The following is a 72,089-nucleotide window of genomic DNA, read 5'->3' on the forward strand; positions in this document are numbered from 1 at the left end:
CGACCCTCTCACGTGGACCCCCTTAGAGTTGTGAGCCCTTAAAAGGGACAGGAATTGCTCACTCGGGGAGCTCGGCCCTTGAGACAGGAATCTTGCTGAAGCTCCCAGCCGAAGAAACCCCTTCCTTCTTTTAACTCGCTGTCTGAGGGGTTTTGTCTGTGGCTTTTCCTGCTACAATACTAAGCAAAAGATGGACATTAAGCAAATAAAAATCTTGTGGCTGTGCCGAGAGCTCTAAGGGACGATGGAGGGATTGCCCAGTGTAACCCACAAGCTCAGGCCGTAGTCAGTACTGAATCAAATTCACAGGGACAGGAAGGGATGTGGGTGGGGCCAGGGGGGACCAGGAGGGAGGCTCAGGAAAAATGGCCAAGAGGTGAAATGTGTCCCAAGTCCATCATGAGGGAAACCTTCCTAACAAAGAGCCTGGAGCCAGTTCCCCAGGGCTAGATACCCTCTCTGGGACTGGACTCAATGATTGCTAAGAGATTCTTACAGCTTCTTGCAAAGAAATGCGGGAAGGAAAGATTTTGAGTTTTAATGGTTCTAATTTGTATTTTTTGCTTATTTCACTTAGCAGGAAGAGGCTTCTGGCATGGAAACAACTGATTTCATAGAGAACCTGCAGCTGGATTCAAGTTCAACCCAGAAAAACAGACAGTGAGGGCTACCCAAAGTTTGAGGAGGGATTGCATTTGTTCCAGCCTCATGAGTCACACATTATTACACCACCCTTGTGGGACAACTTCCATAAGTCTTTTTGGGGGAGTGACCTGCCAGAGTTTCTTGTGGGGAAGGGCTTAGAGTATGGCTCTTTCTTTGTAGGAATAATTTGAAGCCTGGGATGCTGCTATCATTTTTACAGAGAGTTTTTTCTTCTTCTGACAGATGCTGCTGGCAGTACCAGCCTGGGACACCATATTCCAAGTTCACAGCTTGAGTTTCCCTGGATCAACCTGACAACATGAAGCTAAGTTCCAAGTCCATGGAGGGTTGGTTTACTTCAGGCTCACCCTTATTCTGAGAGCATAGCCCTTCAGAGTTAGTGTAAAGGAGATGAGGGGACCTATTTGGGTCCCCAACTTTGGTGGCGCTGGGCTGTGACTTTTGTCTGTGAGCCATCAGACGGGCAGTGTGTTTATGAGCACATTCATTTGGATCCACCAGTGGCCTCAAGGCAAAAGTGGCTTTGAGTGCTGGGCTTACTGTCCTGCGTTCTCTTCTCTATGACTGACTCTACCCTGTCATTCTTCACTGTCTTGTTATTCTTGTTATCTCTTAGACGTCTTTAAGAAGACTATTCTTTTTTTTTTTTTCTTTTGAGAAATGTGGCCTTGCTTTGTTGCCCAGGCTGCTGTGCTCAAGCGATCCTCCTGTCTCAGCCTCCCAAAGTGCTGGGATTACAGGCATGAGCCACCGTGCCTGACATTTATTTATTTATTTATTTATTTATTTATTTATTTTCGATGTCCCACCCTGCTTTCGTAACTGTCCTCAGAGGATAGTTCCAATGGCCTTGTGGGCCATTTCGAGAAGGGGAAATCTTAGCTACTTTTCTCCACCTTTCCTCGTGGTGGGGCTTCTTGCCAGCTTCAGAGATGTACAGGCTGGGGAAAGTGGAGTGCAGCAGAGCCTGGGAGAGGGGAAAGGGCGGAGGGGAATGTGGCTGTGCCCTAGGGTGTGAGTGGAGGAGGTTGGTGCTTTTGGTCTACCCAGAAGAGCCTCCAGAACTGGCATCTACATTCATCTGCCACGGAGTCCATATTTCTTGAGGGGCTTGGCAGATAGGGACAACCCAGAAAGAGAGAGGAGGAGTCACGAATGCCAGAGTGGCCTGCAGAACTCAGAGGATCAGAGAGCGGGGGCGTCAAGCACCAGGGAGGCCCCTCTGCAGACCATGCTGATGGCCTGTGGGACAGAAGTCTTTCTTTCTTTTCTAACGATTACCTTGGCCTTAGACTTTTACCATTTTTGGATGCCAAGGAAAATCAGGCTTCTGAGCTTGCGAAGGCTGAGCGGAGTTCCGTGTGTCTCCTCTGGCCTTCATATGGCTTCCAGGAAGAAGCATCCCCTTTAATTTCATAATTCTACAGGTCTTCTGTCAGTTCGTAAGAAATCTATCTATTCACTTACTCATTTCACAAATATTTACTGAGCACCTGCTATGTGCCGAGTCCTATTCTGGGCACTGAGGACATACCAGCCTCCAAAACAGACAGAAAGAAAAAGCCCGCCCGTGTAGATTTCACATTCTCAGGAATGTTGCCCTGCATGAGGATATGTTTAGAAATCTCTCACTCGCCTAAGTCATCAGGGTAAGAGTTTGCTCTGCTGGTACTACAGGTTCCACAACTGCCTGCCAGGTTTACTTGCTTTTGTGCAAGGAAGATTTTCTCTCCAGTACTCGTATTTTCCAACAGCCCAAGGTCCATGGAGTTTCTTTAGCTTCTATCACTAGCCTTCTAGGAGTGGGCAGATCCCTCTGCCAAATTTACACCTGCAGGGTGAGGCAGGTTGCATAGCAAACCAGAGCTCAGTGTTGGGGCCCACAAGGCTTCCATCAAGGGAAGAATGCTGGTGGAGGGTGATGGGTGGGTCTCTCTAGATGTTCAGAGGGGCCTGTGGCTTATTGCCTGGGTGGGCCAAAATGTCAGCTAAGGGAACTACAGCAGAAGCTCATTTAGCTGGAAAGTTAGGATCTGAGACCAGGTAATGACTTTGCTGGGGTTTAGATGTCTGTCTAACTTCACTGGGTACAGAGATTGAAAAAACACTTGATCCAGTCACAATATCTTCTGGATACATTCATTTGCATTCTCTTTCTCTTACACAGATTTAGAAATGGAATGCATAACGTATTTGCATGATTGCAATTTATCACTTCCCCAGGGAGCAGGGAGGGGCTGCCTCAGTTCTAGTGAAGCTCCTGTGCCCCAGCGTTAGAGGTAGATGGGTGAGGCAAGGGCGATTTCATGCCTTCCTTGAGGCAAGATGTCCTCTTCTAGACAAGAGGGCAGCTTGTGTGTCTTGAGGGCCATGCTTCTCCACCTACCCCCATGAATAAAGCAGTTAGTGGGGGTCCCCCAGGTGTGGCTATTTTTGGGGATATTTTAACAGGAATGCAGAGAGGCTATAGATCAGATTCGACAATTTGCTGCCTGCCAAGACACACTTTACTTGTGTTTTAAAATGTAAGCTCTGGAAACATCCTATAGGGTTCACAAGGACGCCTTAGCAGCTGACTGAAGGAAGTGTCTCTCTCCAGCCCAGGTAGCATTTCTGCCAGTCATGGCTGGTGCTGGGCTGACAACAGTAGTTTTCTTTCTAAGACCCAGTTCCCCTCTGGAAGGAGAATTCTAAAGGTGGAGGAAAAGCATCATCTCTTCTAGAACCTCTTTGTTTTTAATCTTTCTTATACCACATTAGCATGGTGGTATTCTCCAAGGATCTTGGCAGGCAAGAACTGGTTTGGTTACTGTATTTGTTTGCTTTTGCGGAGTCCAGTAAAGAGGACTATTGTTTCTAGAAGGCCACTGGAAACATGCCTCTGGCTCTCTGGCAAGCACAACATTAAGGCCAGTGTGAGGCTGAGGGTGTCCTGAAGCCCTGCTCTGAGATAAGAAGACTTCTGTTCATGATTTCAGTCAGAATCAAACAAGGTATGCCCAGAGCTGAGACACAGCTGAGCCAAGCAGGAAGAGAGGCCTGTGTCCTACAATAAACTGCTGATATGTATCTCTCTACCATGTGCTGAATTCATTAGGGCAAGGGCTGGGTTCTTCTCCAGCATTCGTATCCCATCTCTTTCCAGTAGCTGGACTATTTAGGAAACTCTCAGTAGGTTTTTGTGAATTAAATTGTGTCCTCAGATACCTCCTTAGAATTTCCAAATCTATCTTCAAATTCAAACGGAGATACACATAGCAGAGGCTGACACCTCCAAAAGAGTTTGGAGGAAGTTTACCAATATGTTACCCTTCGTTCACATTTCCACCTTATTCTCTCTTTCCCTCGGTTATTACTACTCAGAATTGTAAGTAGTTGGGTGTCTAGTCACTCAGTTGGCTGATAGAAGAAAACTCAGTTCTTTGAAATTATGTCAGGGTGGACCAAACTGCAGTACAAATAGACGCAAAATATAATGGTTCAAACACAAGGGATGTTTATTTCTTTCTCACATAATATTCCAAGGCAGACATTCCAGATTGTTGGAGTAGGCGCAGGGGAGAAAGTTCGGCTCTATGCGTTCCCTCAGGAAACAGGCTGATAGTGGCTTTGCCATATTCCAATATTAACTGGCTTCCAAAGTTGCTATCACCATTGTCATTATCAGTATAGCTCATGGGACCTGGGGAAGAACACAGAGGAGAACATCTGGGAGGTCTTATGGCCACTTGGAAGCGGCGTGCACCTCTTCTGCTCACATGGGAAAGAACGTAGACACACTCAAACATCCTGACTGGGAAGTGGGGGAGTGTACCTAGCCACCTTGGAAATGGAGGAAAATTTGGGTGGGAGTAGAGAGACTCAGGTTCTTGGATTTGGAAGAGATCTTAAGTGTGAACACATCCAATGGCCAACCCAGGATAAGCACTGGCCTTCCTGCTGGATCGCTCCCTGCCCCCATAATGTATCTCAGCTGACTTTCTGATCTAGGAATACTAAGCATCAATCAGTGGAAGGAAAGCAGGAAGGGTCTCTTCTTTCAAATACATTCTTTGCCACTTGACAAAATGTGATGATACAGAAGAGGGAGAAGATGAGTCCAGAGAAGCTGCCTGCATGGGGAAACTCGTGCTTTGTGGCCCTGTGAGGTTGAGATTGTGCCTCACAGAAGGGGCTACTTCACTGATGATGTTACAGGATACCTAAAAACCGCAGTTACTGCTTGAATCATAACTGCTGCTTCCAGTTGACTGTGGTTGCATTTCTAGAAGGACAACTACTTTTTGTCATTTTGGAAACAAGCCAACATCAACCCACACATGACTTTAGAAGGCTTTTCCGCGTCCTAATTGCCTACCTCCTGAATAGGCTTTCTTTTAAGCTTGGTTGGCTTAACTTCTCCCATCCATGCCATTTCTACACACCCTCTCCATACTCCCACCATAACTTTCTTAGGCAAACCCTGCAGTCCTGACTTAGGTATCTGTTGATTGCATTTGGACTCTCATGTTCCTGCCACTGCCCTTGAGCTCTTATTTCACCTTGTGCAGACCACCCCAGTCATCTCACCCTCTCTGTAGGTCACTTGTGGGCACTTATCCATTGCCTGGATTATTGCATATGTTTGTTCAATATTAATCATGTCTTCTCTGTGATATTGTATACTCCTTGAGCATTCGGGACTTCCTCAGGCTTGAGCGTGGTGCAGTGAGCATTCTGTACACATTTCTGGACAATGGCAGTCTTGTGAGAACCTGGGAGACTCTGCAGTGACTTGAGCCGGAGGTGTAGATGAATGTAATTGTTGGATGGTGGGGATTGGTAAAACCCCTCTAGTGGTAGCTAGGAGCGGAAGAGGAGACTCAGCAGCAGGAGAGAACAAGAGGAAGGGCTCCCAACTACACTCAGCATCAGTGAACCCCACCGTAGCTGGATCATATCTGAATTGGCCACACCCTGGGGCCTTAGACTGTCTGGGCAATGGCAGGGTGCTGGCAATTGGAGGGATGCTGCTAGAGGCTGACAGTGTTCTTACTGGAAACGCTCAGCTCAATGGATAGGACAACAGCTTCCCAAGGAGATGGGGGAGCAAGGCCAAGTGAGGAAAGCAGGACTTGCGGAGGGCTTTGGGCCACCTCACCTACTTTCCCTGCTTCTTCCCCCCAGGGGCCTTGCAGACAGTGCTTCTTGCCCAGAGAGAGTAAAGGGTGGGATGGTGAGAGGGCATCATTCATTTCTTGTGTCTGAGGTGAATGAGTGTGAGATGAGCTCCGGCTCACTCTCTTCAAGTTGAAACTTAAAGGACTCCCAGCTGCCCCTACACTCCAGTCATTCATGGAGTGAGTGCCAGGCTCATCTCTATTTGAAACTCAGGGTCTGTCTGGAAGCCCAGAATTCCTGAGCAATTGTTTTATGCGGTATAAAGTGTTTCTTCAGCAGGGAGGATGATGCGGGGCAAGGCGAAGGCTTAGAAAAGACAGTTCTACGGCTGGGCGCGGTGGCTCACGCCTGTAATCCCAGCACTTTGGGAGGCCGAGGCGGGCGGATCACGAGGTCAGGAGATCGAGACCATCCTGGCTAACATGGTGAAAACCCGCCTCTAGTAAAAAAAAAATACAAAAAATTAGCCGGGCGAGGTGGCGGGCACCTGTGGTCCCAGCTACTCCGGAGGCTGAGGGAGGAGAATGGCGTCAACCCGGGAGGCGGAGCTTGCAGTGAGCCGAGATCGCGCCACTGTACTCCAGCCTGGGGGACAGAGCGAGACTCCATCTCAAAAAAAAAAAAAAAAAAAAAAAAAAGGAAAGGCAGTTCTACTGTGCAAATTGAGTTCAGACCTGGATAGGAAATAGGGGAAACAAGCCACATGCCTCGTAGTGGGTTCCCTGGGAAATTCCCTCCTCTCCTAATGTCTTTCCCACAGGCACCCCCCACCCCGGTGGGCTATGAGATTTTGCCCCCTCAACCTGAGAACCGACAGGGGGTAATCAGGGTGAGCGCTGGAGAAGCACACGTGAGATTCTGAAGAAGCACAATTGAGACTCTGGAGACCTCTGTAGCATGAACTCTCTGCTGAGACCATTCAACTTGTGCCTTTCTTACGGCCCAAGTTCCAGCAGCACATTTTCCAGTGTGGGACCCCTCTTCCCTGGCAGCAGCTCTGCCAGAGCCCTGGGTGTTTACTGTGGCACACCGTAGTGAAACGGGGAAGGAAGTCAAGTCCATCATGACATATCTTAGTTCTGGCCATTTCTAACACCTAAGAAGAGGCTGACAGAGTGCCCGAGGGCCCCAGGGACAGCACCCATCTCCCAAGGGGGTGCTTTTTAGATTTCTACTTGCCACCCAGCTGTGAGGTATGAAATAATTTAGTGGGCCTTGCACAATTTAGAGTAAAAGGAGAATAGAAAATTTCAGCATGCCTGGCACATAGCAGGGTAAGTATTGTTTTGTGAAACTTACATTCCTCTTTAGGTACACCAATAGGTGCAATGCGTACCCACATAAGATGTATTTCTTATTGTGGTCCTGGTTAAAAAAACCATCCAAGTGGTTCTATTACAGCATCTCAGTTGATTGCAAGTATTCAGGGAGTGAGGGTGGAGCACAGAATGGGAGTGGGGAGGAAGGTCCCAAAGAACGGGTTGAACTTTTCTGTCTGCCTCCTGAGCTAAACGTAGTCTCCCCACCACCCCCTGAGGATTTAAGGGCCTTTGACTCAGCCTTTTGAGGCCTGAGAGACCACCAAGAGCCTTGGGCTTTGAATACTTCTTGCAGCAGGCCCTGCCAAAAGTACCCGGGTGGGAAGGGCTGCCCTTTAAGAACTTGAATTTAAAGGACTTTAGTGGTTAGTTGTAAAAGTAAATGGCGTACCAAGGGCTTTTATTTATCCCTAGAACTCCTGTAATTTCCAAGATGCATAGACTGGAAGAAGATAGCCCTGCTACTCGAAAGAAAGGAGGAGAGGAGAGGTTGTCCCACCTTGCTCCTGCTCTCCCTCCCTTTCCCAGGCCTCCCTCTGTCTCTTTCCCTTGTCCCTAGCAGGGAAGGAGATTGGAACAGGCGGCCTTTGGGAATTGTGGGACCCTCTTCCTGATAGGTTAGATCCACAGTGTCCCAGGAAGACCCTACCTGGGCAGCGAATAGTGTCTCTAGGGGGCGGAAGTTTCCGCCAGGTGGGACCTTTGGTCACATGGCCTCACACGGTTTATGTCTCAGAGCGACAGGTGTCGCTTGTCATAAGACACAAGAGTAAAAAGCAAAGAAGAACAGACAAAGGCAGGTCCTCAAGGGAGGTGGGCTCTGCAGGATTCCGTAAGAGCCAAAAAGGCGCAACAAGGGAGCCCAGTGGCACTGGTAGGCTTCTGAGCATAGGCATTCCAGGGCTTTGTTATTATTTTTTCCAAATGAAAACTGCTTTAGAAGATCAGCTGTCATAATCTGCCCAAGCTACAAGCTCAAATGTGGCTAAGAAACATTGCTCAAGGTCATTTCCAAAAGCACGTTCTTCCAGCTTTTCAAGGTCAGGGGTGGGGATTTGTGTTCTGTTCTCATTTTTGCTTGTGTCTTTGCCCGTGGTTGAACTGAAGAAGTCTCTCCAGGCCCAGTGTTTACTGGAAGAAGGGGAGATTGGAATTATCCCCAGCCACTCTTCTCTCAAGAACTGATGGGGAATGGTGGGTCCCTGCCCCACTTGTCCTTGTGAGAGGGAGGCAGGTGTGCTTGTACCAGAAAGAGTTCTCGAGGGCTTAGCACCCCAGGAATGCATCTATGCCAACTTTGTTTATCATGACTCCCCACCTTCAATATACATCTTAGGGTCACCGCATATCCCAGAAAGTGGCAACACCGGGGCATCCCTCGATGTGCTGACTATCCAGAGTCACGTTCTTGGAATGCGTGACCAGTGCGTAATTTAAGCAAATGGAATCTTTCCCAAATGTCTTCTTTTACAACTGAAAAAACAAATTAAGCAACAGAAGAAAAACAAATCCAGAGAAATAGCCTCTTCCAGGGAAGTCTGACCTCCCTGTCTAGAAGGTGAGGACAGTGCTGCGGCCGTGTTTCTGCTGACTCCAGCCCAGGGCTGTTTCCCAGACAGCTGCTGTCCCACTGAGTTAGGTTCAAGTGAACATGGCCATTGAGATCCAAAGTATTTCTGGCTGGTTCGGGCATGGGTCCTTTCTCTAGATGAATATTTTAATGTGGGAATTCAGAGGAAAGCTACGGGGAAAGCAATGTTGGTCAACTGGTGACACTAAAGAAAAACCTTCAATGGTTTTCACGGCTAGTTTGGCACGGAAGGCTCTTTGCTGTTCTGACCTGAAGCTCTCTGTTAGGACTTCCTATTATTTTTCTCACAAGCCCTCGTTCTCGCTGACAGTTCAGATCATGCCCTGTGCATCTCCAGTTCCCCCGGTAGGCACGGCTCCTCCTGTCACCTCAATGCCCCCCTTTCCGCTCGGCCCATGTTGGGACCCTCTTTCTCCTCCCAGTCCATTAGTCATTTCTGTTTACACTGGACTCTTGCTACCTCTTGTTTTGGCTTATGTTTAATCTTACTTTTTTAAAGCAACATCTTCTGATTATGAAATAATTTATACTTTTTTTTGCAGAGAATGTGGAAAATACAGAAAAGTATAAGGAGAAGCATAAAAATTATTCACAGTTGCACCCTTGGAGGGAGCTGTCCTATACATCTTGGTGAATTTGCTGCCCTTCTTTTTTCTGTATATCTATCTATTACATGTGATAGTTTTTAAAGCTGATGTCATGTTATTGATGTATTTTTGTTTCTTGCTTTATCCATTTAAGATTATAACGTGAGAAATTTCCTCGCTGGGGCTCTTCCCAAACCTGATATTTACTGACCACACCAATATTCTATTGAATGAGGGAGTGTCATAATTGAATTACTTACAGTTTCCAGAAACGTTGTGCTCATTTACACTTTCCTTAGCAGCATATGAGGGTGTATGAATCCCATCATCACAATGCAATGGAATTAGGGGGAAATGCCAGTGAAAGATGAAGAGAGAGGGGGCAGGACTAGCAGGAGCGCCTCAGACACTCATTTCTGCAGGCAAGAAAGGAGAGGATCCTGTGGAAGGGTCTCCCCCTGCTGTGCGATTCTAAAAGCTTTGGGCAGGGGATAGGGGGTCTCCAAACCAAAGCCTGGTGGCCATTCTGTGACAGGCAGGAGCGGGCTGCTATGAGGACCCTGGTCATGTTGAAGCTTTGGCTGGGGGTCACCAAGGGGTGGATAGCTGGAGCTGTCAGTCAACTCTGCTTCCCAGGGGCAGATTCTCTCAAAGGAGACCAGAACTACGTACCCCCTGCTCCCCCAGGCCCACCCCACTTCACCTGATAAACGGGGAATATAATTAAAACATGTAATTATGAACTGTGAAAATGGTCTCATTTTGCTGGTTTGCATTCTTCTGATTAACCTTGATGTCAAACATTTCTCATGAATTTTGTTACATACTTGTACTTATAAGAATTGTGTGCCTGGGTTCTCTGTTTGCCCGTGATTGTTTTCCTCATTGATGTTTTAAGAGGATTTGCAGCATTAAGCCTGTTAGCTCTTTCTCCATTCTCTTTAATATTTTAACCAATTTATCACTTCTCTTTATATTTTATGTAGCATGCTTGGATGTTTTAAAATAACTCACTCTTCTGTTAAGATGACTTTTATTTACTTCATGTTCAGAAAATTCTTGCTTATCCAGGCTCTAGTTAAATATATGCCAGTATTTTATTCTAGATACTTTTGGATTCTTTTTTTTACGTTTAATACGCTGGGGTTTTATTTCAGTGTATGGTATTAGGGAGGGGTCAAACTTGATTATTTTTCCCTCTTTTAGCCACATTTTCCAATTTTACTTTCAGATAATGTAACCATTAACCACTTCTTCCTGGTGATTCCTTTCTCAGATTTCAGTTTTTAAAATATGTATGATAGATGTCAGGACTATCTGGTTCTACTTCATTGGATGATCTACAGAATCTTGTACCACCAGCACCACACTATTTTAATTATTGTATCAAGAATAATACAGTTAGATATCTCTTAGGGACAGTATCTCCTTGATATTCTTTAAGCAGTTCTTAACCCTTCTCATCCTTTTTCTTCCTTCCAGATGGACTTTCATTGAATTCAAAGAAAAAAAAAAAGATTCCACTGGGATTTAATTCAGACTGCATTTTACCTAAAAAGTACAAGGATTAACAACAAGGATTAATAGCATTGCTGCATTCAATATTGCAACCCAAGGTTATGTCTCTCTATTAACTATTCTAATTAATCTCTGTAAAAAGTTTGCATTTTTAATATAGGTCTTGGATATTTCTTATTAGTGTTCTTTATATTTTTTTCCAATACTCTTAAGAATGCATTTTTCTCCCTATATTTTCTGCTTGTTGTTAGAATAGAAACAGTATTTATTTTGGAGATTTTTGTGTTTTTATCTTGTATCTGACCCCTTCCCTAACTTTTTATTAATACTAAGAATTTTACAGTCAGTACTTTTATATTATCTTGGTGCATAATCATACTATAGTCTGTAAGTAACAAACATTTTGTTTCCTTCTTTCTATTGTAGAGTTTGAAAAGTCGTCAGCGTGTAGTCCTGTTACCTTAATTGTTTCTGAGTTATGGGTTGAATTTATTTTGAAATTTCAAAAAACTATAAAGGATAGCATGTTATTTTCGTGTTAATCAAAATGAAGAATGGGTTTAAAAAGCTTGAACAATGTCATCTTGGGAGTGTCAAATGAATAGGATGGCCTGTATGTCAGGAGCATGCCCACACTTTTCTTGACAGAGTGAGTTTATTGTCCCTGATGAATCCCAGGAGTACTGGTCCATGATGCTGTTATTCCCTGGTGCTTTAACATGCAGTACAGCTGGAGTCGGCCTGAACTTTAGGAAATGAGGTCATAAGTCGAAAGGACATGGAATTGAGAAAGCACACAGGAGCAGCCAGGGCCAACATTTTCCCCGAAACAAGCCAATCAACAAAAAGCACTGCCAAACAAGCCCCTTTGAAACTTTCAAAGTCCTCATCCTAGCACCTTCCTAGCGCTCTAGGAGACATCTTTCAGCTGTTGATTTTTTTTTTTTTAATTATTGTACTTTAAGTTCTAGGGTACATGTGCACAAAGTGCAGGTTCGTTACACATGTATCCATGTGCCATGTTGGTGTGCTAAAACCATTAACTCGTCATTTAGCATTAGGTGTATCTCTTAATGCTATCCCTTCCCCGTCCCCCCACCCCACAACAGTCCCCGGAGTGTGTGATGTTCCCCTTCCTGTGTCCATGTGTTCTTATTGTTCAATTCCCACTTATGAGTGAGAACATGCGGTGTTTGGTTTTTTGTCCTTGCAATAGTTTACTGAGAATGATGATTTCCAGTTTCATCCATGTCCCTACAAAGGACACGAACTCATCATTTTTTAATGGCTGCATAGTATTCCATGGTGTATATGTGCCACATTTTCTTAATCCAGTCTATCGTTGTTGGACATTTGAGTTGGTTCCAAGTCTTTGCTATTATGAATAGTGCTGCAATAAACATACGTGTGCATGTGTCTTTATAGCAGCATGATTTATAGTCCTTTGGGTATATACCCAGTAATGGGATGGCTGGGTCAAATGGTATTTCTAGTTCTAGATCCCTGAGGAATCGCCACACTGACTTCCACAATGGTTGAACTAGCTTACAGTCCCACCAACAGTGTAAAAGTGTTCCTATTTCTCCACATCCTCTCCAGCACCTGTTGTTTCCTGACTTTTTAATGATGTCCATTCTAACTGGTGTGAGATGGTATCTCATTGTGGTTTTGATTTGCATTTCTCTGATGGCCGGTGATGATGAGCATTTTTTCTGTGTTTTTTGGCTGCATAAATGTCTTCAGCTGTTGATTTATGAACCCTGAGAGGCATGTGGAGGAATTAATGGAGGTAAATGTCTAACTTAAAAAATCTTCAGTAGGCATTTTTAGACAATCCCCTTTTAAAGAAAAGTGTGGATGCTCTGTGCGTGTATTGACTGCACCTATAGGGGTATAGCTGGAGAACACCTAGTGAGCATCTTCAGGAGCCAAGTCACACAGGGGCTTAGCTCTCAGTCCATTGCGACAGTTGCCATGATGCCTTCTGACCATTAAACACTTTGAACTCTTTTCTTTCATCCTCTATTATTTGCTTTAGACCCATAACAGACTCATTAGTTAAAAATAAGAAGCAAGGGTAATCCTGATGATGAATTACAAGTTAATGCAGAGCACAGACATGAAAATAATTCTATGGGTTTGCTGCAGCATAATCCTTGCCAGATCTCCAAGTTCCATTCATCTAATGAAAAGCCTTAGTTTGAAGAACATTTTGGAGAACTCTTACATCAAGAGGTCTCCAGTACCTCAAAAACCAGTGTTCAACAGGAAAATGCACACGCATTTCAGGGAGGTGGGAATAAAAGCCTTCCTTTGCGCAGTGTGTTACATGTGGAAATGTGGAACGCACACGATCATTCTTACTGTTAAAAAACCCCACAAAGATTATAAAAATACGTCAGTTTCTTTTTGGTGGAAAAACTCACACAATTAAAAATATTATACTATGAAAGCAGCTTTGATCTATTCTTCAGTCATTTCTGTGACGTGTGGTTAAATTTTAATCTGTTTAAATTTTTTATTTGATTCTTCCAAACCAAACACAATATCTCATTTTAAAACATATCTGCTGACAGTGGTTTTTCTTCTAGCCTGAATCATGCCGAAAACAGGTGTAACCAGATGTCCTCTTAGCCTACAAACACATTTCAGAAAATCATTATAAGATGCTCAACTTTGAGCAAAGTAGTTTCCTGTATCCTTCAAAGAAAGACATGTTTTCAAAATGTCACCCCAGTAAATAAAAGTGTTGACATGCTGTGTAGGGCTATTAGTTATGGGGCCAGAATTCAAAATAGCTGATTGGAAGTAGGGCCAGTTGTCTATCAAAGTATATCTAATTTATGGCAACCAAATCATGTTATCTGCATAGAACAGAACTCAGCTCTCCCTACTTCTCTGTGATGGGGGATCTATACTGTATCTGGCTCATCTAAAAGTGGTTCCAAATCACTAACGAATATGAATGGGTGTTAGACTATGCTCCTATTCACCCCCACTGGAAAATCTTATCTGATAAAAGACAGTTTTGATGTCCTTTGCTTTGATGTTAAAAGTATGGGCTTCCTGAATACATCAATACAGGGATCTGAACTGATCTTAGCACATTTCAAAGCATTTCTTGTCAATGGGAGTCAAAACTCAATGCAAGCTACAGCCTCATGTTATTCCTAAAATATTTATCTTTGGGGTAGTAAATAGTAAGCCAATTGTCCTTAGACCACTGCACTTAAATCCTTGATTCTTGTTTACAACATTAGCTCAAGACAGCTATAATTGGATGTAATCAAGAAAGAAATGGCCTCAAAAGTTAAAAAAATTTAGAATTACAAAAGCATGAAAATAGCTGCTTACTATAAAAATGTTAAATATGAGACTCTACATAATAAAAAGTGAAAGCTGTAATTTACCTGCTCCCCATCTCTCCTTCTCCCCAGTGCAACTCTCCTCCCTGGGTCTGCAGGACAAACTCTGGTCCTCTAGCAAGGATTTATTTTATCTGAAGTTTATTTATGGCAAAGAGATTTTTATAATTAATACTGTGATAAGACATGGTACTCTTTGACCAGGAATATTTTTTGGGGTGTGGGGTTGGGGGTTAGGACTCGAGTTCTTATGAAACAGTCACAAGGAGTTTAATTAGAAGGCACAATCACTTGCTAGGTAGCAAGAGAAAAAATCCTGCCCCTCAGTGTTTCCTGGAGATTGCTGTTGAGAGTCTGTGACAAATCAACACACGGCCACTATGGCTTGGTGTACTTACTTTCTTAATCATCCAAATCAAGTATTGCAAACAGCTAAAAAAAGAGTGAGAAATGGAGCCAAATGTGATATAATCTATGATCTTGGCCCCAGAGTAGAAATGAGGTTGGTTTTTTCAGATTTATACCATGTACCACATTGAACGTTATCAATACTGTGCATTAATACAAGGGTTGAGAGTTTTTGTTTCCATTAAGAATCTGTTTGCAGGAGAACAGCCCGTGGGAAAGTATTGTCCTTTTCAACTACAAATATGGAGGGCCCCGTTGCCTATGTTAAAAAAAAAAATCTTAGAATTTTGGCTTAGGCAATAAACTCTTTAATGGAACATACAGAGTAAATAAAAGATTGCTAAAGGAAGACCACAGGCCCCAAGCAGACAGAATGGACCAAACATACAGAAGGAATGTAAATATAGCTGACTTCAGTTTTATTTTATTTTATTTATTTATTTATTTTTTTTGAGACCAAGTCTGGCTCTGTCACCCAGGCTGGAGTGCAGTGGTGTGATCTCGGCTCACTGCAGGCTCCGCCTCCCGGGTTCGTGCCATTCTCCTGCCTCAGCCTCTGGAGTAGCTGCGGCACTACAGGCACCCGCTACCGCGCCTGGCTAATTTTTTTGTATTTTTAGTAGAGACGGTGTTTCACCCTGTTAGCCAGGATGGTTTCGATCTCCTGACCTCGTGATCCGCCCACCTCGGCCTCCCAAAGTGCTGGGATTACAGGCGTGAGCCACCGCGCCCGGCCTATTTTATTTTTAAATTGAGAGAAGCTAATTTCTTCCCTTGAAAAACCCACTTGAGCGTACCTCTTAGTTATGCAGAAACAGAGTAAGCACTCGGTATCTTTTACGTATTTAAAGTGTTCCAGAACCTTCTGGGACTTGCCCTGAATCTCCTGAATGCAAAGCTAATTATATGAGGAGGTGGGTCTACTTACATAGGAGCTAGTGTCTTCTGGGAAAGACTCCAGCCCCTAGGTCCTGGTGTCCAATGGTCCAAAGTCTTTTGGAATGGATAAGAGTGGACCAGATTAAGGCACAAAATAACAGCTTGAGAAAAGACTGGCGACCCAGGCTTACTGTACAAAGAAGGGGTAAGTTGGAGGAAAGGGTGGAATTCTAGTACAAAATGTGGTAGAGGTGGACTCAACCCTCTAACCCAGTGACAGGCATACTGGATGTGCTTTGGAAATAGTAACTGTGTGTGTGTGTGCTCAAGGGAGCACCATGTATTGAGTTTAATGCCATGGAAGTCAAAATACCATCTTTCTTTGAAGCCTGCAGCCTGCACAGGGCCATGCAAAATCGTCACTGCTGGATGAGCGGGAGTACAGGGACTGCACAGCATCGTGTGTGTTCAACAGCGACACCATGTGGCAGCGAGACAGAAGCTGTTGGAATGCAGACCTCTTTCCCTGTGACATTTGAAAGCATCAACACGGTCTTCGCACGGGAGTCCAATCAGCCAGAGAAGGGCAAAGCAAATCGGGCCTTGTATTAAATTCCTGGAAGTCAAACTTCCTGGTCCAGTGAGGAACTTCTCAAGGGCCCTTGCTGGAGAAAGCGTGTTCAGCAAGAACGAAGGACAGCCTCCAGATGGATGAGCTTAGTGCATCCTGAGCGGTGAGCTGACCGGGGCCCAGGTAAGCTGCACAACAGATTCTGCTGGGGGATATCAGGGCAAATGCCCACGTAGATCCACCCCAGGGAGCATTGCCTTCTTGTTCTAAATTAACCTTAGATTAGGTAGGAATAATTCTAGTTGTACAGTCAGAGGGGTGTACAAGCTGTAGATTGGACACCATTTTGGGCCTCAACTCTCTGGAGGGATTTCTGAGCACCCTCCTACTTAGAGAGGAAGGCCTGGGAAGAAGACCCAAGCCAGCTTAGTAAAGGGCCAGGGGCAGGTAAAATGTGAGTAAAGTTTTTAGAATTAGGGTCTAAGTCAGCTAGACCTTTTCAAAAATAAGCCATAGAAATGTAGGACAGAGAAGGGCCAAAAATGGAATAAAAATCTACGGACCCAAGCTTTCTGCATTTGCAAGGTTGTTGGATGTTCTTGTCATGTGGTTGCTGCATTTCCCATTAGCCTGGAGGCCACGGAAGCAGCCTTGGGACACAGGAAGCCCCAGTTACCATCCCAACCCTAAAGGCTGCTTTTAGATGGAGTAAACCTGAGCGTTACTTGCAGGAGAGCCCCATTATCTCACGTTTTGGAAGGCAGCTGGGAAGAAAGCATGATTCACCAACCAGCACAGCTGTTGAGGAATCACATTCAGCTGGAAAAGAGAGAACTAGAATTTTCTGGAGCCCCTTTCTCTAGTTTCTTCTAGAGATCTGGAATATCTCAGATCACCATGGGCATTTTCCTCCCAGCACTTATCATAATACCGCTTTGGGTGATTACTTGATTAATGTCTGTCTCATCCCTCCAGACTATTCGTTTCCTGAGGACAGGGATCCTGTCTGTTTGCTCGTCACTTTATGCTCACTAACGCACAAGAGATTGAAGTGTGTGTCAACGTGTGTAAGATATCGGGGAAAGAACCACCTGTCAGCCTTTTAGGTTGCAAGGTTGGGAGGGATATGGCATCAAAGGTTGGGACCAGGCAGGAAGAGGGGCTGGTTCACCTCACAGTGGAAGGACAGAGATCCTGACCACAGCAGCTGGTGAGGTGGTGTCTGGGAGCTGTGAGAGGCCATTATATTTCAGGTCATTGGGCTGCTCAGGGTGGCACATGCTCAAAGTTCAAAGCCCATCTGTGGGAAGAACTCCCACACTGGTCCTCCAGCTGACACATATCATGTTCATTTTAGACTCCAGTGTTTCTATGCCTTCTTTATCAAGATGACTGGGGCAGGTGGATAGAAAGGAAGAAAGGTGAGGGTCTCCCAGGCTACAGGAAGGTTAGGGTGAGTGGGATGAGCAGTTGCCATGGCTTAAAAATGTCACCCAAAAAGTTGGGTTGGTATTCTGTTGGGAGGGAAGCTGGCTGCAGAGGAGGAGGGCGAAGAAAAAAGGAGAAGTGAACACTCTCTTAGGAGAGTCTGGAGTGCACGCTGGCCCCAGTGGGTGGCCATTTCTGCCACTGTCTCTCAGGTCTCCCCCCAGTTTCCACAGTGAAGAGAGCCCTGTCATCTCTACCCCCAGGAAAGGGCTGCTCAGATAAGGTGGCCCCTTTCATCTGGAGCTGGGATCCCACGTGCCCATCAGGAAATGGACTGGGGTGGCTAATGCCCTGAACTCAGTTCCAGGAAGGAAGAATAAGTGTACATCAGCCAAATTTTTAAAAGTTTCATAAAATCAAAAGATTCCATTCACCTCCAAACCAAAAAGTGAAGCAAACAAGCAAACAAAAACCCTCAAACAATAGCAACAACAAAAACAGAGAAAGCTCCAAAGCATAAAATAAAAGCAAACGGGGTGTAGACACTATCAAGTTGAACAAGGAGGAACATCGTAACCTTCCTCGCCCCACGGTGGATTTAAAATCCTTCATCCCATGCTACTGTGGGAGAGCGCGGGGGCTTGGGTCTGGCCCCAGTTCTTCAGTAAAGGCTACCTAATTTAGAGCCTGTTCCTTCTACAGAGCCGTGAGTGTCTAGGGGTGGGTGTGTTCACGTTGCATCCACTGGGCTGGTACGAGGTACCCACCAGATGCATTCAGTTGAAGTTTAGGGAATGAAAAGTGCTCTCAGAGTGGGAGGCCTTCTAGGGCCACCGCTTAGCCTCTATTCTGGCAAGCGTGACCACAATTTTGATGCATTCATCAGGACATGGAGCTGGGCTTCTTTGTGTGGCCTCCTCCTTGCCTTCTTGACATTTAGGAGGCAGGACAAATTGAGTTGGGGTGAAGAAGGAACAGCAAGACAGGGCCCTGGAAAATGTGGGATCGCTAGTGCTGGAGGGTCATGTACAGCCCACTGGAGTCCAAAGACCTCATTTTCGATCTGAGACGACTGTGGCCAGGGCAGGGGGTGGGGTGAAGGGGATGTGAACTTTCTTAGTTTTTTTTTTTTTTTTTGCCCTGCCTTTATGAGGCTAGGTCTAGTGAGCATTCACAGCCGGTGTAGCCTGGGGTGGTGATCCCTGAGACTAGTCAGGCTCAGCCTAAGGTGACTTCTGTGGCTAGGGCTGCTTGCCCTGCCTGCCAGCCCCCGACGGAGCAAAGGAAGATTTTTAACCCTGAAGCCCTTTAGGCATGAAGGACTTGAGACCCAGTATCAACAGAGGGCAGCTTATCTTTGGAGGCCTGAGGGTTGCCTTAAGGCCAAAGTACAGCAGGAAAGACACAAGAGGACTTACTACAGAATACTTTACCCTCCAATGAACATGTGCTGGGCTGCAGGGAGAGCCCCCCGAGGTTGGGCTGGACTTCCCCTCTCAGATCATCGCTTGGAGCAGCCCCTACCTGCTTCCACCCTTGCTGACTGCCACAAAGCCTGCTCTCCCACATAGGTGGTACCGGGGTCCAGAATGCTAGGAGAGAAGTCCCAAGTGCCCACCGCAAACGCTATTCCAGAGGCAGAGGCAGAGGGCTTTGAGATGGCCTGGCATCAAACACAAAACAGGAAAGAAACGCAAGGACCTCCTTCTGCCATTCAGTGTGATTAGAAATGACACCTCAGAGGAAAACTTGATCACCAAGAGTGGTTCCTTGATCTCTAAGCAAAAGAAGACTTGGTTTTGTGTGTTGAGAGAAAGAAGAATAGGCAGAGGATCAGACCATGGGGAAATAGGATTGGCCTCATTCCAGAGCATAACACACTTTTTTGCAGAGGTCCCTGTTGCTCTCAGCAACCTACTGATCAAGGAGGACAGCTTGAAGCACAAGGAAGTGAAGCTGCGGGGCTTCCTGCTGATACTTACAGAAAGAAAGAGAAATGGCCCTGCTGTTTCCCAAGGACAAGTCAGTTCAGCGCCCAGTGGGGCTCCAGGCAGCACCCCTCCCCTGTGCCCCGTGAGCTACCGGACCCTGCTGCGTCGGGCATGGATCCACCTCTGCCTAAGCCACTAGGCATGTGGGGCGGTTGCTTGCAAATCTGTCGACTGAGAGAAATAGTAGTAGTTGGCAGTGCAGAACGATGCCCAAGCTCCAGAGGCAAGTTCTGTGATGCCCGAAGAGAGGAGGAAGAGTTGAGAGGAGGAAAAAACAAGTAAAGAAGCAGATTTATCCCTTGGGTGGGATTTCTGTGCTAGTCCATCAAGGATGAAGCATTTTCCTATAACGCCATGGCCCAGGGCCCCAGCAAAGGATTTCTTTTGACTGTGCTCTCAAATAATGTCTGACCCTCACTGTGTCATGGGGCCCAGTTCTCCCAAACCAGAAACTTGAATGTCACCTTTGACCCCAGCACACTCAACACATCCTTCCCCCAGCCTCTGCAGGAGGTTGTGCACCCACACATGCACTCTCACGTCATGGCCTTCAGATCAGCCAGCTGTGGGCGGCCAGGCACCGGGGCATCTGCACACAGATTCCTGACTGGCCTCCCCGTTTCCAGGCTCCAGCCTTCTCGTCCTTTCCATTCTCCCCTCACTGAGGAGTGCCTGGGGCTCCCCAGCTCACAGAACCTCCCACAGCTTCCTGTTGCCCACAAGTCCTAACTCTGTGACCTGATGTGGAGGACCAGACCCTCCGAGGCCTCTGCTCCCTCCTGCTCTGTACCCCACTTTCTTCTGCACACCTTCCAATTCCGTACCTAAAAACTGCCTCAATTGTTTCAAAACACTTCGAGTGCACCCCCACCTCCTTTGACCTGCTAGGTAAGGTGCTCCCCCATTGAGAATCAGATTTCATTCAGATTCCAACTTAGCTTCCCCTCCACAATTGGGGGTCCCTCCCCCGGACTGAGGCTGAAGATGCTCCTACATACCAGGACTTCTATACAGAGCTTACACACGGGTTACTTTCCTCTTGCTGCCTTGTATGCATGCCTAGATATGTGCGTTTTTCCAAAGACACTGTAAATTCCTTGAGGGCATGGATTGTGTTTTGGGGTCCCCTGAAGCCTCAGCTTTGCACAAAGGGCCTGAAGATGGGGTGCTTGCTGCCGGCTTGTGGGTTTAAGATTCTCCTATGACCCCTGGGAATTAGAACTTTCAACTGGAGGGCCGCATACTCAACACAATGTCAAGTTTGGATGGAAAGAAACCCGGGCTGAGATGAAGTGAGTGGGGAGAAACGGAGAGAGGAAAGAAGACAGGTGAGAAGTGGCGCCTCGCATTCTTGAAGGAGAAGGGAAGCTCTTTGTACTCATCCACAGGGAATGGCAACCCAGCCCCGGCCGCAGAGCGGCCTGAGTGGGAATCACGATCGCTGTGCAGAGTGTTGGTGGCACCAAGCCAGGCTTCGAGGACAAGTCCAGGGGCCAGATGACCTAGCTGCAGGTCAGTGAGGAAGGAGGCAGGGCTGGAAATCATGTCCCAACACAACAAATATCATCCGTTTAAGCTGAGTGAATGCCTAAAGCCAAAACAGACCAACTTTCTATCAGCCAGAGAAGAGTGGAGCAAAGAATGTGTGTGCGGGTGTGCACCTGCCTTCACGTCCTCGTATTCTCTCCTATTCTGCTCACCCAGGGGGTGGCGAGGATGTGCGGAGGGCCAGAGGACAGCAAATATCTTTGGTCAAACTAAAAGACTCTCTCCTCAAGTGATTCCCAGGATCTCACCCTCCTCAAATGCCCTCTCAGGTGTCCCCAGACCCCAGCCATTTGGAGGTGTGGGTGACAACCCACCTTCCACTTGAGTCTCAGGGCCAGGGATGGTCCCTGCTAGGTAAAGGTTTTCTGAGTGGAGAAAAGAAGGAAAGGAGAAAAGAGTGGGATCTGAAAGACGACGGGGCCCTCTGCCTGGCAGGGGAAAGGTGGGCAAAGGCTGGTGCCCAGGTCTGTGCAGGTTGCGGTGGCTGGCTGGCACTGTCCCCAGGGGCAGCGCCAGCTCCACACAGGAGCAGCACTCAACCTTCCCTTTCTCTCTCGTGGGCCATCTTCTCCATGCCCATTCTCTTCTCAGCTCAGCTGACCTTCACTCCTTAATCTTGTAAACGACTAGAAGAGAGAGTAAGTGGATGGAAGAGTACTAGGCACACATACAGAGAGGACAGCTGTGAAAAGGGATGTGGGCTCAGCCCTGTGCATGCCAAGCCTGATCTCCCCCAGGCTTTTCCGGGAGCAAAACCTCCCTACACAGCTGAGCAGCTAGCCTGCTGGAAGTCATGGTAGGTGGAGAGGAGCCTCTTGGATCAGTTCAAATTTGGAACTTTCCTTAGTATCCCTGGAGAATAAACTGTTTCTGGAGTGTAAGGCCAAAGAAAACACCCCCTATTTCATACAGCAGAGTTTCATCCCGTGGGTTGCACACCGTTAGTGGGTTGTGAAATCAACTTAGTGGTTTACTGCCAGCGTTGTAAAACAATAGATTAGAAACAAAAATCTCAGGGTATCACAAAAAGGGTAAGTATTTTTTTCCCAGTATATATACATCTATCCATACCTATGCCTATACCTATATTATATCTAAATATCTCTGTGGGGAGGCAATGCAAAGTTTGTTAAATGTATTTCTTACTGTGATTTTGTGGTCAAGAAAGTTCAACTAACGTTAGCCTGGACAAACTCGTTGCTGATAGACTCATCTGGCCCTGGAGGAGCCAGAAGGAGCAAGCCCATGTGGAGAAAAGTCAGAACTGAGGCTCTGGCCCATTTTGGCCTCATGGACCTGACAGCCCTTTTGGGCCCCTCCTGGAATTAGGTGAGCACCTCACTGGGCGTTGGGTGGGAAGGGCTGTTGTGGGAAACCTTCTTTAGAGGCCCCTACGCGTATTCTGGTTGTCTAAATGCCATGGCTCTTCACTGCTCTGGGTCCTCACGTTAGCTTCTGAATCGTGCAGATTGCTAAAAGAGAGCCCTGCCGAACTTGGGAAAACTGGATAGCGCTAAGGTAGAATGAGAAAACAGCAATTGGTCAGCAGATGTCAGCGGTCTTCTGGGGCGTGGTGCTGTTTGAGGTCGGGGCTGAGTACTTGCCCTTGCTAAAGCATGAAATCCAAGAGCCGCTGGAAGACTGAGAGGGGCCGGGCTTGGGGACCCTCTTCCTGGAAGATCATTAAGGAAAGCACAGGGGTCTGGGGAGAGGCAGGCCCTGCTGGATGCCTCAAAGCAGTCACCTCTGATAGCTGCAAGTTCTTTTCCTGTTCGAGAAAAAGAGTGCAAGGCTTTTTATCATTCATCGCCGGGATGCTCCACAAATCACCGAGGATTTGAGAATAGCATCCAGAATGCTGAGAGAGGAGAAAGAATATGAATGTGTGTGCACACACACAGGATGCTCCCGTGTGCCGCTGGGTGGCGGGGCACTGACTACCAGGGTGCACTGCTGAGGCCATTCCTGGGTTGAGCTGGTAGAGGTGCTACAAGGGAGATGTCATTTTTTTTTTTTTTAACTAAGAAATTACAGAGTATCTAGCACACTGCCTGGAACATACTACGTGCTTAATTTAGGGGGGTGATTTTCCTAAAGATTTCAGAATGATTTGTGCTTGTTAATCACTGTGGAATCCAGGAAGAGTGCTGTTCAAAGGTGTCTGTTCCTGTGGTGTGGGCAGCATGCAGAAATAACTGAAATTAGGATTCTCCTGTTAAAGGAAAGCTCCAGCTTTTAAAGCCCTCATTATTCTTTGCTTCTTTCAAAATTCCTTTTATCACCACTCCCGACCTCAGGTGATCTGCCCGACTCGGCCTCCCAAAGTGCTGGGATTACAGGCGTGGGCCACTGCGCCCAGCCCGATCATTCAATTTTCATAGTGTGGACTTGAGTCAGATTATTCTTCATGGACAAAGATTTCTGAGAAGGCTGGTTAGTATATAGCTGGAGAAATAAGACAACTCAGAAACCCCATTGGCTCTTTTAAACAAATTTTACTCTATTAAAATTGGAGACAAACATGTCTGTCATCTCTCACTTTGGTAGTAGGGAGTAAGGGCTGCCGTACTCAACCAGGATACCTAATACACAGTTCTTGGTTCTCAAATTTTGCACTGATGTGCCCCTAGGACACTGCAGCAAGCTCACAGAACTGCCAAAGAATCTTTAAAAATTTTCAAAGTGGCAACAGTGGCATCTGTCAGATACCATGTGTTGAGTTGTTTGGACCTAACTATGTATTAACAGAACTACTAGTTATTTCTTTTAGCTTAGGGGCACTGCAAAGCGTTACTGAGATCCCAAAGGATCCTGAATGGGGAATGTTTGGCAGGCTCTCTGGGGCTCAGTGCACCATCACCAGGTTCACAATTGGATGGCCACGCAGAAGCACACCTGTGCACAGACATCTCTTCTGCACACCCACACCTTGGTCTTATCTTTGGCCAGCTCCTTTGGACTTGGCAGTTGCTGATTTGCTTCTTTACAAAATGTGTGAGTTTGTCATGAATTTGGTCCTGATTCACAGTGTCCACCGTTCAGCACCAGAGGCAGCCATAACTCCTGCCTTTGGGGTAGGAGAGAGGTGGTTAGCTCAAAGGCTGTGAGATTTCAACACTGGGCAAGCCTCCAAACTGACACCCAGGCTGGCAGAATTTGCCTCTAGAGCCATTGGGTAGTGGGTGGTCTCATCTCCTTCCTGACTTTGTCCCCTTCTTCCTGGAAGGCCTCCAGCCCAGATCTCTGTTTACCCTTTCCCTCCCATCAGCTTTCCCCTGCAGGCTCTCATAGGGCTGATGCCACCTCTGCACCCCTCCCAGGTCTGTGTGCTCGGCTGCCTGTGGGCTTCGCGGCTCCACCGTTGCTCTCAACTGCCATCGGAATTTCCTCTCCTGAAGATTCTCAGCAGTTGGTGCCCAGGTTCTGCAGCCAGGTGGACTATGAGGCTCCAAGGCTGTCGGGATTCAGACCTTGCTGTGGGGACCTGGCAGCTAGTATACCAGAAACGCACAGTGAATATGTGATGAATCAACCTAATAGCTTAATTCCCAGCGAGAGTTTCAGGGCAGCCACAGCTGCGTGTGAGACCCCTAGTCACTGCTTCTCATTTTCCAGGGGCTCTCTCTGCTTTAGCTGAAGAAAAACCTGATGGGGGAGCCCAGGCAGGCCCAGCAGAGGGGGTCTGTGGCTGGGGGACATCGGCCCTTCCGTGGACCTACTCTTTCCTGCTGCTCTCTTCATTCTTTGGTAGTGCTCTCATGTCCTTCCAGGCAGGTGGCTGAGTGCATGCAGCCTACACATATGGGGCAGGGCTGGGGGGCAGATTTAGGTGCTGGATTTACTCAATGTTTTTATCTTTGCATGGCAACAGGGAGAGGAGACTAATATCTCCAAGGCTGAGGCGCACACCTCACCCTCTCACTCTTGGGGGCCAGGCCTCTGGCAGCCTCTGGCTCTACCTCCCAGAGCTGCTGGGCCCTGCTGTCCTGATGCCTTGCAGTGGGAGGTGGGAGGGACAGGGAGGGGAGCTGGAGGAAAGACTGCCCCACCTATGACATCCCCAGGCTCCCCAGTGTTGCTGCCTCTCCTGTATCAGCTCTTGAGACCATTTTAGAGGTGGAAAGAAACTGCTTTTTAGCACACAGAAAAATACCCTGGCCAGGTGGGATCTCGCTGGAGATAAGCCTATGGTTTAAGGCCTTTTAAGAATGGAGGTTCAGGACTCAGGGCCCTTCTGGCGCTCTGCTCGCCAACCCCCCATGTTAGGTTTGGGCAGGCTTGGAGGGGGTCTCCTGCCCGAAGACCTCCAGCCCCACTCTCCTGGTAGACCAAGGCCTTGCAGATCAACTCTGTGTCCCTGGGAAGAGAAGTAGAGCCTGGCCTGGGCTCCTTGCTGCGTTTGGCTGAGCCACAGGCAGAGGGACACATGGGAACAGCCCTGGGCACTGGGGTGTCCGGGACCCCAGCTACTACAGGGGCAAAGGAACATCCGTGAACAGCTCCCACTGGGCCCGCCATGCTTTCAGACACAAGAAATAGCTCCACTGCCTGGGCCAACGTTCTGCTGGTTCCTCCTTTGATGGTAGCAGTCAGGTCTTGTGCTAAGAGCTGGGCCTACAGGGATTTATTATCCAGAATGGCTGCTCTAGAGGGGGTGATAGTTGATTTGGAGAAAAAGCACACATGCATTAGTCACCTCAGTGTAACAGGGCTCTGTTCTGGCAGTGACGGGATCACAGAGGAGGGCTCCCCATCCAGGGCCTGTGTCCTTGAGAAGGTTTTGGAGCAGGGAGAGCCTGAGCTGAATCCTGATAAGAAAGCACTTAAGTCATGCCAGGAGTGGCATGTGGGGGAATCCAGGGGTGGGGTGGGTATGGGGACCTCAGCATGGGGAAGGCACTGACGTGTGACATAGCAAGGGTGAGGTTGCTGGGGGAACTGAGTATTGAGGAAACAAGTGGATGGTAGGATTGCAGAAGGAATGAGGGGCAAGGGGTGACAGGCTTGTTAGGCCTGGATTTTATTCTGTGAACTCTTCGGGGAAGAAGGACAGCCAGAGGGCCAGATGGGCATTTTGGATGGAGCTTGCTGGCTGCAGTGTGCAGGGGACAGACAGACCTAAGTGAAGTCAAGAGTTGGGGCACAAGAGGAGGCCACTGCAATGAATGAGGCAGGAGATGAAAAGCCCCAGTGAGGGTGGGAGAAGGGCAGGAGGGCTAGTGGGGAGGAGGGAAGGGGTTGCAGGTTCTGGGTGGGCTTGGGTAGATGCCACCCATTAAAAAAGGAACAGAGTTGGGAGGTGGGGGTGTTGATGACATTCGGTCTCTGTGGCCTCAAGGGAGACAGAAGTGGAGGTGTCTGTTGCTCCTGACCAGGCTGGGCGGTTGGATATCAACATTCACAGGCTTCCTAAACCAGAGTCCATGAGATAGCGCCGGAAGTGTGAGGGGAACAGTAGGCAAGGACATATTCTTGAGGATAGATTATAAGGGGCAGGTGGAGAAGACAGACGGGGCAGAGGAGGCCGGGGCTGGAGGCCTGGGGAGTGTGATGCTGCTGAAGAAGAGGGCTGTCCCTCACAGACTTTGGGGGTCTTCACCCACTCTCTCTTCTCCCACCAGTCGATGAACGGGTTGCTGAGGGGAGTGAGCAGTCTTAAGGGCTGATGTTTTTCCCTCAGGTGCCTAACACTATGTTTGACATACACTTGGTGCTAAATTAATGTTAGTGAAATCCACTGAACACAAATGTGGCACAGAGGCCAGTGAGAGGAGGACTGGAAACACTGGTGGATTTGGCAATGGTCAGGGGGATGGTGAGCCATTTGGTAGACGAGTTTGGGGGACAGAAGCTAGACTTCAGCAGGCTGAGGAGGCAGTTTTTTGGGTGGAGTCGGGGGGGGATGATGAGGAAGTGGAAGACAGTGAGTGTCTCAGTTCCTCATAAGAGTTTGTCTGAGACAGGAAGGAGAGAAAGTGCCAAGCTCACATTTTGCGACTAGAGCATTTTCTAAGAATTTAAAAGAACGTTTGTTGCTCCTCTTTCTCCTCGAAACACGGCATGTTCCTTGTAGCAAAGTTAGAAAAATACATATAAGAAGAAAAAAAACTTCTGTAATTCCGTCCATTAGAAACATATCCTGTTCAATCTCATAGTAATTTCCTTCTGGACTTCTTCTGGCTTTGTGTTTTAGTAGAAATGGTATCACTCAGTGCATTATTTTGCAGCATATCTGTTTCACTTAATAGTTCATGAATACCTTTCTCTTGTCGATGCTACTCTTCTTCCAAAACATCCTTTAAACTTTTATTGACCTCTCTATCTCATATCTGGGATTCAAATGCTTCGAAAACCAACAGGTGCAAAAGTGCGTTCAGGGGAAGGTTGCCCCTTTTATTTTCTGCCTTGGAGCTCACTCTTTTTTGCTCCCTGGAGGCAACTGACACTCCTTTACAAGCAGCAAATTTAGTAGTTAGATCATATTCCATTGCATAAATGTTCCGATATGTATTTATTTTTTAATTTTTATTTTTTTGAGACAGGGTCTCCTTCTCCAATATTTATTAAAATAGCTTTCTGTCTTGAATATTTGGATGTTACTGTTTTATTTTGCTATTATACGTAAGGTTATGATGAATGTCCTTCTGGCTAAATCTTTGCATACAGACTTCATTTTGTTAGAATACATTTTTAGAAGCAGAATTTCTGGGTCAGAAGGCAGGACAAATTAAAATCCAATATCAGATTTTTACCTCCAAAACAAGCTGTATCGATTGACATCCCCTAGCAATGCACGAGAATGTTTGTATCCCCACCTAGGCCCTCCACCTGTGTTACTAAAATTCACTTCCTCAAACTGTGGAAGTGAAAGGTGCGTGTGGGTGAAAGGTGCGTATGAGGGCCTCTAATCCTCATTGTGAACTGCACTTTTAAAGGGTGCAAGTAGCATCTTGGGGAAAAATAGGAGACTAGGTGATGGCTCCAGGGAGGTCAGCTCTGAGTCCCCAGGGTGGGCTGACCTGTGAGAAGAGCAGAGGAGACTATCTAGCATGGCTTGAGGTGGCTGCCTTGCAGTGGGTGCAAAGCCCAGGGACAGGATTCTTCATTTTTTCAGAAACTCCCAGGTTGAAGGGGGAGGGCCCCAGGCCATGAGAAGCAAGAAGGCCATGAACGATTCAGAACCTGAGGTCGAGGGACCACTGGCATGCAGGCAGGATTTTTGTTTTTCCCCCTCAAAGAGACTATGGTGATCTTTTTCTGACAACTTACTGGTGCACTAAAAGGGGTTCCTGGAACAGGGTTGGGGGTGCTGGTGGTGAATGCTCTTGGGTGATCAAAATGTGCCTCGCTCTTGAAGAGTTTGCCCCGTGCACAGGCTTGGGGTAGGAGCCTGTGTCCTTGTGTCCTCTGATACTGGGCTGTGCTGCTTGGGGAAGGGACAATAAAGACTGCTTTCATGCACCCAGCTGAGAGTGGGGCAAGGGACACCAAGGGTTCCCTTATTCATAAACCCCAGATTTTAGAAAGTTTGCACTGAAGGGTGAACCTGGACATTGAGAAGAGTAGGATATTCCCTCAACATTCACCTACGCTTTAGGTTTCTCTAAACAATTCTTGCTTTTAAGAGTTGGAACCAACCCAAATGTCCAACAACGATAGACTGGATTAAGAAAATGTGGCACATATACACCATGGAATACTATGCAGCCATAAAAAATGATGAGTTCATGTCCTTTGTAGGGACATGGATGAAACTGGAAAACATCATTCTCAGTAAACTATCGCAAGGACAAAAAACCAAACACCGCATGTTCTCACTCATAGGTGGGAATTGAACAATGAGAACTCATGGACACAGGAAGGGGAACATCACACTCCGGGGACTGTTGTGGGGTTGGGGGAGGGGGGAGGGACAGCATTAGGAGATATACCTAATGCTAAATGACGAGTTAATGGGTGCAGGAAATCAACATGGCACATGGTTACATATGTAACAAACCTGCACATTGTGCACATGTACCCTAAAACCTATAGTATAATTAAAAAAAAAAAAAAATTCTTGTTTTTACCACATGAGCCTCAAGGGCCAACTCCTTCTGTTTGGGGTTTCTGCACTACTCTAGGCAGGGTAAGTCTCTAGACGACTTAGTTTCTTAAAAACTGTAGGACAAAAAGGAGAAATAAACAAGATAATTTGACTTCCAATACATAGTCACATGTCTTTGGGTTAGAGTTGCAAGATGTCTCCCTGGATTTCTGACTCTCAAGTTTGGGAATCCAAATTTCGGCCCTACCCCTCAGAGGCACCTACAAGGAACATAAGCTTCCTTGACGTTCACCTTAGAGAGCTGGCACCAGAGTGAAATGGGCAGCTCCAGTCCACTCTCTGTGAATTTGGAGCCATACCTTGCTCTTACAGTTTGCTTGTCTCCCAGCTATTCTTTCCTGTTGATTATGCTTTTCAAATACGGTTTTATCCAAGGCATAGTTTTGGGCCCAGGTGACGTTTCCCCATCCTGCACTCCAGATGGATTCTTCATTAGCCTCTGCATTCATTCCCTAGGGCTGCTGTGAAAGATGACCACAAACTAGGTGGCTTAGAACAACAAAAATTTATTCTCTCCCGGTTCTGGAGGCCGTAAGTTTGAAACCAAGGTGCCAGCAGGGTTGGTTCCTTCTGGAGCCTATGAAGGAGGCTTCCAGTGGCTGCCAGCAATCCCGGCTGCTCCTTGGCTTTTAGACACGTGGCTCCAATATCTGCTTCCATCATCACATAGCCTTCTTTTCTTCTTTGCATGTCTTCTCTTCTTAGGAAGACACCAGCCACTGGATTCAGAGTGTACCCCCATCCAGTATGACCGCATCTGAAGTGGGAACATTAGCAAAGACTCCATTTCCAAATAAGGTTACATTCTGAGGTGCTGGGTGGACATGAATTATTTCGGGGCAACCATTCAGCCCATTGCGGTCTCTCTGCCTTCAGACTCCTTCTACCTGTCCATGCCACGGACCCTGCTGGAGTCATTTTTCTCAGCCCTCATGCAGTGGAAGTGCCCCACCCCTGCTTTCAAGCCCTTCAAAGACTCCCCACTGCCAACAGAATAAAGTCTTATCTCTTTAGCTCAACTTATGAAGACTCACCATAGTCTGGCCCCTATGATCTTTTCTACATTCCATTTCTCCATTTCTCCTACACACTCCCTACCATCCCTGGGAAAGGTCTTCTATGTTGTTGAACATGCTGTGAATGCTCTTTTCTCCTGCCTCCTTCTGTCTGTTGCTGAGATGCTCTTTTTCTCGAACACCCGTGTCTTATATCTTTCCTTGTTCATGAGGTCTTTTCTAGCCAGCCCATGTCAAAGGGCTCACCTATCTCTACAGACCAACCCTAGCCCAGGACCAATCCTGTCCTCTACTGGTGACATTTCCATTTTCCATTTCCATTTTACCCAGGGGCAAGCCCGTGTGCTATACTTCTTTGGGTCCTTGGTTTTGACAATGGTGTTCGGAACAGGTGGCTTCATGGTCAATGATTTTGTATGCTGCTGCTGGTGTGAGCATGCTGAATTGCTCCATGCCTGCAGCTCCCTCTAAAGCCGATGGAGAGCCCTGTGCTGAGATGAAATGGGGGGAAAGGAGAAATTTATTGCCACTTTGAGAGTCAAAGGCAGTGGCCTTTCCAAGGAAGAGTGAACTAGCAGAATCACTGCAGGAGAAGCAAATTCTGGAGGCTGGATGCCAAGAGGTGCTGTAGGAAAAGTTTAAAGATATATGTGGGGGAAACCACTGCTCCCATGCTCCTTGGGAGACAATTGGCAAACAACATAGTTGGCAAAGGATAGGGACTGGGAGGGAAGTAAAAGAGGAGACAGAGTGCAATGAACAGAATAGATGCCAATGGCCTTATCAGCTTTAACAGATGATCTGAAAACTTTAAAGTAACAAGGAAGTTTTTATTCCCATAATTGTTAGTAGTGTCTTTTGCTAGCTCCTCCGATGTGACAGTGATTGACCATTGGCAGCTGGGTCTTCAAACTCTATCTTAAAATGTTGCCTCTCTATGGGGACACATGAGGAACTTAGTTCTATTTGGAAGTAGGTGTCTTCTAAGCTTTCTTGTGTCGTGTACTCTGTATTCTTTTTTTTTTGACTATGTCTCAGCTGCATCAAAGCCCCATTAACATTGCCTTTCGGGATCAAAAAGTAGTCCATCCGAGAGGAAAGAGTAGAGTTTTAGAGAACTGGGGTGAGAATTCTGGGCAGATGGCCAAGGTGTGGGCTCCAGGCTGAGCTCACTGACACATGACATTGTGTGTTTCAGGTACTGGGACAAGTTTCCAATGTCAAAATCTTTGAAGCCACCAGGGCCTTTTTTGTTTTGTTTTTTGGCTGGATCTTGGCAGTACTCCTTCATATAGTAGTAGGTTCAGAAACTCAGGCTAAGGAAAGCATCCAGAAAAGATTGTCTGCCTCTGCAACAGTTTGTGGATAGCTTGTAATTGTAGTTCTGATCTTGTCAATCTGTCTTATAAATGTGTGGTCTCACCTGGCTAGATACAGAAAATACCTATCTTCTTATAGAAGCAGGCAATCCTCAACCCCATTAAAAAATTATGGTTTCTTGCACATTCCATCTAATACGAATGCCAGTTTGCCTCCTGATATGTTGCCAGTCTGGCCATTTCAGCAGTCACTGTTCAGCACTAGAGGAGGAATTCAGTTAAAGTTCCTTTGTCAGTAAGTCTTCCACACAACATATTTGTTTCCAGGTCCTAATGGCAATTCCTCAGGATCTGGAAAAAAAAAAAAAAAAAGGATCAACTCTCACGTTTGAGTTTGTCCCATTCATCTACATAAAGACTATCCATCAGTTTGAAGTGTCTTTTTGAGAATCAGAAAGGGGAGAGGATATAGGGGGCAAAGGATGTATTCTTTGAGATCCTGCTCTTAAGTAGTGATTCTTCTCTAGCACTCCTTATTTCTAGAATTTTCCAGCCATCTCTAACAAAAGCAAAGTACAAAGAGCATTTAATACAAAACAAAACGTGAAGTGATCTTTTGATGGTTCAGTGTCATGGCTGTGACTTGGAATTTTTCACTACATTAAAAAAAAAAAAAAGCCACATACCCAGGTAGTCTCTGCATCAAGTCTGATACCATTGCTCCGATGTTACGAGGCTGAAGCGGTTGTGGCTGATTGATGTCACTCTTCTAGGCATTTCCTATTTCTAGAGAGAGAGACCGGGTTAATCCAACTCCAGTCTAACTTCGAAGGCATCAAGCATTCTAGGCAGTGTCTCCCGTGTTTCTTTTTCCAAGTGAATTCCTGGAGAGAAACAATGACGTCCATGTGTCTTTGCATCCCCAGGGACCAGCTCAGTAACGGGCACATAAGAACACACTGAAAAAAATTGTTTTGTTTTTGAATGACAGCGATTTAAAAGTAGTAAGGTCCTCGTAAATATAGGACATCGTACTCGTGTTTCTCTTCTGAGCGTGCAAATACTTGCAATGAGGTTGCACCGCAGACTCAATAGCCATTGTGGCACCTGGGCCTCTGTGACTTGGAGGCAGAGGAGATGGAATGCCGGCAAGAAGAGGGAGATTGTGGTGTGGATGTGAGGGATGAGGGTGCATTAATTTCCTATGGCTGCTGTTACAAATTTACCGCAAGATAAATGAGTTAAAACAGTACAGATTTATTATCTCACAGTTCTGGAAGACAGAAGTTCAAACTACTGGCCAAGTTCAAAGTGTTGGCAAGGCTGTGCTGCTCAGGAGGCTCTAGAGGAGATCCTTTTTCTTGCCTTTTCCTGTTTCTAGGGGCCACCTGCATCCTTCGGCTCATGGTCTCTTCCTCCATCTTAAAAGCCAACTTCTTCAAATCCGTTTCTAATTCTGACACTACTTCTCTTGCCTCCTTCTCTCACTTATAGGGGTCCCTGTGATGACAGTGAGCTCACTCTGATAATTGAGGCTAATCTCCCCATCTTAGGGTGAGCCTATTAGCAACCTAAATTCCACTGGCAACTTTAATACCCCCCTTGCCATGCACCGTGACATATTCACAGGTTCTGGGGAGGAGGGCATGAGCATCTTTGTCGGGGCATTGTTCTGTCCATCACAGAGAAGCACTCAGAGATGCTGGACTCCAGTGTCCTCATTCTACACTTGAGGAAGCTTGGGCTCAGAGGCTTTATGTTAATTCCAACAGTTTTCGCAACAGGAGGAGGAGAATGTCTGTCTAGGAGACCTAATCAAGACTCAGCAGGATGCTGGTGGCTTCCTCTCCTTCCTTCCTTCCAGTTCTTCTTTTGCTTCCTTCCAGTTCTTCCTTCTACATATGGGGCCCGTCACATTCCCACTGACTCAGATGCTGAGGGGCCAGACTGAAGGGACAGTGGTCATTGCATCAAGTCAGAGAACAGATCTGACCCATCTAGTTCCTCCTTCTACATCTGTGCCTCATCCCATTTCCACTGACTTAGATGCCGAGGGGCCAGACTGAAGGGACAGTGGCCATTGCATCAAGTCAGAGAACGGATCTGACCCATCTAGTAGAAGCTTATTGTTTTGGCAGAAGCACAAGCTCTTAGAGTTGCAGCTGCAGGATATGACCTATTGGGGACATTGAGCTCAGTGACCATGGGCCCTGAGAGTCTGAAATCCTGGAATTTCTCCCAAAACAAAGTCCATGTAGGGAAGTCAAAGTGTGAGTCTTACCCGGCTGGTTTATAACTGACTGACATTTGCTGCCTGGGCAGCTGCCGTGGGTGCCTGGAAACCCTACTGGACTAGCACTGGCCCTGGCAAAAAACAAGTGTTTCAGCTGCCCAGTGTCCTCTTGAGTGGATGCTGGTGATTCTGGTATGGAGCCCAGGTGTAAGGCAGCAGGTGGTCCAGAAGGCACCAGAAGAGGTCTCCTGTCAAGGTCAGGGCCAGAGAGGAAGGCACAGGGAACCTTCTGCATGAGACTTTCACTTGCAAAGAGCAGCCCATGATGAGGAGGGAGGATGCCTGGGGGCATTGAGTCTCATCCATAAGGACACCTTTTCCAAGTTACTTCATTTTGTATAGCTGCCCAGTCCCTCACCCTCACCACTGTACCAAGAGCTGGCAGCTGACAACAATACATCTTCTGACCAAGATCCCTTCTGGGACCAAGGACAAAAGGACCTAAGACCTTCTTGCCTGGAAAGTGAATTCCTCAGAACTCTGCGATGATGCCAGTCTTGGAGGAAGACGAGGTGTTGAGAGATAGCTGGGATCCCTGAGGAAGGCAGCCCCAGTCTCCGGTGGAGAATTACAAGGGACCCAAGCAGATGGTTGGTGGAAACGTCACCTCAGTATAGTACTATAGAGTTTCCTTTCACCCCCAACGGCTGATGGTTTCCAGGGGCGAAGAGTGAAAATTGAAGCAAGGTGTCTACTGTCCAGGTGAGAGCCACATCCTATGGCTGAGGGCCTGGGGGCATTGAGGACCACCAACAGTGAATACTTTTCCAATTAAGTGAAGTCTTTTGCACAATATTCCTGACGAATAGCTAATGTTCTCTGAGAGAGGCAGAGCTTCGGCCCGTGAAAGGGCGAGGGAACTTGTAGGAAGATGTATGTGAGTTCAAATGTGAGGAGAACATGCTGAAGTAGCCCAGGGGCTCAGTTGAAGCTGAGGACTGGTGGTTCTGGTGGCTGTGCTGGGGGTGGGGGTGGCAGTGTGAGATGGAGGTGAGTGAGCAGGTTGGGTGAGAAAGAGGAAGAAACCTAGGCTGTTGTGTTTCTGAAGAGACCCCGTATCAAGGAAGAATGGGGGGATTTATCAGCCGGGGGGATATTTATTTTGTGGAAATGACCCCTAAGTGGGTAGGGCTAAAACCCTGCTGGCCCGGGGGAGAAGAGAAGCCTAATGCACTTTGTCTAAACCCACAGCTGCAGACAAGGAGGCAGGGCGCCTGCCACCCTCAAGGAAGAGTCAGTTCAGAAGCACAGCAGCTGCTGGAAACCCAGGAGGTTTCCAGTTCATTCCCGCTGGGACCTGGCAAGAGTTGCGCTGTCAAGGCTGCAAGAGGTGAGCCCCCTAGGGCGCAGCGGAAAGGGCATCATGAAAAGGGGAGCCTGCCAGCTGCTGGATGGCTGGACAGGATGTTGTTCTGCGGCTACTTGGGGCTCTAATGCCTCTTAATTCTCTCAGAGGCTGGGCAGCAGCTGCCATGCATTTTGTTGGGACCTGGGCTCTCCTGCTAGGAGTTCCTGGGGGCAGGAATGCTGCAAGTTGAGGTTTTCTTTTAGGAATTCATTGTTCATTTGGAAAATGTAAAACGACTCACCATGGCTCTTTCTTCTTCTCTTGAGGCTCCGGACGGCTTCTGACATGTACAGACTGGAATAAGAGAACCTAGCAGAAATGGAAGCAGAGGCAAGAGGTAAGGCTTTGGGCCTGGAAGAAGACTGGGGGAGCAGCCTCTAAGACCTTCTTCCTGGTAAATAAGAAGGGAAGTGCTCTGGGGAGCTCATCCTAGAAGCTTATGCTTCCTGGGGAGTCTGGGGAAGAAGAGGCCCCTGAGTGACTGATGAGCTCGTGTGTACTGGGCCAGGTTTGTGCTTCTCAGAGAGATCCTGGCCACCTCTCTGTGTTACTGTGAGAGGAATGAAAATAGAAAGTCCTTCAGGCTCTGAAGCAAGGACAGTCCCTAAAAATACATGGTCAGTCCAGCATTTCTGGGAGCTGGAGAAGACCTGGCTGAAAAATCCCAGCGGTCAGCATTGCATTATTAAGTTACTTCTGGTTTACTGGAAACCAAGAACTTAAGACAAAATTGAATCCATTTGTCTTAGTCAACTGAGGCTGCTATAACAAATACCATAGATTAGGTAGCTTAAAATCAACAGAAATTTCTTTCTCCCAGTTCTAGAGGCTGTCAGTCTGAGATCAGGGTGCCTGCATGATCGGGTTCTGGTGAGGGCTCTCTTATACTTTGCAGACTGCTAACTTCTTGCATCCTCACATGATGGGGAAAGGGTGAGGGAGCTCTCTGGGATCCCTCATAAAAGGGCACTAATCCCATTCATGAGGGATCTACCTTCACGACCTAATCACTTCCCAAAGGCCCCACATCCTAATACCGTAACATCAGAGATTAAGCTTCAGTGTATGAATTCTGGGAAGGCACAAACATTCAGTCCATAGCACAGTTTCTAGGTTTCTGTCCGAAACCACCAGTTAGGTTTCTGATTTTAACCCAGTTAGCACAGGCTTTTGATAATGATTGCTAGGTAATGTGTTTGTGTTTGAAAATGTGGTGTGACATCTTTTTTTTTTTTTTTTTTTCTGGAAACAAGGTCTGGCTCTGTCACCCAGGCTGGAGTGCAGTGGTGTGATCATAACTCACTGCAGCCTCAAACTCTTGGGCTCAAGTGATTCTCCTGCTTCAGCCTCCTGAGTAGCTAGGCATGTGCCTCTATGCTTGGCTAATTAAAAAAAAAATGTAAAGAGATGGTTTCACTATGTTGCCAGAGCTCGTCTCACACTCCTGGGCTTAAGGGCTCCTCCCTCCTTGGGCTCCCAAAGTGCTGGGACTACAGGCGCGAGCCACCATGCCTGGCCCATCATTATTTTAAAGTTATATGATATATCGAATTGACTGCTCTTCTAGAAGAATTTCAGTATGGTTTGTTAAGGTCTATAATGTAGCCTGTTACTACCTTAAACCTATGGTTTCACTTAGGAAGTGAAGTCGTCATTGTTGGACCTATTCTTTTGATTAACAGAGGTATGTGTGAAGGGCAGGAGAGGTCAATGGTTAAGGGCATAGACCATGGAGCCTTGCTTCTGGGGTGAGGGGGTCTCTATTTTGCCTCTTAAGTGTGACTTGGGAAAGCTCCTTAGCTCTTCTGTCCCTTAGTTCCCTCATCTGCAAAATGGGGATAGAAATACTGTCTTCCTCCTCAGGTTATTGTGAAGCTTGAATGAGTTAATAGATGTACAATATACCGAACAGTGGTTGGCCACAAATATTAGCTATTTTTATCTCTTATTTCACTTCTTAAAAATGTATTTCATTAATGTGGATTTTGCAATTATTTTTTGAAGAAAAATTTAGTTATTTTCCCGTTCTGATAGCATGCCTAGGAAACAAGATGGTTTCTGTTTTGGGACAGATGATTCTGGAAAGATGTTAGAAATATAGTACATTGAAACAAAATCTTCCAGTATCACTAGGCTTAACCTAGTGTTAAGCCCTTTCTTTTTTACAGCATTGCGGTCTCAGTAAATGGTTGATAAATAACTTCAGTACACTCACCAAGTTATTTTTGGTTGTTTCTAGGTCTGGAGGCCAGGAAAATGTCAATGGAAAGCAGCTAGCATGAAGACCCCACAGTGTTCCTCCCTCTAGTAGTCTGGTATTATCTGGAGCTGAGATGCTCCCAATATGGTTGGGACATTTGTCCCCTCCAAATCTCATGTGAGAATTTGATCCCCTGTTTTGGGGATGGGGTCTAGTGGGAGGAGGTTGGGTCATTATGGGGGACCCCTCATGAATGGCTTGGTGCCCTGCTCACCAGGAATGAATGAGCTCTCACTCTACTAGTTCACTGGAGAGCTGGTTGTTTAAAGAGCCTGGCATCTCCCCCACTTTCTCTCTTGTTCCCCCTTCTCACTGTGATATACCTGCTCCCCTTTGCCATCCATCATGAGTGGAAGCTTCTTGAAGCCTTCACCTAAAGCAGATGCCGACACTATGCTTCCTGTACAGCCTGCCATACCATGAGCCAAAATAAACCTCTTTTCTTTGTAAATTACCCAGCCTCAAGTATTATTTGTAACAATGCAAAATGGACAAACAAAGTAAATTGGTACTGAGGAGTGGGGCTTTTCTATAAAGATAGCTGAAGATGTGGAAGCAGCTTTAGAAATGAATAAATTGGCAGATATTGGAAGAATGTGGAGGGCTTAGAAGAAGACAGGAAGATGAGGGGAAATTTGAAATTGTCAACCAAAGGATGATGAGGTTCATAAATGTGGAAAGGAGAGCTATATTTCTCATAAATGATTACAGCTTGCAGGGTGGCTATTCTGGATGGCTGGGAAGCATAGCCTCTGGCCAGAAGCCAGAAACAGGCACTTGGAGTGTCAGAAGAATAAAACAAGGATTTGTGCTGAATGAGGTGGCCAAATATATATTCAGCAAGCTATAGGAGGAGCCATGAATATTTACAAAAGAAGAAACACATGCGCAGTTGACCTCCAAGCCCCTTCATGGGTTCCCATGTTAAAAAAATGGTAGTATTAGCAAGATGTGAGTGGGGAGTTTTTGGGCCTCTGACTTCAAAAGATGAAGCAGTGGACACAAAACCCCTCAGTCAGTGCACAGCCTCCCTAGACTGACCAGAACCTCTCAGTGGTTGGTGGTCTCTTATCAGGAAGGAATGCTAGTTGGTTGTTCTGTTGAAACTGCAAAAGGGAGGGACAGCATCAGGTGGTTGGTTGAAATCAGTGGTGAGGCGACTCTTTTGAAAGGGCTGGTTCCAACCCAAATGCTCATCAATGATAGACTGGATAAGGAAAATGTGGCACATATATACCATACTATGCAGCCATAAAAAAGAGTAAGTTCATGTCCTTTGCAGGGACGTGGATGAAGCTGGAAACCATCATCCTCAGCAAACTAACACAGGAACAGAAAACCAAACACCACATGTTCTCAAAAGTGGGAGCTGAGCAATGAGAACACATGGACACAGGGAGAGGAACATAACACACTGGGGCCTGTTGTGGGGTGAGGGAGGGAGAGCATTAGGACAAATGCCTGAAAACCTAGATGTCAGGTTGACAGGTGCAGCAAACCACCATGGCACATGTATACCTATGTAACAAACCTGCACGTTCAGCACATGCATCCCAGAACTTAAAGTAAAATAAAATAATTTTTAAAAAGAGAAAGGGCTGGTTCCTGCTTAGCCTTTAGAGAAGAAAGCCTAGTGGTGGTCAGCAAGGGACGGGCTCTAACGAGGCATGTTTGACCTCCCATTGCATCAGGGCTGGGACTCAGTTTTAAGGTTTCTTTGGGGTCCCCTTGGCCAAGAGGGGGGTCCATTCAGTAGTTTGGGTGGGGGGAAAGGCTTAGGATTTCATTTTTATTTCTCAGAACGTGTTGGAGACTGGTTAAATGATTATGACCAAAATGCTGATAGAAATATGGGCAGTGAAGGCCAGGTTGATGAGGTCTCACATGAAAATGAGAAACTTATTGGGAGCTGGAGCACAAGTCACCCTTGTTATACCTTAGCAAAGAACTTGGCTGCATTGTGCCAATGTCTTAGGGCTTTGTAGAAGGCTGAGCTTCAGAGTGATGACTTAGGGTATCTGGAGGAAAAAAAATTTCTATGCAGCAAAGCATTCAAGAAGTAGCAATGCTGCTTCTACCAATCTAAGATCCGATATGGGGAAAAGGAATGACTTAAAGTTGGGACTTACAATTTAAAGGGAAGTAGAGTGTAAAAATTTGGAAAATCTGCAGCCTGGCTCATGGTGGAGAAGGAAAGAACATTTCAGGAGAGAAATCCAAAGGATAAGAATCCAAGAGGCATGAGGAACAACCACTTGCTAGAGAGATTAGCAGGACTGAAAGGGAAGCAGGTGCTACTAGTCAAGACAATGGGAAAAGGGCCTCAAAGGCACTTTAGAAATCTTCCAGGCTGCTCCTCCCATCGCAAGCCCAGAGGCCTAAGAGGACAGACTGGTTTCAGGGACGAGGCCAGGTGCGCTGCTACTCGGTGCTGCCTTGGGGTGCTGCTTCCCTTATCCCAGCCAGAGGATGGGAACATCCCAGGTTAGTTACAAGGGAAAATGTGGGGTTGGAGTCCCCACACAGAGCCCCGACCAGGGCACTACCTAGTGGAGCAGCGGGAATGAGGCCACTGCCCTCCAGACTCCAGAATGGTAGAACCACTAGCAACTTGCACCTTAGCCTAGAAAAGCCACAGTTACTCAGCTCCAACCCATGAGAGCAAGAACAGCAGCTGCACATCGCAAAGCAGGCACAGAGGCAGGGCTGCCTAAGCCCTTGCAAGCCCATCCCACACAACCGTGTATCCAGGATTTGGGACATGGGGTCAAGGGAGATTATATTGAAGCTTTAAGATGTATTGTCTTCCCTGCTGGGTTTCAGACTTGCATGGGACTTGTTGCCTCTTTCTTGTGGCCGATTTCTCTCTTTTGGGATGGGAATATTCACTCAATGTCTGTGTCACCATTGTATTAATATATTGGGAGTAAACGACTTGTTTTTGATCTTACAGGCTCATAGGAGGAAGGAACTTGCCTTGAGTCTCAGACGAGACTTTGGACTTTTGAGTTGATGCTGGAATGAGTTAGAACTTTTGGAGACTATTGGGGAAGGATGAATGTATTTTCCAATGTGAGAAGGACATGAATTTGGGGGGCCAGGAATGGAATAATATAGTTTGGATTTTTGTCCCCTCCAAATCACATGTTGAAACCTGATCCCTCATGTTGGAGGCAGGGCCTGGTGGGAGGTGTTTGGGTCATGGGGGTGAATCCTCCATGAATGGCTTGGTGACCTCCTCATAGTAGTGAGTGAGATCTCACTCCGTTAATTCATGTGATAGCTGGTTGTTTAAAGAGCCTGAACCTCCTCCCTTCCCTCTTGCTCCCTCTCTCACCATATGACACACCTGCTCGCCCTTTACTTTCCACCACAAATGGTAGCTTCCTGAGGCCTCAGCAGAAGCAGATGCTGGCACTGTGCTTCTTATATGGTCTGCAGAATGGTGACCCAAATAAACTTCTTTTCTTTATACACTGCCCAGCCCCAGGTATTCCTTTATGGCAATGCAAAATGAACTAACACACTGGGGTTTTTTTTTGTTTTTTGTTTTTCTTGAGACAGAGTCTCGCTCTGTTGCCAGGCTGGAGTGCAGTGGTGTGATCTTGGCTCACTGCAACCTCCGCTCTCCGGGTTCAAGTGATTCTCCTGCCTCAGCCTCCTGAGTAGCTGGGACTACAGGCGCCCGCCGCCACACCCAGCTAATTTTGGTATTTTTAGGAGAGACCGGGTTTTACTATATTGGCCAGGATAGTCTCGATCCCTTGACTTCATGATCCTCCCGCCTCGACCTCCCAAAGTGCTGGGATTACAGTCATGAGCCACTGTGCCCGGCCGGTGTTTTTTAAAATCAAGATTTTAAAGCTGCAATGGACTGTTTCCTGTTTCTTTCAAAATCTTATTCACATCCTCTCTGGTAGAGGCCCTTCCACTTTCCTGTTGACTCTGAGAGTCCATCCCAGCCTGTGGTTTTCGCCTTCCTAGACAGCTGGGTGATTTCAGCCAAGACACTTAATATCTGTTAAAAGGCAAAACGCATCATAGCAATCTCACTGCTTATTTCTTGCAGTGAATGAGAGAGTGTATATAAACAGGTTTTTTAAAGAAAAGTAGGAAAAGTGGCAAATTGACCTCCATGATAAATAAAACTTGACATCACTTATTCTAAAAGTTAATATTTCAAGGACTAAGGTAATCTTTAGTGTTTTATTTCCTGGGACAAATGCTGTGTTGCATTTATATATCTTAACTGGGTCAGTATTGTGATCTTAGACGGGCTGTTAAAACTAACAAGGAACCTTTCATTGATATCCAGCGTTTAATATATTTGCATCTAGTGACTCCTCGTATCTCAGCTTCTGAGGGTGGGGCACATAGTGGAGCAGATGACCCTTGAGTTCCAACCCTTGGGTCTCAATCTGTTACAGCTGCCCCCACCCCCACCATTCCCGCTCCCCGACAACCCTGGGTTGCTAAGGTGCTCCTTTGAATGGGGTGTGTGTATGTCAGGAGGTACAGCTCTTGAGCCTTTGATGGTTGGAGGGTGGAATGACCTCAGGGTTGTGTTCAAACACTCACCAAAAGCCCAGTCTGGCATAGGATCTCTTTCTTTGAGGCAATGGCATGAGGGACACCCCAGCAGTGGCTGACCCAATTAATTCACTCCACTGCAGGACATGTGGGCTCTGCTTCTCCAACGTCCCAGATAGAGTGTGGGCCGGCAGCTGAGAAGACAGCAGTTGTAGCAACTCTTACCCCCAGCCCCTGGGGTTGCCTTGGACAGAAGCCAAAGGAAGGAGATGAAAATGCACAGGAGGTGTGCTTTGCACATTTTTTTTTCCCCTTGAGAGAGGGGGAAGATTGTGAGGGAGAACAAGAAAGTCTGTGGAAAAGGAAAGCCTTGCTTATTTATTTTAAAGGAGACTAGAGGAGGACAAAACACCGTGACCTTGGGGAGAGTATTGTCTGTTGTATTTGGGTGCTCATTATCTACGTGGCACTGGCTAGGTACTCCAACTGGGTATAGGTTTCTCAACCCCAAGCCCCAGTGTGCATGAAACCCTTTCTGTAACTTCATTTCTATCCAGGACTCTCATTTCATCCCATAGTAGAAACTTAATTCAAGATCATTCAGCCAATCTGAGTTTTGTTTGTTTGTTTGTTTTTTGCATGCTTGGATCTTGGCACCTTTTTTCTTTCATACCCCATCTTTCCTTCCCCAGGACTTGCACCTGAAATCTGGGGGCCTGAACATATCCCATCAAGACATTGGGGGTGGGGATGGTGAGAGGGTGAGTGGTGGCACACAGGTCCTGGGTGCTGGTTCTTTTGGGTGCTGAGTATGAGGCCTTCTCCCAGGCACTTCTGCCTGTGCCATCTCAGCTTCACTCTCCAGAACCCCCAGGAGACTGTAGGCCTGCTAGCCTCCCTTCAGGCCCCAGAAATTTCTGCTTTGCTGCTGCCTTCCCCGACAGGCCTATGAGCAAAAGCCCAACCCTCGCCACTTCCCTGGGCCCCTCTGAATAGCTCCAGCCTTGGGGCTGCTCTGCCAGATCTAGCTGTCTTGCTTTCCTCCCAGCTTGGGAGCTCACCCTGCCCTGCCTGTGGTCCAGCCCTGGCGACATCTCCCTCTCCAGGGTGTCCAAGCAGCAGGGCAGGAACAGGGAACTTTCAACAAGTCTTCTTCCAAACCCGTTTTTATGCCAAGCGTGGCCTTCCAATCCTCTCCAAAGACACTGCTTTCTTTCTCTGCATTTCATCTCTTACTGCTCACCCAGGGCAGCAAGTAGACACTGCTGGGCAAAGTGGAGTAGTTGAAACTCATAGATGTTACTGCACTTGACCCGTCTTTAAAAAAAGACTCATGGATGTGTATTTTAAAGTCTTGTTTGTTGCTTACACAGTCTCACTGCTTCAACTGTTTTGAAATGTGTGCTGAATCCCACTCTGTGGATTTCTGAAAAATTTCTCTCTGGCATAGCATCTGAGAAAATGTGATATTTTATTATTTTAGCCTGAGAATTTGGCTCCTGTAATAGTAGGTCCTACTGAAAAAATATAGGCATAGCATTTCTTTTTTTTTTTTTTGAGACGGAGTCTTGCTCTGTCGCCCAGGCTGGAGTGCAGTGGCGCGATCTCGGCTCACTGCAAGCTCCGCCTCCCAGGTTCCCGCCATTCTCCTGCCTCAGCCTCCCGAGTAGCTGGGACAACAGGCGCCCGCCACCACGCCTGGCTAATTTTTTGTATTTTTAGTAGAGACAGGGTTTCACCGTGGTCTCGATCTCCTGACCTCATGATCCGCCCACCTCGGCCTCCCAAAGTGCTGGGGATTACAGGCGTGAGCTACTGTGCCCGGCCCAGGCATAGCATTTCTGTAACAGGATGGTAAAGACAAGCAGATTACCAGGAATGGACACCCAGCACTGGGTTTCTTTATTTTATGATATTCATGTTTATTTCCTTTTTGTAAGGTTTATCTTCATCTGCGGTTATTTGCATATGTGTCATAAGAAAGACCAAAAGGATTGAATGAATCTGGGCCCCTTAATTGTAGGTAAGATAACTACTAATCTACTAATGGTAGATAAGATACTACTTTCAGCAAGTAGACAGGCCAGGCTGCAGGCCACTGTGTCTCTGAGGCCTATGAGGCGATTATGGCTGATGAGTGAGGGGTCTAAGATGGCAGGAAGGACTGGAAGCAGGCTCAGTGGAGGTGATGTGACCCAGAGACAGTTTGCGTTTTTTCCCCCAAGACTGGGGAATGAGACCAGGGTTATATGGCAAGACCAGTGCCCTACTGATTGGGCACCAGTATCTGTCCACATGTGGAACATCTAGGCTAGTTTGGGATTTCACAGACTTCTCCAGAATTGCAAGGGCACTGAATATACTTGATGGGTGTATGTCACCAAATCCTTTCTTCCCCCATATCCCAAATTGGTTGTAGTAGACACTCTCGGTGTCCTGTCCTATATGCTGGGATGCTTTTGACCCTTTCTCTGCCTCTTCCACATGTCTTTTGGCTTTGATGTGCCTGGGAGTTTGCATTCTCCTCCCAGCCAAGGTCTGGCCTGATCTCTCACCTTTTTTTTTTTTTTTTTTTTTTTTTTTTAAAGCACCAACCAGGGATTTATAGAAATACAACTAGCATCAAAAAATTCAAAACTTTACATAAACCCTAACCAGGATGCCAAGTGGTTGAGGCCAAGGGCAGAATGTTTGACTCTTCCACTTAGCCAGCTGCCAAGAGAAAACCAACAAAGATGATGAATCAAGAAAATGAGAAACAAAGATTCATGCAAAGCTGCAGGAGTGGAGTTGGAGAAGCATGTCCGTGTTACACCGGGAATAGCCAAGGGAGACCATGGGGACAGATCAGACCTGGGGTTGGGAGGGCTTCACCCATTGTAAGAGCCCAGCTCCTCTGCCTGCTGTTGGGACACCTCTATGTGGAACTTATACTCCAGAATGGCCCTGCTGAAAGCTACCGTCTGTGAGCTTGGCTTCTTCCCAATCTTTGTTCTGCTTACCTCATTCTGTTAGGTTTTTTTTGGGGAGCTCTTTTTGAATACATCATCTTCACACAGATCTTTGTCTTAGGGTCTGCTTCTGGGGAACTGGACCTCAGTCGTTGGTTCTTCTTGGATCTGAGCCACCGTGGAGGGTGTGCTAATAGTTAGATCCTGCCTGCCTCCAGGTCCACAGATACAAAGCTGGAAGATCCACTTCTGAGATGGCTCACTCACATGGCTGTCAAGTTGGCATGACATCTTGACTCCTCTCCACAGGGACCTCCATAGGGCAGCATGGGCTTCCTCACAGCGTGGCATCTGGGTTCCAAGAGTCAGTATTCCAAGAGTCAGCAAGTGGAAGCTGACAGTTTTGTAAGGCCAGAGCCTGGAAACTGACACAACATCACTTCTGCTGTATTTTACTGCTCAAACAGTCACAAAGCCCAGATGCTAATGGAGAGGTCGAAGATGTTGCCTATAAATGAGAGTGTATCAACATATTTTGGAGCCATGTTTTAAAACCCCCACAAGCATTTTCCATCGAGTTGAGGCAGCTGGAAACCTGAGAGCAGGTTCATTCATTCCATCTTGTCTCTTGCCCCTACTCCTTCCCCACCAGCCCCTGACAATGACAAATCTGCCTTCTGTCTCTGTGGATTTTCTTATTCTGGATATTTCAGAGGAATGAAATCGTACAACATGTGGCCTTTTGTGTATGCCTTCTTTCACTTTGCATAATGCTTTCAAGGCTTACCCATGTTGTAATGTGTATCAGTACCTCAGTTTTTATGGCTGAATAATAGTCTATTGTGGCACATATCACATTTTGTTTACCCATGTATCAGCTGATGAACATTGGAGTTCTTTCCATCCTTTGGCTATTGGAAATAGTGCTGCTTAAAATATTTGTAAACAAGTTTTTGTCTAAACTCCTGATTTTAATTCCTTTCATGATATTCCCAGGAGTGAAATTGCTGGGTGGTATAGTAAGTCTATGTTTAACTTATTAAAGAGCCACAATACTATTTTCCACAGTGGCTGTACCATTTCAGATTACCACCAGTAATGCTTGAGGATTCCAATTTCTCCACATTTTCACCAATAATTGTCATTTTCCATAGTGGGTGTAAAGTGGCAAGTCTTCGTGATTATTTTTTCATTTTTCCATTAACTCATGATGTCAAGCATCATTTCATGTGCTTCATGGCCATTTGTATATCTTATTTGGAGAATTGTCTATTCAAGTTTTTTACCCATTTGTTTTTATTTTTAGAGATAGGGTCTTGCTGAGTTGCCCAGGCTAGAGTGCAGTGGCACGATCATAGCTCACTGTAATTTCAAACTCCTGGGCTCAAGTGATCCTCCAATCCTCCTGCCTCAGGCTCACAAGTAGCTGGAACTACAGGCGTACCACCGCACCTAGGCTTTTTTTTGGTAGGGGGGGTGGTATAAATGAGATCTCACTATGTTGACCAGGCTGGCCTCAAACTCCTGGCCTCAAATGATCCTGCTTTGACCTTCCAAAGTGCTGGGATTGCAGGTGTGAACCACTGCACCCAGCCCTGTTTGCCCATTTTTAAATTGGGCTGTTGTCTTTCTGTTGTTGAACTTTAAGTATTGATTATGTATTCTGGACACCAGATACTTATCAGATATGTATATAATTTAAAAATATTTTCTCCTATTCTGTGGTTATCTTTTTACTCTCATTATAATGTTCTTTGATGCACAAACATTTTTAATTTTGATGAAGTCTATTTTTTCTTTTGTTAATTATGCTTCTGGTGTCATATCTAAGAATTGATTGCAAAATCTAAGATGATGAAGATTTGCTACTTCTAAGAGTTTTATAATTTCAGCTCTTATTTTTAGGTCTTCGATGTTTTTTGAGTTAATTTTTTTATATGGTATGAGGCAGGGGTCCAACTTCGTTCTTTCACATGTGCATATCCAGTTGTTCCAGCACTGCTTGTTGAAAAGATGATTCTTTCCTCATAAATTGGTCTTGGCACCCTTGTCAGCAATCAATTGGCCATAGATGTATGGGTTTATTTCTGGACTCTTAATTCTATTCCATTGATCTTTATGGCTATTCTCATTCCAGTACCACACTGGGGTTTTCTTTTTTTCTGTTACCTCAAATATTTATTATTTCTTTGTGGTAAGAACATTTAAAATCCTCCCTTTTAGCTATTTAGAAATATATAATACATTATTATTAACTATAGTCAACATGTTGTGCAGTAGATCACCAGAAATTATTTCTTCTAACTGTAACTTTGCATTCATTTACCAACATCTCCCCTTTGTTCACCTCTTCCCTACTTCTACCATTCTACTCTCTACTTATATGAATTTGACTTTCTAAACTCCACATATAGCTGAGAACATACTGTATTTATCTCTCTGTGCCTAGCTTATTTGACTTAACATAATGTCCTCTAGCTTCATCCGTGTTGTTGCAAATGACAGAATTTCCTGCTTTTTTGAAGTTTGAATAGTATTCTGTTTTGTATATATACCTCATTTTTAAAATCCCTTCATCCGTTGATGGACACTTCATTTGTTTTCATGTCTTGGATGTTGTGAATAATGCTGCAGTGAACATGGGAGTGCAGACATCTCTTTGGCACACTGATTTCAATTTTTTTTTTGTGTGGCAAATATCCAATAGTAGGATTGATGCATCATATGGTAATTCTATTTTTACTTTTTTGGGGAAACTGTTCTGTTTCCAAAATGGTTGTACTAATTTACAATATTATCCATAGTGAATAACAGTTCCCTTTTCTCCACATTCTCATCAACACTTCTTATCTCTTATCCTTTTGATAATAGCCAATCTAACATATGTAAAATGATATCTCATTGTAGTTTTAAATTTGCATTTCTCTGATGATCAGAGATATGGACTTTTTTCCCATATATGTTGACCATTTTCATGTCTTCTTCTGAGAAATGTCTACTCAAGCCCTTTGCCCTCTTTTTTTTTTTGAGACAGAGTCTCCCTCTGTTGCCCATGCTGGAGTGCAGTGGCATGATCTTGGCTCACTGCAAGCTCTGCATCTCGGGTTCATGCCATTCTCCTGCCTCAGCCTCTTGAATAGCTGGGACTACAGATGGCTGCCACCACGCCTGGCTAATTTTTTGTATTTTTAGTAGAGATGGGGTTTCACCATGTTAGCCAGGATGGTCTCGATCTCCTGACCTTGTGATCCACCTGCCTCAGCCTCCCAAAGTGCTGGGATTACGGGCATGAGCCATCGCACCCGGCAACCCTTTGCCCATTTTTAAATAGGGTTATGTTTTCTCATTATTGAGTATTTTGAGTTCCTTGCATATTTTCTATATTAGCCTCTTATCTGATGTATGATTTGTAAATATTTTCTCCCAATCTGTAGGGCTGTCCCTTAATTCTATTGTTTCCTTTACTCTGCAGAAGGGTTTTAATTTGTTATAGCCCCATTTTTTTAATTTTTGCTTTTGTTGCCTGGGCTTTTGGAGTCATATCCAAAAAAATTTCTCCTCAGACCAATGTCATGCAGCTCCGCCCCTATGTTTATTTTCTAGTAGTTTTATAGTTTCAGGTCTTACATTTAAGTCTTTAATCATTTTTTGAGTTGATTCTTTTATAAAGGGTGAGATAATGGTCCATTTTTATTGTTCCACATGTGGATATATAGTTTTCCCAACGCCATTTATTGCAGAGACTGCCCTTTACCCATTGTGTGTTCTTGGCACCTTTGTCAAAACTCAATTGACTATAGAGGTGTGGGTTTATTTCTGGGCTCTCTATCCTATTTCGCTGGTCAACATGTTTGTTTTTATGCCAGTACTTGCTGTTTTGATTATGATAGCTTTGTAACCAAATCTTCGTATATTTTGAAATCCCATAGCTTTATGCACCAACTTCATTCTTTTTGGTCAAGATTGCTTTGGTTATTTGGGATCTTTGTGGTTTTATATAAATTTTAGGATTTTTTTTAATTTCTCAGAAGAATGACGTTGGAATTTTGATAGAAATTGCATTGAATCTGTAGATCACTTTGGGTAGTATGAATGAACATTTAAACAATAATAATTCTTCCAATCAATGAACATGAGATATGTTTCCATTTATTTGTGTCGTCTTCAACTTCTTTTATCAATGCTTTATAGTTTTTATAATACAGATCTTTTATTTGGCTAAATTTAATTCTATGTGCTTTTTTGTAGCTATTGTAAATTGAATTGTTTTATTAATAATTTTTCAGACATTTCATTGTTATTATATTGAAATGCTACTGATTTTTGTATATTGATTTTGTATCCTGCAAATTTACTAAATTTTTTTATGAGTTCTATCCGTTTCTTTGTGGAGTCTTTGGGATTTTATATATATTAAATCATGTTGTTAATAAACAGAGAAAACTTTATTTCATTCTTTGCTATTTGGATGCCTTTTATTTCTTTCTTTTGCCTAATTGCTCTGGCTAGGACTTCCAGGACTGTGTTGAACAGAAGTGGTGAAGTGGACATTTTTGCCTTGATTCTAATCTTAAAGGAAATGCACTCAACTTTTCATCAATAAATACTATGTTAACTGTGGACTTGTCACATATGGCCTTTATTGTGTTCAGGAATATTTCTTCTATTCCTCAGTTGTTGAGAGTTTTTAATCATGAAAGATTATTGAATTTTGTCAAATGCTTTTCTGCATCAATTGAAATGATCATATGATTTCTGTTCTTTATTTTGTTAATATGGTGAATCACATTTATTTATTTACACTTCTCGAACCAACCTTGGACCAAAGGAATAAATCTCACTTGATCATGGTGAATATCCTTAAAATGTACTATTAAGTATAGATTGCTGGTATTTTGTTGAAGATTTTTACATCTATGTTCATCAGTGGTATTGGCCTGTACTTTTCTTTTCTTGTAGTATCTTTGTCTGGGTTTGGTATCTGGGTAAAGCTGGCTTTGAAAAATGAATGTGGAAGTATTTCCTCTTCTTCAGTTTTTTGGAAGAGTTTGAAAAGGATTTGGTATGACTTATTCTTTAAATGAATGTAAAGAATTCATCCACGAAGCCATCTGGTCTTGGGCTTTCCTTTGATGGAAGACAATTACTGATTCAGTCTCCTTAGTCATTACTGATCTGTTCAGATTTCCAGTTTCTTCATGATTCAGTCTTGGTAGGTTATATGTTTCTAGGAATGTATCTATTTCTTCTGGGTTGTCCAATTTGTTGGCATATAATTGTTCATAGTAGTTTCTTATCTTTGTATTTTTGTGTTATCAGTTGTACTATTTCTTCTTTCATTTCTGATTTTATTTAAATGAAATCTTCCCCCCTTTTTTAGTTTAGCTAAGTGTTTATCAGTTTTGTTTAATTTCCTGAAAAACAACTCTTAGTTTCATTGATCTTTTCTATTGTTTTTCCAGTCACCATTTCACGTATTCCTGTTCAAATCTGTCATTTTCTTCTTTTTGCTAACTTTAGGCTTGGTGTATTCTCTTTTTCTGGTTCATTCTGGTGTAATGTTAAATTGCTTATTTGAGATCTTTCTTCTTTTGTGTTGTAGGCATTTGCTGCCCTGGTAGAACTTCTTTTGCTGTGTCCCATAAGTTTTGGTAGTTGTGTCTTTTAAAAAAATACATTCAGCCACTGTATTCCTTTTGACTGGAGAATTAAATCTATTACATTTGAAGTAATTATTGATGGGTAAAGATGTACTGGTGCCATGCTATTGTTTTCTGATTGTTTTGTAGATCCTATGTTCCTTTCTTTCCCTGTTGCTTTCTTCTTTTGTGGTTTGACGGCTTTCTGTAGTGGTATGTTTTGAATTTTGTCTTTATATCTTTTGTGTATCTATTATAAGCTTTTGCTTTATGGTTAGCCTGAGGGCTTACATAAAAATCTTATAACCAGTACCAAACTGTTTTGATTAGCATTGCACTAAGCATTGTACTAAGTTTTAAAATAGTAAAGTGTGTGTTCTCCAATTTTGTTTTTCTTTTTCAACACTGTTTTGGCTATTTGGGGCCCCTTGTAATTTCATATATTTCATTTACTAGTGAAACCATCCAGTCCTGGGCTTTTATTGTTGCTGTTGTTGAGAGGTTTCTGAATACTGACTTAATTTCCTTACTTGTTATAGATCTACTCAGATTTTCTATTTCTTCTTAAGTCAGTTTTGGTAGTTTTCATGTTTCTAGGAATTTGTCCATTTAATCTAGGTTATCTAAGTTGTTTGTAATAAAATTTTTCATAGTATTCTCATAATTTTTAATACTTCTATAAGGTCAGTAGTAATGTCACCACTTTAGTTTCTGATTTTAGTAATTAGAGTATTCTCTTTCTCTTTCTTTCCTGGTCAGTATAGCTATAGGTTTGTCAAATTTGTTGGTCTTCTCAAAGAATCAACTTTTGGTTTTGCTAATTCTCTACTGTTTTCCTATTCTCTATTTTATTTATCTTTACTTTAATTTTATTATTTCCTACTTCTGCTAGTTTTGGGTTTAGTTGCTCTTTTTTTCTCATTCTTGAAGGTGTAAAATTAGATTATCAATTTGAGATCTTGTTTTTTAACGTAAACTTTTAATTAAGAGTTATAAATGTCTCTCTCAGACTGCTTTCAGTGAATCCCGTAAGTGTTGGTAGCTTGTGTTTTCATCTTCATTTGTATCAAAGTATTTTCTAATTTTCCTTGTGATTTCTTCATTGGCCCACTGATTGTTTAAGAGTGTATTATTTCTTCATTTTTTTGAATTTTCCAGTTTTCTTTTGGTTATTGATTGCTAGTTTCAGCCCATTGTTGTTAGAGAAGATATTCTATGTGACTTTAATCTTTCGAAATGTATTGAGACTTATTTTGTGGCTTAACATATGATCTATTCTTGAGAATGTTCCAGGTCACTTGAGAAGAATATACATTATGCTGTTGTTGGGTAGAGTGTTCTGTATATGTTAGTTAGGTCTAGTTGGCTTATGGTGTTTTTCAGATCCTCTGTTTTCTTACTGTTCTTCTTTGTCTAGTTCCATTTATTATTGAAAGTAGGGCACTGAAGTATCAAGTAACTATTATTGTAGAACTGTACATTTCTCTCTTCAATTCTGTTTTTTCCTCATGTATTTTGGGACATTGTTCTAGATGCATATCTGTTTATACTTTTTAGATCTTTTTGATAATTTGGTCATTTTATTATTATAAAATGTTCTTCCTTGTCTCTAGTAAAAATTTTTATCATATATTAATATGGCCACTTGAGTCTTTTTTGATCACTATTTGCATTTTTAAAATTCCCTTATTTTCAATCTCTGTGTTTGGGGATCTAAAAGAGTCTCTTTTAGACAGCATATAATTGGAGCATTTTAAAAAATCACTTCTGCCAATCTCTGCCCTTTAATTTTAGAATGTATTAATCATGGTTCTTCAGAAAAAAATTAATAGGATGTGTGTGAGTGTGTGTGTTCCTCTGTGTGTGTGTGTGTGTATAAATATTATTGTCTTAAGGAATTTTCCCATGTGATTGTAGAGGCTTGGCAAGTCCAAAATTTGATGGGATAAGCCAGCAGACTGGGGATTCAGGGAAGAGTTGCAGCTTGAGTCCAAAGGCAGTCTGCTGGCAGAATTCCTTCTTGCTCAGGGAGGTCAGTCTTTGTTCTGGTAAAGTCTTCAGATGATTTGGTGAGACCCACACACATTATGAATGACAATCTGCTTTACTAAAACTCCACTGATTCAAATGTTAATCTTTTCCAAAAACACCATCTCAGAAACATCCAGAATAATATTAGACCGTATATCTGGGCACCATGGTCCAGTCAATTTGACATAAAATTAACAAGCATAAATCTACCCTTTGTCAGCCTGGCATCCATATGCATATCCTTAAATCGTACTTAATCTGCAAATAAAGACAAAACAATATTATACTTCTGCCTAACATGATACAACTATTCTGTGTACAACCAAAACCATACTAACTCTCCACCAGAAAAGAATGCAAAGTCCTTTGGTGATGTCTACTCCTCTCCTTGATATTCTGTAACTAAAATTCTATGATATAAAGTCAATACTTCTTATTACATAATAAAAGGATAAGAGAGAGGAAAAAACCAAAGATGTTTCATATTATACTCACAAACATATTGACAATGAAAATAAATAAATGCTCATGACAATTATAATGATCCTTTTCTATAATTGGTCACATGATCGTTGCTGGTATTTATAACTACCTGCTTCCTGTACCCATTCCATATTTTCTTGCTTTCAGCAAGCACCTTTTGTTGTAGTTCTTCAGCTGGTGGGCTGCCCAAACCTTTATTCCTGAATAATCTTAGACAGTAGTAGTCATGCCTGGATTGGGTTGTTGTGGTTTTCCATGGACCTTAATCACAGGGCATGGTAATACTAAGAGATACTCTAAGGGAGCTTCTGTATTATGAATATATTCTTCCTTACTTCCATTATGGAATAGCAGTCAAATTTTTCCTTAGTAGTCAGGATTAAGCCCATTTATGCCTAATGCTCCATTATTGGAACACTAAGCATGTGGGAGTTATTTATTTCTTACTGCTCAAGGTCATCACCAAGGTCTGATTTTTCACACATGTCTGGAATTCATGAATTTTTTTTGTTGGTGGGCAGGTACAGTTTAGCCTGTAATAACCACCCCAGTAGGGAGGAAGAAGTCTAGGAATCCCCTGTCTAGAATCTAGGATCGTAAGTCCCGGATCTCCGCTGACATTGTAGGGAAGCTAGGGTTTTTTTTTTCCTTTTCCTGGAGGGTCTAAAAGTCCTAGATTTCCATTCAGTTTTCTCTGACACTACCCTGGTTGGAGGGGGATAGTGGTTGGGGTACCTCATTTATAGTCTTTCGAGGGTGGATATTTAGGCTTTTCATCTCTCCTTTGCTGGCATGGGTTGGGTGGAACTAAGTTTTTTTATTTTCTGTGGTGCTCAGCCGAGTGGACAGGTTATTGTCTAGGAGTTTTCTGTCTTGCTAAGCTGCCCTTTCCTGGTCTTTTGGCTACAGAGAGCAGGCTTTTGTTTGGGCGTTTTTTTTTCATCTGTGCCTGTTAGCATATATGTGTATATATATATGCTAGCAGCAGGAGGAGATCAACCACAAAACAGCTTTCCTCTACCAAATGCCACAGCTTAGCTGGGGTAGCCTTCTTCTTCAGCTGCAACTCTGATTCTTTCTAGGTTCTGGTAATCATCCCTATCATGCCCCTCAAGGTCACAGTTGTAATGTTCCTTACTATTGCTAGCCCTGGCATGCACACTGTTCCTTGTTTATTTTCCTTAAACATACCCACCCCTTTGAACATGTTTCTTTACTAAATTCTCTTGTTGAAGTGCTCCCTCAGTATCTTGCCAGCAAACTGACCAATCATCATGTAACCACATTATGGCCAAAAAGATGTTGGCTAAGTGTCACATGCCATCTTCCATGATCTTTCTTTAGGTGTTAGTCTCTCATATTTGTTACTTATTCCTTCCTCCTGCCTGGAACATGATGCTGTCATCCATCTTGAATAATGAGGACAAGAGCCACCTCCTAAGATGGGAATGCCACGAGCTGGAAAAAGCCTGCATCTTTGAGGATTTTATGACAAAGAGGTGGCTGTGTCAGTCCAGAACTGATGACAACACTTACTGGCTGTGTGACATTGGGCAAATTACTTAATCTTTTTGGATCTTATCTGGGATTCCTTATCAGTTTCCTTATCTGTGCCGTGAGTTTTAATATTAATTACTGTATGGGCTTACTATGAAGATAAAATAAGGTAATTTATATACAAGTGATTAGCAAATGCATGCAAACAAAAGAAGTTTAATAAATATTCGTGAATTTACCTTTAATGAAAACTCCAAACCTTTAAACTCCTGCAGAGAAGATGCATGGCCTATACTTACTTTCACCAAGGGAATCATAACACCTTAGATTTGCAGTTTGCAAAGAGCTTTGATGTTCCTTATCATATTTAACCATGGAACACCTCTGTAAGGGAGGAAGCAGCTCTGCATGACCATTCTTTGTTGTTGTTGTTTAATTGGAAAATGAAGAGCCACAGAGAAGGAAATAACTTGCAGGATACTTACCTAACTAGTTAACTAGTTACTAAAAAGTAACAAAACCAGGCTTAGGATTTTGTTACCATACCTCCATGGGACAGAGACATAGGCAACTGAATATTCTTATCCTAAATTATCAAAAAATGTCTTGTGGTAAAATAATCAGGCCTCAGCAGATTATATAAGGGGCAAATTTGCTAATTTTTCACCAAGGTAACTTATTGTTGCACAATCAGTATCAGGGCAGGTGGAAGACTTTTGGGAATGTGAAAATGATGGGTGACATCCGTAAACAATTAGGAAGAAACCTTCAGAGTCTGTCATGCTTGGTATAAAGATGTCCAGGTGGTTGTAATCAGTTTTTTCACTAGTTGGGAACTTTGGAGAAAAGAAGTAGAGAAACTAGAGCGTTGTAATTGGTAGCTACAAAGGGAAGTTCGAGTCTGTTACAGCATAAACCAGGCAATGCCTGTTTTTCAGACCACAGAGAGAAGCTGGCTTGTGAGCTGGGCAGCCTAGGAGGTCTCCATGTGCCAGTCTGACAAGCAGACCAAAGGCCAATATCCTAGAGCTATGTACTGTTGGAGAAATAGTTACCAATGAATTTTGGATGAAAGATTGTAATTAAACCATGACCAATCAGCAGTTAAGAATTAGAAGGGGAAGGTTTTAGGTGCCATCTAGCTAACTGTCCCTAAAGTAGTCTTACCTTACTAAAATACCAAGAAGCTATGGAAATAGATGAAAACTCACTGTGGTGGAGGAGGCTGGGACTGCAATCAGCCCAATTACTGAGTTGGGGAGAGCTTGTTGCTAATGATAGGGCTGGTCGAACTGGCTGGAGAGCCAATTGCTAACCTCCTGCAGCTGAGTCTCCGTCACACCACTGGGCAGCTGGAGCCACTAATTCAGGATCATCCATCTGGCCTCCAGTTATGTTCCTCTGCCCCACCTCCCTTCTACTCTATTCAGTGACTGGGGCTCACCATCTCTACACCCCTCACATTTTGGGCTCAACTCCCCTTCCTCCTTACCCACAACACATTTACCCCTACTTCCACTGCAAACATGAACTTGATTTCAATCTCACAGAGGAAAAAGAAGCCATGACATGGTAACTCCCTCAACTTCAGGTATCAAACCCACAAACTCATCCTTCCTCCATTCCTTCCTGTTATGAGTGGGTGCTCTATCTCCTACCTAAGAGGGGGTACCCTATCTCCTGTATAAGCTGAAGGCATTTAACATTAATACAGACAAATTAATCAACCTTTTATATTACAAAGAGTGTTTTTACCTTCTTTAAAAAAATCCTTTCCTACAAACATTCTCCTAAATTGTCTTGTAATAGTCCTAATATTTACTTTTTGATATTTAAGTCCTTGATCCATGTTGCAATGATTTTTATGTATGTTATCAGGTAAATTCCAGTTTCATATTTTGCTGGGTGAAGTCCAGTTTTTTAACCCAGTTCTTTTTCCTGAATGGTCTCTGTCATCACTGGTCTGCTGTGCCACCTCTGTCATGGACCAACGTTACCCATAAGAATGGCAGGACTCTGGCCTTTCCATTTTTTCCACTGGTAATTTTATCTGTCTCTGAACCAGTTCCATATAAACCAGTTATTTTAATAAGTCCTTCCTCTCTGTTTTTCTTCATGAATTCTTTGGCAATTTTTTTCCCTTTGCTCTTCAGAATTGTAATCATTAAAAAATGTTTTAATTAGAACAAAAATCTGTTGGGATTTTGAGCATAATTAAGATGATCAATTTGGGGAGAACTGATACTTTTATAACATTGTCTTACTATTCACAACCATAATACATTTCTCCATTAATTCAGCTCTTTAAAAAATGTTTCTTAATAAATTTGTCCAACTTTTCTCATAGAGGAAGCTATCCAGATTTTCTAAGGTGAAGGCAAATAAATATTGTCAAAAAAATTTAGTATCAGTTGAGATACTAAAGAAAGCTGAGCATAAGTCTGTTCCAGTAAAGCCTTTGGCTTCAGGTGGGCATGAAGATAGTTTGGTATTTGGGTTAGGCCCTGCTGGGAGGCAAGCCTATTTTAATTGCTTATAGATATTAGACACATCTGTATCCTCAATTGTTAGACTTTTAAACAGGTATTGCGGAAACTAGTACAAAGAGAATTAATCGTTTTTCTATTAAGCCTGTTGTAATTGTCTTAAGACCTCTCTTGGCTTCAATTTTAGTGGGAGTATTGAGGAAGTTTAAGAAAAGGTTTTGAAGAATCCATCTGAACTCACACAGCTCTGTTCCAATTAGTTTGTTTATGTTCACAGATCTTTGGCCTTTAGGAATTCAGAGATCATGGTTAATTCTTCACTTGTTTCTTGAATCATACCTAGTGTAGGTATTTTAATATGCTTACCAGCTGTAACTTCTGGGACTTCAAAAAATAATCCTGCAGTGTATTTAGTTGAATGTTTCAAACTTGATCCTTTCCTATTAAATGTGCAGGAGTTGTGTCACAGAGAAGAAAGGAATGTGCTTCTGCTAGGGGTCCCAAGGCAGCAGTCATAGGCTGAGACATGAGAAAGAGCTTAGGGTTATTAGAAATTCTCACCATTTCAGTGGTTTTGGTAGTCTGAGGGAATCTGATGTTCTACGGTAGTGAGATTAACTGGAGATACAGTGACAACCATATAAACAAAAAAACTAATTTTTTTTGTACATACATATATACATAAGTATGTGTTTGTACATACATATATATAATTTCCCTTGGCAGTTTAGATGAAGGAGAGGGAATTGTTGGGTTCCAATGTTTCTCTCAGCTTCAACACCATTGGACAAACTTTGAACAGTAGTTTTGTATCTTAACAAATGTGTGACACTGGTTTTCCCAATAACCCTCCTGTCTCCAGTATCTACAGGTGTCCTTATTTTATAGGCTCTTGATTCTCAGAGAAAAAAAAAACAGAGAACTTTTTGTTTTTATTTTGAGGGCCAGTTGTTTAATTGGGATAGCCAGGAGTTGTTTTCATTTCTAGCTTGTTTACTTTCTAGGGCTTTTTGAAAATGTTAAGCCACATGTTGGAGATCTTCTAAATTGGCAATTTCCCATTCCAATTTATTTTTCTAAGTTTCCGATTTCAGACGTGAGTCTACTTACAAAAAGAGAGGACAAGCCTCCTTTTACTTCAGCTGCTGGGTCTATCATAGATATTATTTAAAAGTTTCCTGAAGTCTAGTTTTAATGTCTCCTGTTTAATCATCTTCATTTTATTTGCAATTTTGATTTGCTGTCCAATATTCTTTTAAGGGAAAGACTTCAAGAATGGCCGTACATAGTTCATTTCTTATTTTTCTTGTGCTCTTAAGGCCAATATCTGAGTTGTGCACAGTTTAATTATTTCAGTTCTCCCTGGCCTTTCTCATCCTGTTACTTTTAACTATTTCCCCCATATGAGGGGCTTGCAATTAAGGAAACTCGTTTGTAAGGATCTGCTAATCTAGGATAGTAAGTAGCTAATAAAATCCTTAATTCACAGACCATTTTGGTCTGTCTTCCTGAGGTTTTGGAATTCTTAACTATAGCCTTTAACTCAACTTAAATTTGACCTCTAGGTAAGCCTCTTAGGCTAGTAATTTTGAGGAAACTTTTCCTCAGAAAAATCCCATGAAGGGGTAGATCATTTAGGAAGTCAGGAGGAGGAGCTGAAGGAAGAGCAGATGTATAATTTGGTAACTGTGTGCAGGTAATTTGGGATAGAGAGAAAAAGAGGTGTGAGGAGGGTAGGTTTCAGGTTTAAGTGAAAGTGACCTCTTTCTGTTGGCTTTGCCAGAGTCCTTTAGAAAGTTGATCTTAAAGTCAATATTTTATTTTGAAATTTTAGCTAACTATTAAATATCTGTCCTCGCTAGAGCTCTTCTCAAATGTATTGTTATTTTAACACTTTTGTAGACTTTCTGTTTTAGAGCAGTTTAGGCTCACAGCAAAACTGAGAGGAAGGTACAGAAATTTCCCGCATACCTCCTTCCCTCTCTAATGAATAGTCCACTCCATTATCAATATCCATCACCAGAGTGGTATATTTGTTACAATTGATGAGCCTCATGGACATATCGTTGTCACCCAAAGACAGTTTAGGGTTCAATCTTGGGCTTGTACATTCTATGGTTTTATAAAATGCATCATAACATATATGCATCATTATAGTATCATACAAGTAGTTTCACTGCCCTAAAAATTCTCTGTGTTCCACCTGGATATGGTTTGGCTCTGTGTCTCCACCCAAATCTCACCTTGAATTGTAATAATCCCCAAGTGTCAAGGGCCGGACCAGATGGAGATAATTGAATAATGGGGACGGTTTCCCCCATACTATTCTTGTGATAGTGAGTGAGTTCTCATGAGAACTGATGGTTTTATAAGGGGTTTCTCCCTTTGCTCAGCTCTCATTCTTCTCCCTGCCACTATGTGAAGAAGGACATGTTGGTTTCCCCTTCTGCCATGACTGTAAGTTTCCTGAGGCCTCCCCAGCAATGTTGAACTGTGAGTCAATTAAACCTCTTTCCTTTATAAATTACCCAGTCTTGGGTATGTCCTTACAGCAGCACGAGGATGGACTAATTTTCACATATTCATCCATCCCTCCTCCCAATCCTTGGCAAACACTGATCTTGATAATGTATTATTTTTAACATGTCAGAAGTTCCCATAGTTGAGTTGGGTAGAGCATGTGGTTTTGACATCGCCCCTCCCAAGCTCACTTGGGTGGTGGGAAAGGGGAGTCAGCCTGAATCTCAGGTGGGGATGGGGGTGAGTGGGTATAGAGGACAGTGAAGGAAATAGCAGGGAAAGGGTTCCAGCTTCTCTGGACAGGGTGTTCACCAAGATGCTGGACCAGTGGGTCAAGTAGCAGAATGAATTTTTCTGATGCGTCAAGCACAAAAAGGCTAAGGAAACTGTAACAAAAGACTTGTGTTTCATTGTCTTGTTAACATCTGTAGAGGTGTCCATGGTCACTGTTATGGTCTTATGGAACTCTTATGGAAAATCACCAAATACAGATGATCTATTCTTGGGATTGCTTTGGGTTGAGGAGAAAAGCTCAGAAAAGCACCATTGGTTCCCCTCTGCCTCAACCTGCTCTCTTCTATTAGGTTTACCTGTGACAGATCTGCCAGAAGTTAGGAAACAAAAAGGTGAGATCGGGGGTTCAAAATTTGTTAAAACAGAGGTCTAGTAAATGAATTAATAAATACACATTCACTGAAATGAGGAACGTAACAAAGCTCAAGTCTGCCCGTCAACACTGGTCATTCAGTAAATGTGAACATACAATCTCTCTTGATGACCTAGTCCATGGTTAGAAGGCATTATTTAGAAGAGAGGGGTGTTATTTTTTTTTAGTATAAAAACTCCTTTACTACCGAGATGCCCTTTAAAGCGTCCATGAAGAAACACCCAGAGCTCCTCACCAATCTGAGTGTCCCCCTGTGTCACTGAAAAGGCATAGGCAGGTGAGGAATTTCCCAGAGGACACCACCTATCTGTAGTTCTCCACCTTGGCTGCACAGTAGAATTATCTGGGGAGGGCTAAAAAAAATCCCTCTGCCCAGGCCACCAATGTGGATCAATCAAATTAGAATCTCTGGGACAGGGTCTGGACATCAGTTTTTATTTTTCAGTTTTAATTAAGAAAGTCTCCGGATTTTTGACATTCAAAATATGGCCCTCAAACCAGCAGTACCAGCATCACTTGGGCACTTGTTAGAAATGTAGATTCTCAGACGTCAGTCAGTCCAGACCCATTGAATCAGAAATCAGAAACTATGGTGGTGGGCGCAGGTGGGTCCCAGCAACCTATCGCTTAAAAATTTTATTTTTTAAATTATTATGAAATACACATAATATTTATCATTTCTACTATTCATAAATATACCATTCAGTGGCTTTAAAGACATTCACAGTGTGGTGCAACCACCACCGCTATCCACACCCAAAACTTTGTCATCATCTGTGACAAAATCTCTGTGCCCATTAAACAATATCCGCCCCCCATTCCTCTTTGCCCCTCTTCCTCACCCCTGGTAACCTCTAGTCTACATTCTGTTTTTATGGATTTGCCTATTCTAGGTACCTCATATAAGTGGAATAATACAATATTTGCCCTTCTGTGTCTGGCTTATTTCACCAAGCATAGTGTTCCCAAGGCTCATTCACATTGTATTGTAGCATATACCAAAATTTCATTCCTTTTTTATGACTGAATAAAAAGCAACCTGTGGTTTAACAACCACTCCAGGTGATTCTGATGCATGCTCAAGTCTGAGAATCACTGACCTAGGAGTAATGCATCTCACACTTGTATAAGGAGGCATGGTGGTGCATGCCTGTAATCCCAGCTACTTGGGAGGCTGAGGTGGGAGGATCGCTTGAGCCCAGGAAGTCAAGGCTGCAGTGAGCTGTGATCACACCACTGCACTCCAGCCTCACAAGACCTTGTTTCTAAACAAAAATTTACTGTACATAGGAATCTCTTGAGGATCTTGTTAAAATGCAGGCTCTGATTCATTAGCTGGCTTATTAGCTGATTCATTTGTGGAGCCCAAGATTCTGCATTCCTGACAACCTATGCATGGATAGAATTGAGAGCCATCTCTTAAGGCATCACAGCTGTGCCCAGCTCACCCTGAAATGACATAAGTGAGGTTCAATCTCATCATAGGATGGAATGAAGTCTAGACTGGTGTCTGTTTCTGCCTTATGGACCAGAAGACAAGGACCTTGAGCCCTCATGTTCTCTGACTCAGCCTCCTGGGCTGGGAGACGGCCACGAGCCTTGCTGGATTGGGGAAGGCTGGAATCTGGGAACTTTGTAGGAAGCTCAGGGTTAATTACTACACTGTAAATGATAGTCTGATGGATCTGCAGTCACTGCCTTGAGACTTCCTGCCAGCTTCTGAAACATGTGGCTGGGAAAGAGCCCAGCAGTGCTGAAAGGAAGAGAGGAGAGGTGAGTCTGGCTGAGTCCTGGGAAATGAGGTGTCAGGGTTGGAGTGGGTCCCAGGAGGCCCCGGGGACAGGCTGGGGCAAGCTTGTGGCATCACAACAGGGGTCCCTGAGCTGGGTGGCAGGGCCAGCTCTTCTGGCTTCTTTCCTGATTGATTGACTCTGATGTGGCACAGGGAGCAGGGAATGAGGGAAGCAGGATGGGCTCCAGGAGCACTGGATTGAAATGATGCCAGATTTGTATTTTCAAAACAACAGTAATTGCCTCTGCATGAATCCAACCCCAGAATATCCTCTACTCATGACTCTTCAACCTAGAGATATTCCCACAGAAGAAATCACTGCCGACCACCACCAGCTGTTCCAGTTGGACCTGCCCATCTCGGATGACACAAGCCATCAATTTTGTGTGGTCTTGGAGTTAGAAACAAAATAATTGGTCTTAATCCTTTAGAATTTTATCAGTTTTGTGAGTAGAGCTGCTGCTGCATAGGAGAGCAAAGGAGTGAGGTACACGATATGGAAATTATGGTTCATTCATGTGATGAAACCCGTTGGAACCATTGGAAATGCAGTTTAAAAGAATTTTTAATGACATTGCAAATACCTTCATGATTACGAAGGAAAAGTCTCAAATAACATACATTTATCTTTCAGTTTCCTCAGGGAATTGGTTCCAGGACCCCTGCAGATACCAAAATCCACAGGTGCTCAAGTCCGTGATATAAAATGGTGTAGTATTTGCCTATAGCTTATGCAATCCTCCTGTATACTTTAAATCATCTCTAGATTACTTATAATACCTAACACAATGTAAATGTGATGGAAATAGTTGTTAGACTGTATTGTTTTAAAATTTTTGTTGTATTATTTTTTATTGTTTTCCCCAGATATTTTCTATTTGAGGTTGGTTGAATCCATGGAAGTGGAACCCATGGATCTGCAGGGCTGACTGTATATGCATATATATAGATATATGTATGGATGTGTACATATCTATGTTCTTTGGATAAATTTTAGGCAATACATATGATATGGTTTGGCTGTGTCCCCACCAAATCTCAACTTGAATTGTATCTCCCAGAATTCTCAAGTGTTGTGGGAGTGACCCAGCGGGAGGTGATTAAATCATGGGGACCAGTCTTTCCCATGGTATTCTCATGATAATGAGTAAGTCTCATGAGATCTGATGGGCTTATTGGGGGTTTCTGCTTTTGCTTATTCCTCATTTTTCTCTTGCCACCACCGTGTAAGAAGTGCCTTTCGCCTCCCATCATGATTCTGAGGCCTCCCCAGACATATGGAACTGTAAGTCCATTTAAACTTCTTTTTGTTCCCAGTTTTGGGTATGTCTTTATCAGCAGTGTGAAAACAAACCAATACAACACATATATGTAAAGATAGAAAATATGCTAAAAATAACAATGGCTACCATTGACTGGTAAGAAAGCAATTGGTTTTTATTTTCCTATTATGTTTGTATTTTCTGTATCTTTTATAATGATCATATTGTATTTACTAACCGAAAAAAAAGTTTAAAAAACCACTATATTGTAGGGGAATGACCAAAAATTAGAAAGATATGCATTTTTACTTGTTTTTAATCCTAGAAAACATCAGACTGTTTTAGCATGTGATATTATTTCCAATATTCAATTGTCACCCAAACTCTCAGAAGGCTCCCTATCTCAGACAGAAAGCCACAGTCATGTGGCTTGAAGGCCCTTCTGACTTCTCCATGCCTCCCCTTTCCCTTGCCCTAGCCAGATCTTGATCTGCATAAAGCACACTGGGCACTCTCCTGCCTCAGGGCCTTGGCACTGGCTGTGCCCTTGGCTAGCAGTGCCACCCCAAGACGTTGGCTGGGCTGGAAACCTTCACTTTCTTTAAGCCTTTCCTCTGAATGACCTTCTCAGTGTAGCCTTTTCTGGAGATGCTATTGAAATCCCCCAACTCCTGTAACATTTTTTTTTTTGAGCCAGAGTCTCACTCTGTCACCCAGGCTGGAGTGCAGTGGCATGATCTTGGCTCACTGCAACCTCTGCCATCTGGGTTCAAGTGATTCTCCTGCCTCAACCTCCTGAGTAGCTGGAATTATAGGCATGTGCCACCATGCCCAGCTAATTTTTGTATTTTTTTTTAGTAAAGACGAAGTTTCACCATGTTGGCCAGGCTAGTCTCAAACTCCTGACCTCAGGTGATCCGCCCACCTCAGCCTCCCAAAGTGCTAGGATTACGGGTGTGAGCCACTGTGCCCAGCCCCCTATAACATTTTATATTTTCCTCCTGCTTTTGTTTTTCTCATTAGCATGTGTCACTATTTAATATTCAGTGTTTTATTTCCCTATTTCCTTATTGCCTCTCCTGTGCATTATCATGTGAACCCCACTGGATCAGATATTTTTGTCTCTGATTTTACCCCTAATGCTCCAGAACATTCTACAACAATGCCTGGCACTGACTCTTGAAAATTAGTTGCTGAATGAATGAATGACAAAACAGAGAATGCTGTTTTTGACCTACAAAATCATAAAGAATAGAAAGCTTGTAAATATATCCCAACTCTACTAACAAATCAAATTGAAACCATTCACAGCCAAGGCACTTACTGCCACTTAAGGATAGTATCCCATAGTCGCTTCTGCTATTTCAGTGGTTTATAGATTTAATTTTCAGGAAAGCTGAATATACAGAGCAATGCCAGGAATATCTCATTATTTGGCGGGTATGCACAAAAGAAAAGGCAGCTTAGTTTTGGAATGACACTACGGTGTGATAGTTAGGAGTAGATAATTACTTCCTGGAAACCAGTCTAGAGAAAGCTATAAATATCAGTGAAGCATTGATTTATTTAACATGTATTCATTAAGCATCTATTATGTGATGGAACCTAGGTACACCTAGTGAACAAGACATCACTTCTTCCCTGCTGCAGTTGTCAGTCTAGCAAGGGATCCAGGTGAGTAAACCAAAAGAATGAGAAGAGATTATGAAAGCAGCAGAGGGACAGCTAACCCAGACTTGGGATGGGAGGGCTGAGAATGTTTCCTGGTGGAGGTAACATTTGAGAAGGAGGAAAATGAATATGTCGGGTAGAAAAGGGTTGGGTGGTTGTGTGGGTAAAGAAAGGGCTGAACAAGACTGCTCCAGGAAGGGCCTGGAGGGAGCAAGGTCCTTCTGAGGAGCTGAAAAGCCAATATAGTTTGAGTGAGAACTATAACCATCCATGTGTCCTGAATCCAATCACTTCTCATCACCTGCAGTCACCCTAATGCAGGCCACCATCGTCTCTAATGGGACTACTGCAGCATCCTCCTAACAGCATCTATGCTTTAACTTATTATCACTGAGACAGACAAATGCAGCCCCTGACAGCCGGGAGCTGGTCTGGCACTGCCAGAGGGCCGTGGTGTCTTTACGACCTGGCCGGGTGCTCACAGCTGGGCCTTTGGCATTCTTTCATCCAACATAAAATGTCGTAAAACCCCAACATCAAGCAAGGCCACTCTGTGACCCTGATGGATCAAGACAAAGACAGGACCACTATGTAATCGTGTCTGGACAGAGACAAAAATGTAAACATTGTCCAAACCACAAGATGACCAAACAGCCTTCCATTCTATCATGAGTTACTGTTTGACCAGTCACAGTTTTAGCCTTATTCTCTTTCTCTCATCTTAAGATAAGATTTATTAAGAAATCAAATCACAGAATTACCCCTGCTTTCTGACAGCATCTAATCCAGAGCAAGCCCCACTTCCTTGAATCTTCTAAGCACAGTCATCTAACATAAGCCCAAATCCTGTAATTTCGAATACCCTCTTACTGGAATACCCTGCAGTTCCCCGTGACTGCAGTGAATCGATAAACCCAACTTGTTTAACCACAGGTGTGTTCCTGGTGGTCTTGGGCTGAAGGACACTGACAATTTATAAACCAGGTTAAGACACTCTTCTACCCAAAACCCTTCAATGGCTTCCCATGGCTCTCAGAGTCAAAATCAAACTCCTTTCCAATACTTCATTCATTTGGCTCTTCCAACCACTCAAACCTCACTCATTTCCTCCACGAATTTTTATGAGGATGTACCATGTGCTGGAAATCTTTCTAGACACAGGTGCATCACAGACTGCTACGTGAAGAATGGATGGGAGAAAGAAGCTGGGGCAGGAAATAGAAGCACCAGGTACGAGACTCTTTTTGTCCAGTGACACAACTAGACTGGAATCAGGGAGAAATAAGAGTAAAAAATAATGTCAGATTTGTGGTTTGGGCAACAAGGGTCAAGACGGTGTCACTTGCTGGGAGAGGAATGCAGCAAGTACGCTAAGAAAGGTTTCAGAAAGGGCAGTACTAGAGAACATCTCATTTGCTAAAGAGGGCTCTTCCTCAAATATCTTCAGAAGGGGGCCTCACCAGAGCCCAGGGGGACTGCAGGATTTCTTGCCTTTGGCCTGTGAGCTGGTGCCTGTTGCTGCAAGAAACTGTTTGAATAATGTACCTATTGCAGATTCTAGTTTATATGTGTAAGGGAGACATATTTCAGTGGAGTCAGTAACTTATTTCTTATGGCCTTCTGGGCTTAAATAAAATGATGATTGGAGTAATTCAGGATCCATGAAGTAGTGCGAAAACAGCTGCCATCTGCCGTCACTCTCATTGGTAACTCATTTCCTTTTTATAATGGGCTTCCACATATATGAATTAAATTAGAATGTGCTGCTCATGTTCAGAGGAACCCGTGAATGACTTGCTTTTGTGTTACAATTCTTAGAAGTAAATTATTCAGCATTCATTGCTTGTAGGGTTTAAAGAGAAACTAAATTTATTTTGGTTCCTCCACCCTTCATTTTAGGGCATGCTTTAAGGATCCCATCACAGAGACTTGTCAGAATTGACTAATTGTGTGTTTTGCATATTTATAAACACTTTGTTATTTATTAATGGCCCATTTCAGAGATAAAATTAGCACTTTATTCACATCACCACCATTTCTCAAAGGCACTCCAACTCCTGTCTGCTGATTGAGATTGGAGTGTACATAATGACAGCACAGGTGATTGTCTTCCCAGTGCATCCCAGCAAGGGGCAAGAGCTGCCTGGACTCAATTTATCAGACCAGTTCTCTAGAGCTTCACTGTCCAAGCGGTTTCGTAAAATTTAAGTTAATTAACAAGTCAAATGAAAAATCCGATCCCTCATACTGGCCACATCTCAAGCACTCAGTTGCCAGATGTGGCCTGTGGCTACCATACTGGAGAGCGCAGAGCATTTCCGTCATTGCAGAAAATTCTGTGGGTCAGGGCTACTCTGGACTGTGTGGATGCTGGAGTCCTTTTGTGACTCTCTGGATTGATAGAATTGGGTCCTCGTAAATGGATTGGCCAGAAAGGGTGAGGGGTAAGGCGTGCCTGGCCCTATTGCAAACCCTGAATATATACAGGATTCAATTACTTGCTACCATTTACCACCTGGTCCTATTAATATTGTGAACCCTGAAAATTTCAGGTGGGTCTCAGTTAATTTAGAAAGTTTATTTTGCCAAAGTTGAGAATGCACACCCAAGACGCAGCCTCAGGAGGTCCTGATGACATGTGTCCAAGGTGGTCAGAGCACAGCTTGGTTTTATACATTTTAGGGAGATATGAGACATAAATCAACAGATGTAAAATGAACATTGGTTTGGTCTGGAAAGGTGGAACAACTCAAAGTAAAAGCAAGACAACTCGAAGTGGGGCGGGGGGGACTTCCAGGTCACGGATAGGTGAGAGAAAATTTGGGCAAAGGAGAGTTTCTGATTAGCCTTCCCAAAGAAGGCAATCAGGTATACATTTATCTCAGTGGGCAAAGGGATGACTTTGAATAGAATGGAGGCAGGTTTTCCCTAAGCAGTTCCCAGCTTGAATTTTCCCTTTAGCTTAGTGATTTTGGGGGCCCAAGATATTTTCCTTTCACACTATCCCCTCATACCTGGATTTACTGCAAGGGCCTTCTAACTGGTCTTCCAGCTTCCATCCTTGGCTCTTACAATCTCTTGTCCACATAGCCAGAGTGATCCTGCTCAGAACCTTCCAGTGGCATTGAGTCTCGCTCAGAGTGAAAGCCAGAGTCCTTATATGACCTCCAGGCCCTGTGTGTCTGACTTTCCACTCCCTCTGACTTGTTAATATGGTTTGGCTCTGTGTCCCCACCCAAATCTCATCTAGTAACTCCCATAATTCCCACATACTGTGGGAGGGACCCAGTGGGAGATGATTGAATCATGGGGGCGGGTCTTTCCCATGCTGTTCTCATGATAGTGAATAAGTCTCATAAGATCTGATGTTTCTAAAAAGTGGGAGTTTCTCTGTACAAGCTCTCTCTTTGCCTGCTGCCATCCATGTAAGATGTGACTTGCTCCTCTTTGTCTTCTGCCATGATTTGTGAAGCCTCCCCAGCCATGTGGAAGTGTGAGTCCAATAAACCTCTTTCTTTTGTAAATTGCCCAGTCTCGGGTATATCTTTGTCAACAGTGTGAAAACAGACTAATACACTTGTCTCTTGCTGCACCTGATAGTTTTCTCTGCTCCAGCCACACTGGTCTCCTTTGCACTGGCTGTCTCCTTTGCCCCAAACATTCTGCTCCCAGATGTCTGTATGTCTTGTTCCTTCACTTCCTTCAGGTCTTTGCTCAAAAGCCTTCCCTGACTACCCTATCTAAAATCCCAGCCCTTCCTCAACAACATCCTACCCATTCCAAGCTTCCCTGACCCTTGGCGGTATCTGTGTACCACATGTTTTACTTATCAGTGTTGTTTATTTTCCGATTGCTTCACTAGAATGTAAACCTTCCTGGGCAGGTTTTTGCCTGTTTTGCTTACTGTTGTATCTAGTGCTTAGAACAGTGCCTGATACATGGTGGGTGTATTAGTCTGTTCTCCTGCTGCTATGAAGAAACACCTGAGACTGGGTAATTTATGAAGGAAACAGGTTTAACTGACTCACAGTTCTGCATGGCTGGTGAAGTCTCAGGAAACTTACAATCATGGTGGAAGGGGAAGCAAACATGTCTTTCTTCACAAAGCAGCAGGAGAGAGAAGTGGAGAGTAGGGGGGAACCACTTATAAAACCATCAGATCTCATGAGAACTGACCCACTGTCGTGAGAACAGCATGGGGGTAACCACCTCCATGATTCAATTACCTTCCTCCAATGACATGTGGGGATTATGGGAACTACAATTCAAGATGAGATTTGGGTGGGCACACAGCCAGACCATATCAGTGAGTGTGAATAAATATGGAATGAATGAATTGATTTTGCAATTTAACTTCCTCCATAGGAAAGAAGAGGAAATGAGGTGAATGAAGAGGGATAATACGGATTTGAGAATGTGAGAGCCTCTGCCTCCTTCTAGAGAATTTAGGTAAGTCACTTAATTTCTTTGAGCTTGCTTCCTCACCTGTAAAATGAAAATTACAATACCTGCCTTGAAGGATTGTCGTTGGGATTAATTAGGGTGTCCCTGGCACATAGTCTGCACACCGTAATGTTAATTCAGGAGCTGTGAAATTTGGCCCAGGGCTCTTCTCCACTTACGACTGTCTGTGTGAAAACCATATCCATGTTTCTCTCACTGTGCATTTTTAAATGTCATGTTTTTATTTTAGTAGTAAAAATATTATAGATACAAATTTTGGAATATCTCGATGATGACCTTGTAACTAAGTTGGGCTGTGAGTTTTCAGAGCTCATCTTTACAATGTTTTTTCACATGTGAAAGCCAGCAATCAATGTTGATAGTCTACGAATAAAAGTTTTACAGAAATTCAATAGAGAAAAGTAGTGGAAGAAACAAGTCATGTTGTATAACATTGGTGGCATAAGTCTGCTGAGCTCAGAAAGAACCCGCACTGTAGTAGACAGACTCATGCACATTTCAAGAGGGAATTTGGTTTCAGCCAAATAATGTAGTCTGTGTGGTCTATCATGTTGAGTTAATGTTATTCTGAATTTTATTGTGCTTCTGTAAGAGTCCTATGCGTACAGAGTTTATACCTGGTTTGATGTTTGTAATATTTAGGAGTGTAACAGAGTTCCACCAGAAAAACAGAAACCATTCTAAATATTTAGGGAAAAAAAGGCAATTCAACACTAGGAAGTGGTTACACAGGTGGTGAGATTGCTGATGGTGAGACAATCAGGAGACTGCCAGTAGGAGGAAGCCACTCCACCCCTAGGCTGGAGGGACAAAGGCAAAGCCCGGAAGCTGGGGTCACAACGGAGAGCCTGTCTGGGAGAGCTAGAGCCTTGCAGGAGATGTAGCTGTCTTCAGGGGAACTGCCTGAGGCTGGCAGAGACGGGGAGAAATACTCCAGCTTCTCCCATCCCCCTGCCCTCCACTTCTTTAATAATGCGTCCATTGGCTTAATCCAGCAGAAGCCAGCCAATGTGAAGACTGGGACATGCAGCTTGCAGGGATCAGACCCTCTCTGCTGCACACATGTGTGCATGCACACACATTCACACATACACAACACCCTGGTGATACAGAGCAGAGCAGGGACAGGCTGAAGAACGCACCTGTGTGCAGACTCAGCAAAGTCCAGCACATGGTGATTACATGGACAGGTGGTTGGTCCCCCAATATCCATATTTCTCCATCCAACTCTGTAGCAGCTGCTTGGTTGGGTGGGCGTGGCACACCTCCAGCTGCAGGGGTAGGCTATGATTGGCTTAGATGCCTAGACCAAGCAGAGGGACCCTGCTCCTCCTCGCCATAGTGATTGGTTACGTAAGTGATGGCCTAAGATGATCACCTCCAGACATTGCTCAGCCCTCAGTGACTGGTTTGGGGGTAGGAAACAGGGTTCTGTCTCATGGATATGAGCAAAAACAAGCCCAGAGCCCCCTAGTGCTCCTAGCAGCCATTGTGTGGCAGGGACAGGACAAGCTGGAAAGGGGGAGCACGGTGCTGAGTCACAGAAAAGGGAGCTAAAAACTTATCTGCACTATCCTGATAGCTAATGTACCCCAGGGGTGCTCATTTGTTTGAATCCGAATGTCTCCCCGCTTTTTTTCAAGTCAGTGTTGAGTTTTTGGTTGCAACTAACACAATAATAAAACAAGTCAACACGAGGGGATTCCAAAAGAAATAAACGCATTTCAAAGGGGGTACCTATATTATTCAAGCTTGAGAAACACTAATAACTCCTCCGCAGCTCCACATCTTGTTTCCCCACTAAGGATGACCACAAATACTGCACAAAGCATGGGACAGATTTCCTGGAGTCCTTTGGAGGCCAAGCTGAGGAGCTTGTGAGGCTTCTGCAGCAGCTCCAAGAGGCACCCCTGCTTTCAAACCAGAAGTAGACACATGTTTGGTGAAGTGAGAGCCTTCTGGAAAGCTGTGGGTGGACAGAGCAAAATGCATGGAGAGTCTGGGCTCTACTTTAGTAATATGGGCCCAAACTGGGGCCAAAACAAGTGGAAATGAGTTTCTGCTACCATGTGGCCATTCTCTTTTTAGGTGCAGAAATCAATCGCTCAGAACTTTAACAGGTTAAAGAAACTGTCTGACTTAACAGCGGGTGAAGCTGATGTTAAATCTACTGGCTAGAATGTCAGCCCTGAAATTCCTAAAAAGAAAAGTCCTGTTGAAACAACTCCCTCGTACCACGCAAAGCAATATGTCCTGTAATTCCTGGTGGAAACCGCTAGGCTCAGCAAGAGGTTAGGGAAGGCGAGCGGGTCTAAGCATTTCTGAAGCTTCTTTCCTCTGTTGGTGTTTGGTGGTAAAGGACTCCAAACTCTGAAGATTCTGAATAGCGTCCTTTGGATTTCTGCAGACTGATCAGCCTGAGTCCTTTGTCTCCTCCTGAGTTAACTTGCGGCCAGAGGTCAACATGGTGCAGGAGAATTTAGAGTGCACCCTCCCCAGTCCCTCTGATCCTCTGCTTGTCTGCTAGTGAGAATGGAGGATTTGTGTTAGAATCACTGCTACAGACTGGACAGGCTGGACTACTGCTAAGAGTTGCTATTTCTGAATCCTTAAAGGTTGGCATGAGCCATCTGGGTTTTACTTCAGTCCCTTCAGAAGAGTAGGCACAAGTGTTCCACTCTTCCCTGATCGGGGTGCTGGGAGTCTTCCTGGGAGCAGAGAC

At 44.2% G+C, this 72,089-nt stretch overlaps 1 long non-coding RNA gene across 3 annotated transcripts; it reads left to right on the top strand.

Annotated features, from left to right (window-relative positions):
• The first annotated feature begins 244 nt into the window (after nt 1-244).
• On the top strand, nt 245-37,828 carry LOC129482040 (uncharacterized). Of its 3 annotated transcripts, none has more exons than XR_010121002.1 (6): nt 245-10,939; nt 11,268-22,360; nt 22,500-34,468; nt 34,958-35,096; nt 35,381-35,451; nt 37,354-37,828. It is a non-coding gene; the product is annotated as an uncharacterized lncRNA (long non-coding RNA). The 3 variants fall into 3 exon arrangements; XR_010121001.1 differs by having other exon boundaries at nt 245-9,366; nt 10,806-10,939; nt 11,268-34,468; XR_010121000.1 differs by having other exon boundaries at nt 11,268-34,468.
• The last annotated feature ends 34,261 nt before the right edge of the window (nt 37,829-72,089 follow it).

This window comes from Symphalangus syndactylus, chromosome 5, assembly GCF_028878055.3.
Source record: "Symphalangus syndactylus isolate Jambi chromosome 5, NHGRI_mSymSyn1-v2.1_pri, whole genome shotgun sequence".
In the NCBI taxonomy this organism is placed as follows: Eukaryota; Metazoa; Chordata; class Mammalia; order Primates; family Hylobatidae; genus Symphalangus; species Symphalangus syndactylus.